At 45.5% G+C, this 71518-nt stretch overlaps 1 protein-coding gene across 1 annotated transcript; it reads left to right on the top strand.

Annotated features, from left to right (window-relative positions):
- Positions 1-13907: 13907 nt before the first annotated feature.
- Positions 13908-57140, top strand: PLPP3 (phospholipid phosphatase 3; the record flags this gene model as incomplete). The annotated part of the gene is made up of 6 exons (XM_080349226.1): positions 13908-14046; positions 37564-37721; positions 42444-42727; positions 43490-43547; positions 51378-51554; positions 56299-57140. The coding sequence occupies 6 exons, from the start codon at positions 13908-13910 to the stop codon at positions 56422-56424; spliced, it is 942 nt and encodes a 313-aa protein (XP_080205352.1). The 3' UTR covers positions 56425-57140.
- Between the last annotated feature and the right edge of the window lie 14378 nt (positions 57141-71518).

Raw genomic sequence — 71518 nt, 5'->3', positions numbered from 1 at the left:
ACACATGAGACTATTTGACGCATGTTGAAGAAACCAGGCAGAGTGTAAATAGCATCTTGGGTCAAACTTTGAGCTGTGGCTTGCTCAGAAACCCTGACACAAACTCCTCTTCTCTATGGAAGGATACAGCAGCCCCTGCCTTGCATCCTGCTGGCTGTTTGTCCATGCAGCACACTCTCCAGCTACTCTTTCTTGCCTCAGGCCAGGAGTAATTGCAGTTATTCACAGGCAGCAGCACCCAATGGGTTTTCTTAAATATGCAGCAGGGATGGGCCACACCTGACTAAGATCAGTTGAGTAGGTATGTTCTTCCCACATTAAAGCCAATTACCTTTAGAGAGGTATGAGTGAGAGGGAAATTTAGTCCAGTTTTTCTCTGTGAATTGGTGCATGTTGGCTGAGATTGAGTCTCATGTCTTTCCTTGAAGCAGAGGCTCCTGTACTTGTGAAGACCAGGCTTATGCAGAGCCTTTAGAGCAGGGGAAGGTCTTTGATCTCAAAATTGCACCATTTGAAATTGCAGACAAAAAAAAATGAATTAATAAAACAGCAAGCAAGCCTGCAAATGAATGATTTTAGCTTCTCCTAGAGCAGGCTTAGTCCCAGTGCTTCTGAAATGGGAGCACAAGTCTGGCAGGATCGATGTGTTACCCCAAGGGTGCTGAGATGCAATGCTCCTGATGGCCTCACTGCAGCAAGACTGAGGACTTGCCACCTTTGGGAAGGGGAGATGCCAGTGGAGGCAGAGGAAAACAGGATTAGCTGTGGATAGGAGAGAGCAGAGTTGATGGGGGAACTAGGAGCCAGAGCAGGAGGCTTTGAAGGAGCAGGTCTGCACAGCTTCCACCACTTTTGCCCTAAGCTGGATGCATGATGTACAGCCAAATGAGTGTGGTGTGGTGCCCAGGAAAATTCAACTCACTTTGCACCATAACTCTACTCTGCAGCTTCCAAACCAGACCTGACTTGCACCCTGCCAACTCCAAATGGGAGCGGAGCAGCCGGAGCCTGTTGAAGAGACATGCCCTGAGGATACGTCTACATTGCAGTGCAGAGGTGAGACCTGGGCTTGGTGAGACAGAGCTGAGCTAGCTCTTGGGAGCTTCAGGGATGTGAGGCACTGCGGGGTATGTGGGGTATGTGTCCCTGGGCTCTAGGGGGGCTGTGAAGGAGGAGGAGGGAGATTTCCAGTCTCAGTGAGTCTCATGACACCTTGGGGGACTGAGGCTGGTGACAGAAGGACCTTAGGGACTGGCGTGTGCTGTGCTCAGCAGTGGCACGGCTGTTCCCTAGAGATCATGCAGGAAAATGGTGATCAGCAGCACTGGGAAGTGGACAAAGTGGTAGTGCTGGAGTTTGGGTAAAAGACACAGCCGTCTTCCTTAGAATGCATGAATCTCAGTGTTTGACTGAGGATCTTCAGCCCTGTATCCTGACACTGGGACAAACACAGCCATTCAGCCCAGTGGTTCACCTCCTGAAGACCAAAACCTTCTCTGCAGGGTGCAAGAGGAGATGAGGGTGTGGAATTCATGGGGTGCCCAGCCCTGGGGCAGGGGTGCAGGAGCATGTGTGATGGATCAATTCAAGCACCTGTAGCTGAAGATTGTGGTAATACTCTAAGCTCCCTCTGCATGAGCATGTATAGCAAGAAAACAATACAAATAGTAGAAACAGGTTAAACTAGCTTCTGGCAAGAAGAATACAAAGAGCTTGGTTGAAAGGAGTTGCAATGCATATGAAATTTCAGGGTTATTTTCCCTTCTTCATTCCTTATGTTCTGATTGCAAGCCAGATTTCTATATTTCTTAAGTGCCAGGCTATTTTCTACCTGTTTTCCTTCTACCTACTCTGCACCTCTTGTAATCCATGAAGTTATTCTGTTTGAATTCGCCTTGTTGAGTCTAACAATATACCCAAATATTGTCTCAAAACCAGGAGGAGGACAATCCTGCACAGGTTCCATGCTGCCGACTGAAGAGGTGGCTGTATCTGTATGAGCCATTTTGGTTCACTTTACAGTCAAATGAAGAGAAAAAGGCACTTCCCACCCTATGGCAGACTTCTCTTACAAATCTGGTAAACTGGCACTTCAAGGAAACATTTTCTTTCTTCTGACTGGAAACAGGTTTTAGATGGCTCCAGCAGATGTTATCCTCCAAACGAGTCCCACCTCCTGAGTCTCTGCTACCATGTGGTTGCTTATTCCTGAAATTGTACGATATTACAGAGACAAAAAAAAAGAATTAGAAAAAGAAGCGCTATCAGTTTAAATCACAGGTGATTTTCAGCAAGATTTTGGAAAATAAAGTGTAGTGTGAGCAAGCAGCATAGAAGTAAAAGGGTGATGGCAGCCCCTGGAAGAGTAGTGCAGATCTTCAGCACCTGCGAGGCTCCTCTGCTCTCAGCTCTAAGCACTAGATGGCATCTAAGTGGGGGGAGTTTGGGCTCCTGAATCCAGTTCTGGGCTCTGAAATAACTGAAGCTGGATCCAAACTTATGATCCCATCTGGATGGGGAAAAATACCCCCAAAAAAACAGAAGGGCCAAGGAGGTGGACTTTTTCCAGCTCCTGCTGCCATCCCATTGAGGTACAGTTTGTTCTGTCATATCAGTTGAGTGCTTGGCCATGGGTGCAGGAAAAGAATGTGAGGGGATGAAGTGCAAAGGCATCATTCACAGGTCAAGGTGCATTAAAGCCTGTGGGAGTGTATTCACTCACATCTTCTTTTTCCCCTGAATGCTGCCAGGCTTGTGGGTGCTTGGATGCACGGCACATTGCATACATTGCTGTCTGTTCATGTGCTGTCACTTGGTGTCCTCTAAGGTGTGCAGCCTGGGGACATCTCCAGGTGACTGGCAATGCACCTGCTCTGAGCTGGAAAACATTTCCTAATGAGGGAATTAACTTTGCTTTATCCACCTTGTTTTCTAAATAAACCAGGTTGTCTCTAGGCCATTAATGGGCTTTGGAAGAAAGGAGAAGCACCATGAGAGATAGCTCTTGCCCGGGTGATTTTTTGTTGTTGTTGTTTGTTTGTTTTCTTCTCTTTACCTTGAAGGCATCTTTCTGCTGATTGGGATGAGGAGTGTTCAGTCTTCCCCTGCCCCATGTCTCTGTGCTCCTGGGAGGGAATGTTCAACTTCAGCTCCAGGCAGGATGAGAGCCCCAGCTTGGGTATTAAAATATTTGCTTTTGTCATCTCTCAGACAAGCAGTGGCCATGAACAAGCTCCTTGGGAGATGTAGCCACACTTGGCTCAGTCCTGGTTTGGTACATGGGCCGGGAGCCAGCACCCAAGCTGGGGCTCAAAGACGCTGATGTGTACAGTGTGGAGGTGCACGCAAAGGTGTGAGGAACCAGATGATATGCCAAAATGAGTAAGTGACTGTGGGCGGCTGCCTGGGGATGTGGGAGCCATGGGAGGGACAGGGCACTCCCTCTCTGCCTTGTTTTGTGTGTGGCAGGTGACCTTGAGTTTAACAACTTAATGAGTGCTGTGCAATCACCAGCATCATTTGCATGTGCTGTGTCCCTGACAAGGAGGATGCTGAGCTACAGGTTGCACCCAGTCTAGGCTGAAGATGACTTTGTAACTGTCTTCCTTGAGCCTTTTCATTGTCTCTCCAGATGAGCAAAGGGGTCACAGGGCTGCCCATGGAGCTGCTCTGCCTGTGCAGACAGCACCTGAGCACACCGCAGCAGGCAGGAGCTGTCCTTGACCTTATCAGAGAGTAAGCATCTGCTGTCTGCAGCATCCCGCCTCACCGCCTCCACAGCCCCGCCAGGGAGAAAGGATGGGGCAGGCGCTTGCTCAATCACAGCCATTCACTCCTGGGCGTAAATTTGTCTTGTGTGGCACGTGACAGGCAGGGAAAGAGCTGTAGGGGTTTGACAGCTGCTCCACTGCCTGGAGGTCCAGCACTGAACTGGGCTGGGGCTGATCACTGCCCAGAAAATACTTTCCTTCTGAAACACCTTGCTGCTCAGGCTTTTTTTTCTTCTGTGTTGTTGTGTATGTGTGTTTGTTTGTTTGTTTTCCCTGGTGTAAATACAGCTCCAGGCAGGGATGCAGGAGAGCTTTATCAAGGCTTGGTTGGAGTTTGAAATAGTTTTCTTCCAAAAGTATGTGTACTTACAAGAAATAGCTTCAACCCAAGCCCTGGGAAACCCACAGTTACTACAGACTGCTGTTTGTGTGCCCATTTCATTTACCTGCAATTATGGGGAAATTGCCATCGTGTAAGCAGTGAGCTGTATGAATAGCTTTATTATTTATTATTATTAGACCTAGATGTGTGTTTTTCTTGAGATCATATCTGCATAAACAGGCACAGTAATAATAGCTTTTCGGACTGGCCAGGTTTAATTTGTATGGACCGTGAAACTTTTGAAGCAAGGTCCTGTTTATTGCTGTATTTTAAAATAAACGTTATTAAGCAAGCTTAATCAATGGTATTAGGCTGCAGCAGAGAGATGTCTGTGTTGTCCAGGCTGAGTTCCTGTAAGGGCAGTTGGTCGTGTTGTGCTTGCTCTCCTTGGCTGGTATCAGCAAAAGAGTGTCTTGCTACAGCCTGGTGCCGAGCTGTTTCAGGAAGCAACGTTACCCTTTTATGGAATAATTTTTCAGGTGAGTTTAAGTACTGAGCTCATTTGCATTTCTCTTTTTCTTGTTTGGTCTGTTTGCTTTTGGGAAAGGTGCGTAATATAGAGAGCAACAGCTTCTCAATTTTGTTACAGCACAGTGCTATCTGAGTATGGAAAATGTGACCAAGAATGGGTCAAGAAATAGGAAAAGATAATGTTTTCTCTTGGAGGACCATTATCAGGAGCTTTTCATCAAAAGAGTAAAACCAGAGCTGGGTTTGTTAATATATATCGTGACCTACCAGTATTTTTTGGGCTGCTTACCAGGTGTTTGTGCCTGTGTGGACACAAGAATATGTGGTTGCAGAGCCACACAGGCTGGCTGTTGCTGAAAAGATGAAAACAAAGCTGAGTTGAAATGGTGTCTTGTCAGACTTGTGCAGTTTGTGCTTTTGATGACGGGTGTGGTAGCCCAAAAGTCACCTCACGGTTGGTGTTTTGCTTCACTTTCTGAGCAGCTGGTGGTTCCAGGCTTTGCCGAGAGAAGATGCACTGGAGAAAGACAGGCAGCCAAGGACAGATAAAATGAGAACTCAAAATGCATCACTTTGGGGAGGATCTTTTTGTTTCATTTTTGAATCTCAGTATTTCAAAACAATATCAGGTTTGGAAACAGAAGGATTTTGACATTTAGTGTTTGATGTTGGCAGATAAAGGAGATAAAGAGGTCCGTGACAGAGCACACGGGCTATTTGTAATCTATTGTGCAACAATTGCCAGTGAACCTGTGTCTTTGTGTGTTTAAAGTATATTTCCTGACCTTTACTGGCAATTTTAAAGGGATTTACTCTTCGCTATTTCATAATCCCTGGTTCAGAGCAAATTTGCAGATTTTGAACATCAGGAGAGACCATTAGTGCCATAGTCTATTTGGATAGGTCAAGCTACCTAAATTCATCCTCCTCTCTACTGAGCCCAATACTTTTTGTTCAGCTACAGCATGTCTTCTATAAAAGCATGATATGAAGGTGGAAGGCTCAACCACTAACCCAATGGTTTGTTTCAAGGTCTGATCATTATCACTATTTAAAATAAAAAGGGCAATTTACTTCTCATTTTTCTTTGTCTGCCTTTGACTAGAAGAATTTATGCCCAAACATTCATGTTAAAGCAAATATTTCTTTAGCCCTCTCAAAATAAAGCAACAGATAGGCTACATATGTGCTGCAGTGAATCTGTGTACATAGAAAATAGATTACCATCCTTCCAGTGGTTCAATGCTGTGGTCTGCAGGCAGCATGCATGCATTTGTAAAGTCGTTTGAGCTGCATTAAGGTCAATATAATAACTCAAACATAATTTCTTTTAGTGGCTTTTCTTATTTATAGACATTTCTTCAGCCATTTGAAATCCAATGTTGCAAACAAAATTAAACTGGCACAGAAAGTGAAGCAGGAAGGGAGGGTTGTGCACTTAAGTGGGTGCAGTAAAAAGGTTTTTACCTGGAAATGGGGAGTGGGCTGGGCTTGACCCCTTCTGGCTATGATAGGGCTATATTGCAAGATAATTTGGGAAAATATTCTAGGTGGAGAGAGGGTGTGAACCAAATGGTTCATACAGAGTCAGTAATTTGAGTGCTGTAGTTTTGTAATGTGTTTCTAATGCAAACTCTGGATGTCACCACTCCTGAATTTTTGGGCCTGGCTCTTATCACAGTATCAAACAGCTTATAAGAAAGTATTCAGAATACAAACGGGGAGAAAATCTTTTTCAGAGCTATAAAACCATCTTCTGTTGTAAGGAGCTTGGTCGTTTTTTGGCAAGGCTTTCAAAGAAAACAGTGAGATCCTCTAGATGAACAGGAAAATTAATATATTAGATATTATGTAAATCCATACTTCAACAGAGCGCTAGATAAGATAAATGGGAGCAAAGAGCAGGCTTTGAAGGCTGTTGGTGAGATTTCTGTATGTGTGCTGTGCCACTTGAAGGCTTGGTGCAGCACCCACATCCCACAGGGATACTGAGGTCCTGCATCCCCCTCCTGATCCTGGGCTGCTCAAGGGGCTGCTGCAGCATCACCAACTAAATTTTGTCAGCCTGTAGTACAACCTTGCTCAGGCCACAGGGCTGTAGCATTATCTGTGAAAAACCTCTTTTCTCCCTGTTTTGTTGTGAAGTATTCCTCTGAGACCCCACCTGGAATAAAACTGTGTCCAGCTCTGGAGCCCTCAGTACAGGAAAGACATGGACCTGTTGAAGAGGGGCCATAGGAGGCCACAGAGGTGATCAGAGGGATATGGAATAAGAATGTCTCACATGAGGAAAGACTGAGAGAGTTGGGGTTGTTCAGCCTGGAGAAGAGAAGGCTCCAGGGAGACCTTATTGTGGCCTTTTAGTACTTAAAAGGGGCCAATAAGAAAGATGGTGACAGACTTTTTAGCAGGGCCTGTTGTGATAGGACAAAGGGTGATGGTTTTAAACTAAAAGAGTGGAGATTCAGACTAGACATAAGAAATCTTTTATAATGAAGGTTGTCAAGTACTTGAACAGGTTGTTCAGAGAGGTGGTGGATGCACCATCCCTGGAGACATTCCAGGCCAGGCTGGATGGGTACTGAGCAGCCTAATCTGGGTGAAGATGTCCCTGTTCATGGCAAGGGTGGCACTGGATGAGCTTTGAAGGTCCTTTCCAACCCAAACCATTCTATGACTCACAGTTTCAATGTAGGTGGAGGAAAGCTCCTCAATGGCAGAACCAGGCTGTGCAGCCCCTTTACACCTCCCTGGACATTGTGTAGTGTGAGGGGATCAAGGCGCAGATGGCCGTGGTTACAGCAAACCCAATTTGTGTGCTGAAACAAATATTAGGGGAGGGTCCAGCTTGACCCCTGCATACACATTTAAATACTTGATTATCGCTGACAATGAATTATCGAGATAGGGACTTGAGAGCAGATAAGCCCGGGACTTGTGCATTGTATACAAATACATGGCCTGACCTCACATCTCATGTGAGGCGGCAGCAGGAGGGATGGCAGAGCTCTTCCCTGGTGTGTCTCCATTTTCATGTTGTGCAGTTGTGCAAGACAGGATTGATACAGACACCCCCACGTGTGGGGCCATGTGCTTCACTTTTTCTTGCACTGCTTTGTCTCCTGACAATCCCTACCTTTGCTCCATATATATTTTGCTTAAGCTGCTTTTCAGAAGCCTCTCCCTGCTTTCACACTTATGAATCCAGACCCCTCCAGTATCAACCCATCTAAGCAACATCTTGGCCCTTGTTCAGAAGATGCAAGCCCATGCATGCCACCTTCAAGGCTATTCCTCAGTTCAACATCTCCTTTCCTATTGCCAAGCCACACACCTGCCCCATCAGCGCCCCTCTTCATCATCAGGGGCTTCGCACTTTGAAGGTGATGCCAAAAGCTATCAGATGACCCATAAAATGGTGTAGTCTAGACATGGAAAAAAGACTTTTTTTTTCCTTACACTTTTAATTTAGATGCTGAGCACTTTCAACCAGGTTATTGAGACAGTTTGCGACCAGAAATCAGTCCAGGCTGAAAAAATGTAGCTGTGCCTGTTTACATTATAAACCACAAATGTTTGTATCCTGCAACAAACATCTGGGAAGTGTCCAGACCAGACATTACAAATGTGTTAACTACCCTGAGTTAACCAGTAATCAATTCAGGGCTGGAACCTCGCGTGTGGACCTTTCCTCTGAAACGGCTGTTAATAACGGTGCTTTCATTTAGATCCTGACCTAGAAGCGTAATTAAACCATGGCACATTCTTGACTTTGAAACAAACTTCTGGGAGCTTGCAAAGGCAAAGCACAGACCCAGATTTACCAGGTTTAAATGAACGGCAGTGTGCCACCTCCTTCATTAATGGTTGTTGATGGCGAAAATGTCTGCCCAGTAGAAATTGTGAATTATACAGACAGACCTTGAAGGCTGTGCTAATAAACACATGAAAGGATTTGAAGGAACTGTATGAAAATACTGGCCCATTGAAATCCTTTTTAATGCCACCAGTTGGGGAGAAGGTGTATTATTCATGGCTGGAATTTCTAATAATTAAAGTATGTCTTTTGTAATTAAGACACTGCTTTTGATTTTTGCAGTACAAGTTTGCTCCAGTTTCTTCATCAATATGGAGATGTATCACCAGGCAGGAGGAAACCGTAGCCATGACCTGCTGGAGCTGCTTTGAGGGAGCCGAAGGATTTGTTTTTCCAAGCAACTGCTAAGGAAGGGCAGTAGATGGTGCTGTTATTCTCTTTTTCGAGGACGGTGTACTGAAGACAGAGGCATAACCCGAGCCGGACACGAGGTGTTACCGGTCCCCAGTGCCGCCGAAGCATAAATCAGGCTCCTTCAAATCTTGGGATGTGGCCTTCAGAAAAATCATCAGATTAAATCAAAAGGTATCCTTTCCTACATCTAGTGCATTTTGATCTTTCTGATGAGATGTAGAGGTCACATTTTTGAGCTTTTTGTCATAACCGTGTCATTTGATTTTTTTTTTTAATTTTTATATTTTTTTTCTCTTTGTAATGATGAGAAGTGGAATCTTCTAATCATTTCAGGAGCCAGCAAGATTCAGGGGAACTACATTAAATTAAGGAGAAACACCAGGATTGTGAAACTTGGCAGCAATACAGAAGCTGGTTTCAAAACAGCCTGGACTTCTGAAGGCTGTTGGCAAATCGAATGCATCTGACTATGAGTGATTTGGGATGCCAGGAACCACTCTGTGACCACAGAGCTCCCTACCCCATGGGTTACTGTGGCACATGCTTGAGGGATGACCCTCCTGGCCTGCATCCATCTGGACACCTGATTTCCTGAAGAGCAGCAAACCCTGTATCAGGATGACATTTATCAGTTATTTTTTAAAATGACCTGAAGATTTATGAGGCTTGATTCTTCCCCGTGGCATTGGAGAGGGCAGAACTGGGCCCCCTTTGGATTTCACTTTTATTTGCCTCTCTCTGCAATGACAGGTCTAAGTTCAGCCTTAGCAAACATTTCTCAACAGGGCAGCAATGATTGCGTGGGTTGGACAACCCAGCACCGGTGAAGGTGGCCAGGCAGGGGACATGGCAGCTCTCCTGCCCTTCACCTCCTCCTGCCTGGGCCTGTGGTTGGCAATGTCAACCCTCCCCACCACTTGCAGCCCATCTTGTGTTTTCTCCAGCAGCAGCTACTGGTGCTAAAAATAGTCCTCAACAGAGTAGTGGTGGTTCAGCTTTGGACTTCCCAGAAGTTTACTGGTATTCTGGCCTCGTGACTCCAGTTTAGGTGACCTGATGCTCAGCAGCACGGAACTTTGCCCCAGTTTCCCTGTTCATTGTGGAACAATCTCAAATAATGTAGAGATAACAATCAGCATACTGAGTACAGCTCACTTTCTTATTTTAGGTTTGCTATAGACATGGTCATGAACAGCTCCAAGAAATACAATAGGCAGGGCCTGGTCCTTCCCTGCTGCATGTCCCGTCTCCAGAAGAGCTACTGCCAAAGATTCTATGCGGTGGAAAAACAAAGTGGGTTCCTATCTAAAACCCTGGTGCAGGTCTGAGAGGGCAGCACTGTTTTGGTGCTGGGCTATGCATCAAAATAAATGTCCAAACACACACACTTCAGACATCAAACTGTCCTGCAACATTGTTCTTGTCAGGATGGCAGGAAGAGCGGGATTCTCTATGCTTGCAAACATAGCAGCCCTGGGAGCAGGGGAGCTGCAAGGGCAAGGGGCAGAGCTGACGCTGTCAGTGATGCTGCACTAATGAAACACCTTGTAGGGACTAATTAAAGTTGTGCTGGGCCAAGGGGAGTGGGATGGGGTAAGTGGGAGTGTAAAAGCAGGCTGCAGATCTGCTCCCTGCTCTAACAAATAGTTATTTTCTATTAGGTGACCTATAGGATAAACTGCTTCTATGAGCCTCAGAGCAGAAGCTGGAGCTGCTTCCCTTCTCTTTCCCCAAATCTACTCTGTGTACCAGGTGGAAACACAAGCTCTTGACAGGCTCCTTTTTCTTTTTCCCCAAACCCGACCTTACTGTCTCCTTGGTGTCTCCTTGGACTTGGTGTGGGTGTTTTTTGTTGTTGTGGTGGTGTTTTGTTTTGTTTTTTTTTTTGTTTTTTACAGAATTTTGCCCTTTGACCTGGATCATGGTGACTGGTCATGCTGAAGGACGAAGAGCTTCTCTCCATTTTAAATTATTGCTGCAAAATGAGCAGGTTGCCATGTAGTCATGTCCTACCATACAAAGGTGCAAGGGTCAGCATCCAGTTCCTGCCCCTTCTCCTGTTACACGAGCAGTCTTAAAGAGCTAATTCTCCTAAAATGGCAAGACTGAAAATAACACAATTCCTGTTTTAATATTGTTGGGTTCTGAAATATCATAGTTAATGTTTATATCTGGGCAAGAACAAGCATTACCACAACTATTTTATTTTCCTATAGGTTGTATCAGTGCTGCGTTCCTTGTTCACTGGCTATCTAGTCCAGCTGAGACATGAAAATAGTGAAAATGTTGTTATGTCAGTCAATCTCCAAAAATGTTGGGCAAAATTCACTGATAACATAAATGCAATTGGCTCAGTTAATTTATATCAAGGAAAAAACCTTCAGTCCGTAGTGGGAATTTAGAATCTGAAAGGAAAAGCTGAGGCCTAAGTGGATAGCTGTTGCATGCTGTATTCAATAATTGCATTTGTGAATAAACAATTATTACCAATGAATCTCTTGCATATTATTGACAAAAGCACAGAAGCTGCTTTTTGGGGCTGCTGACTTACTCATTGTCAAGTGTGAACTGAGCAATTGTAATGGCTGCTCCCTTAAGAAATTGTCCAAGATTCAGACTTATTTTTGTGCCCTTGCTTGCATCAATTAACACTACAATCCTTTTTGTTATGAAAATGCAAACATTAGTAGCCTGAGGGGTCTTGTAAATGCAAATATGAAACTATAATTTTAATTTCCCTTTAAGTACAAAAAAGTTTTTGTTTGTTTGTTTGCTGTTAATGTCAGGTGTCTCTCTTTTTTAAAAATTTATTTTCTTGTTTTAAATGCAAGATTGAATTTAGCCCAGGGAATTTGCATGAGGATCATTTTCAGTTGGCAGCGTTGGGGAGGGTGAAAGCAGCTGCTGAAATCTGTGGGCTCCACTCACAAGGGCCAGGCTCTGAAGGGTGCAGGGCAGGGTGGATGCTTGGCCCCACAGCAGAGGTGGTGAGCTGGGCTGGGCAGTGTGCCCGCAGCTGGTGTGGGCTGGTCCCCTGGGCTGGGGGAGAATTCCCACGTGAGGATTCTTTCCACTCACTTCAGGCATTCGAGGAGCCTAAATTAGGCACCCGCACCTCTGCCCTGATCAGGGGAATGAGAGAGAGACCTTGAGATGTGTCCTTCAGAGGCAGCTTGGGCCTGGGTGCACGGCCATCACTGTGGGGCACCATTTTGGGCCCAAACTGATGGGTTTGTGTTCAGTGCCACAGGGCGATACTGGGCAAAAGAGAGCCATCTCCTCAAAAGTAAGGTGGGAGATGACACCTGAGTGCATGTCGCTGAGGTGTAATGAAAGAGCTGGAAGAAAGTCCAAGGTCTGTTTTCCCCTTTTTTTTTACACCACACATATAAAAGTAAAATATGAAAACACTTTGCTTTATTCCTCCTAGGCTGGCCCCAGTGTGCCCAGGTATGTGTCTAAACAGATTCCTGGAAAACCTGCCCTTGCCAAGGTGCAATCTGTAGCACTCAGGTTACAGTCTGCAGCTCTATGAAAAGCAGTGGGGAAGCATGTCCTTGCTGGGGGGCCCTGCCTGTCCACCCCTGCAGGCAGGGAGATGCTGGGGACACAGCAGGATATGTGCCCAGGCACAGGATTTGGCCAGATCATGGTTTGCCAGCACATAGACAAAAGGCTGAGGTCAGATATACAAACAAAAAAAAGAAGAAAAGCAGTCAGATACCATCCTGAGCAGCTTCCACACACTCTTCCCACCACCTGCATCCCTGGCTGCGCTGCTTGGAGCTGCTAGCATCACCATCCCGCCAGCCCAGGGTTCTTAGGAAACCTTTTACTTCCTTGATGATTTTTAATTAGAGCAAAGGGACGATTAACTGACATAATAATCCCTCACCAAACTCCAAATGCTCTTGTTCTGCACTTTACGAAGGTCGTATTGCTGGTGCAGGAGAGTGAAGCTGCCATGGTGGTGGTACCCACGGGAGGGTGTCATGGCCAAACCAATCCTTCATCTGTGAGCACACAGAGTGGAATCCGGCCCTGCCAGGCACCAGGGTCCATGGGTACCGTACACACTGCGTCCCCTTGAAAAGGATCTGTCTCAGCACATGGAGCAGAGCTGGAGGTCAGGGAAAAAAACAAAACAAAACAGGAGAAATGTGCTTAAAGTTATTTGTTATCAGCTTTGTCCCCTTCACACCATTACCACTTTTCGGGAGTCATCCAGCCTTGGAGCGGCTGGTTGTTTTCCTTCCCCCCGCCCCCTCTCCCATCGCCCTCCTCTCTCTGGTGTGTGAACGCTAGAGGCTCCCTCCTTCTGGTCTGCGAAAAAACTTTTAGTTCCTGACTTTTTTTTTTTTTTTAAACTTCCCTCAGGAAAAAAATGTGGAGTTAATTATCTATGTAAAATGTCAGATGCAGGAAAGGGGCTGTGCTTACTTGGATATCCCATCCGAGGCGAAGTGACTGATTTTTTTTTTCTTTTTTTCTTTTTTTTTTTTTCCTAAGGGGTGGAAAGGACCTCGCGAAATAAAAGTGCAGAAACAAGCCGGTGGCTCCCAGAGCGGCCGGGGCGGGCGCGGCGGGAGACCCCAGCGCAGCGCGGCGCAGAGCGCGGATCAGAGTGCGGAGCCCACCTGCCCGCGGGAGTGCGCATCGCCCAGCTCCTCGCTCCGCACGTTTTCCCCCCGCGTACTGAGATCCTGATATATACATATATACATATATTTTTTTATCCCTCCTCCCGGCTTTTCCTCCAGGACTTTTCCACCGCCTTGGGACACCCGCAAACTTCTCCTTCGCTCTCCCTTCCCTCCCGCCCCTCCTTTGCTGGTGGTTTTGTGCTTGTTTTGTTTTTGTTCTGCTATTTTTTTGTTGTTGTTGTTGGAAGACCCGCCTGCGTTTCGCCTCCCGTGCCTCACCGGAGAGGCCGGGAGCGGCTCCGGCGGCGCGGGCAGCACCTCCCCGGCTCACCGCCTGCCAGCCCGGCGGCGCGGCTCGGCTCGGCGTGGCCCGGCTCGGCTCGGCACGACTCGGGCGTTCGCCCCCGATAATGCAGAGCTACAAGTACGATAAGGCGATCCCGCCGGAGAGCAAGAATGGGGGCAGCCCGGCGCTGAACAACAACCCGGCCAAGAGCAGCAGCAAGAAAGCCCTGCTCATCTGCCTCGACTTCCTCTGCCTCGTCATGGGTGAGCAGCCGCGGGAGCTCCGCGGGGCTCCGCGCCCCTTCCCTCCGCTCTTCTCCCCTCCAACCTCCCCCCAGCCTCCTCCCCAGCCCCCCGGACTCCTACTTTGGGAAAGTTTGGCGGAGGGCGGGCGGGCAGAGCTCGGCCGTGCCCCGGCCGTGGCGCTTCCCAAACAAAAGCGGAGCGGGGCGCGGAGCGGGGCCGCCGGCCGAGGCGAGCGGGGAACGGGGCAGCGGCGGCACCGGCCGGGCCGGGGAGCGCGTCCCGCCAGGGTCACCATGGGGGTGGGCGCGGGGGGGAATGGGGCAGCCGTGGGTCAGCCGGCTCCCCGCGCGAAGTGGTGGGCACGGCACCCCTCACACCTCGATTTACTTTTTAATTTATTTATTTTTTGTTTCTCCCCACCCCCGCCACGGCCTGACCCGGTGCTGGGGGAACGCAGGGTGGGTGGGTGGCCGGGCTGCCGGCGGGGCGCAGGGGGCACTGTGAGCTCGGGGATGCGCCCCCGGAGGGGCCCCCCCGGCAGGGCCCCACACCCCCCGCCTGCCCGGCCAGCGGCACCTCGGTCGGCGCCGGGGCCAGCTCCAGGTGGGGGTAGTGCTCTACGGCTGCCACAAACCGCCCCGCTTGGGTGTACTTTTTATTTTATTTTTTTAATAACGAAGGAAAAAAAACTCTTGCCACTCTAGTTACTTTGTTGCTCGGGTGTCGGGTTCACCAGTGGTTCTGTCTTTTTTCCCCTCTCCCCTTCTCGGACTCCGTGCTGGCACCTCTCTAAACTCATTTCTTTAAAAGTTGGCTTTGAAGTGCTCTCGGGCATCTCGTAGTCCCTGGCAGAGGTCTTAGCTTGCTAGCTTGGCTTTTGGAAATAGTACGGCATGTAAGGAAACTGTCAACAGTCTGTCTTTAAAAAGATTTTTGCATGCCAAAACATCAACTGTTCAATTGTGGCTGCAATGCTGAATATTTAATTGACAGACACAGGCAGGGGAAATCAACTGGCTTCCAACAAAGAGATTAATAACACAACAGCACGTGAGTTTAATACTCCAGACACCACAGTCTTTAAAACAATTGTTTCTGCTTAGAGCCCATTTTTTAAAGACTGTCAGTTTGATTTAATTTTTATGTAGTTTATTGATCATCTGGTGTATATTACAAGGCACTAATACATTAAGAAGAGAGGCATGGTTTTCTCTTTATATTCCCACAAGAATAGAGGCCAGTGCAGAAAACTTCATCTTCTTGTATCTGGAAAAAATAAAAATACTTATCCCATATATGAAACTAATGTAAGTAGAAACATAACTAGTTTGACTTACCTCACTTATTTAAACAGAAGGTTGGATTTCTAGTAAAACACAGCTCCTAGGAGTCAGAACTTTCAAACTTTTATTTACGTTAGTTTTCTTAACTTCAGGCCGTCCTGGCACGAGTAAGTGCTATTTCAATGGGTAAAGGGTTTTCTTCCCCTACTCAAGACTAAGGGTCCTAAATGCAAAAGCACTTAGTTGACATGTGTTATTCTACTTGTGATAGTTTGGGTAAATAAAACTTACCAAGCATCACTGGAAGGTATTGTTAGCAGAGAATAACGAGATACAGTAAAAACTGTGATTGTTACTTTGTTTCACATTACTACCGGTGGAAATCAGAAAGTAAACATCAGAGTTAGTTGAGTTTTTTTTGTTTTGCTTTGTTTGGGTTTTTTTGTTTGTTTAAGTGTAAGGAGCATTTAGAAGTAAGAGCATGAGTTCAACAGCTGAAGGAAAGCTTAGATCCAGCTGATCACCACCAGGTGAAGAGCACAGGTGGGATGTGGTAAGGGAAGCAATTACATGATGGATAGTCCATGATGTATGTTTGGGGATGGGCTTTTTCAAATACACCCAGACCAGTAGTATCGGACCTGCTGGTGGATGACTGGGCACGAGTTGAAGGTGAAAAAAACATGCTCTAGCTGAAGCCTGTAAGAGAAAGATGGACAGATACAAGTTGATGGGTATTTACATGTTCAGTAAAGAAATAGACTCCTGTGTAAGATAATGAGAAGCAGAACTGGGTGAAATGACTTGTTTAAAGGTGGAGGTACTCATAGAGGTCTTCTGCTGGTGCATGTAGGCACATGGCCAATGGCCTCCAGTGCAGTTAAACTGAGTTACACTTCTTGAGCGGCTGCCCAAAGACATTTGGAGTAGCAGGGAAACAGACGGCTTTTGATCATTTGAGGACCACTTTAGAAAATATTAAAACTGGTCATTTGATTTGCAGAGGTCTGTGACACTGCATTGACTTCTACTGCAGGTACTGCCATAACTCTGACCTGAAAATATTAAACTATGGCTGAAATGCCTTTCAGAAATGACACATGTCAGCTCTCTTGAAGGTTGTAGATGTGTACAAGCCCTTCTTTGTTTACATACAAATTTAAACAAATTACCCAGAAGACAATTATCATAAACATTTAAGAAAGTCAGAATAAGTAAAACAGCACTATCAGGGGCTTCCCTCAGCTTTAATTTGGTGCGAGTCGTTAGAAAGATCCACTTTTGTCTTTCATTGTTAAGTACAATGGTTATCTTGATAGTAAATGCATAAGGGGAAGATTTGTATCTCCATTCTTTGGGGAACACAGAGAGCAAAGTCGTTAAACTATAGGCAGAAGTGTGTTGCTGGTGGAGTAGGTTGGATGAAGATCTGCTGAATGAGAACCCCGTTTCTCCTGCATTTCCAACTTGCATTGGGTTGGCATGGAGCTGAATATTTTGGAATACCCCACTCTAATGGGGCGCTTGGTACTGACATATCCCTGGTTTCTTGCATGAACAAGAGGTTTCATCACCAACACTGTGAACTTCCCAGAAATTTCATGTTGGTGCTTAACTCAGTAAAAGAGACAGAAAAGAACTGAGTGTGCATTTATTAAAGCAGGTCATGTGAGGGGGGGAAATTAACTTTCTCCATCTGCTTCCTCCTCTCACAAGGGCTCTGTTTAGAGAATTAGAAGATGCTTCCTGAAATTGTTAGGGCTGCAGGCGAGCTTGGTGGTGTGGAAGAGTCACTGCTGCCGTGTCCCTGTCTCACTGGTCACTGTGACACATCTGAAAATGTGATTGAGGAGCTCAGCCAGGGGAGCTGAGGTTGCCCCCACTAAGCTGGCCAGTGTCTTCATGTTGTAGAGCTTTGGAGAACCCTCCGAGCCTCCTGCCCTGACCCTTGAGGTGGGAGAAGGCTCAAGGGAGACCTTATTGCAGCCTTGCAGTACTTAAAAGAGGCTTATGAGAAAGATGGGGTCAGACTTTTTAACAGGGCCTGTTGTGATAGGACAAGGAGTGATGGTTTTAAATTAATGGAGGGGACATTCAGACTAGACATGAGGAAGAAATTTTTTACAGTTAGAGTGGTGAAGTACTGGCCCAGGTTGGCCAGAGAGGTGGTGGATGAACCATCCCTGGAGACATCCCAGGCCAGGCTGGACAGGGCTCTGAGCAACCTGAGCTGGGTGAAGATGTCCCTGCTCATGTCAGGGGCTGGACTAGGGGAGCTTTGAAGTTCCCTTCCAATCCAAACTATTCTATGATTTTTTGGAGTCTGCCCCACATATGTAGTAACATTTCAGGCTAAATTTACTCCCCTCAGACATGCTCTTTTTTCCCATTAGCAGGGACTCTCCACATTCAGCAAACTCTGACCAGCCACCTGTGCTCTGCTGATAGGCACTGAGTCTAGCATTTAGTCTCGGAAGAGGGGAACACTGTGTCAGCAAGACTGATAGAGCAGATTAGGGTCTTCAGTAGCTTATATCTGTGCAGCTTGTGCAGGTAGAACAGCTTCCCAAAAGTTGTGCTTGTGCTATAAAATGGAGGGATTTCATCTGGCATACCTGCTTCCTAAGCTTGTGGAAATTTGGTTTATGGGAGCACGTGTTTCAGGCTGGTGAGACATAAACTGCACATAATTTACTGTGTGTCTTATTTTCTGTCTCTAATTTAATTATCTCTCTTCCGGTAGTCCCAGTTAATCTACACAACACAAGTTTTACTGCCTTTGAGAGGTTTTGAAGCAACAGGTGGATAGGCCTCTTACGACCTTAATATCTCTTCAGCTTTCTCAGAAATTTGGCATCACCTCTCCTGTAGTGAGCTTGATGCTAAAATAAACTTTGGAAGTAAATATTTATGGTAGCAGGACCTTGACATGTTTATGTAAAGTGGGGATACAATATTAAAATTTGGGCTAACAGTTTACTCTTAACTTTCCTCTTCTATGTAGAAAAATGTGGTGTTGTCCAGCTTTCAGAAGCAAAAAGGATTTGAGCTCCACCGGAGGCTCTGCTACTCTGTCATGGAAATTGGCATAAACAGGCCTGGGATTGTCATTTGTGTGCAAGGAGTGGGAGGAATTAAAGACGGGATGAGGTTAGAGTTATTTGGATGCTGTAAAGTTGAATTTGATGAGCTAAGTAACTTTGCTTTGTTTGGGTTGGGTGTTTTTTTTCCTTTTTTTTTTTTTTTTTTTAAGACTACCCTGCATGCAGAGCTCACTTGTCCTGTAGGTGATGTCTTTCTATATGCTCTAGAAGAAACTGCTGGCTGAGCCATTTCTTATTTTCAGCAAGGGGCAATGAGATCTGACTGTACTAAACCAGACGGGCAGTCCCAACACCTTGGAGTTGTCTTCTCCATGATGTGTCTTCTCTGCGCTGGGGGAGGACTGAGTCTATACCACACATGAGAAGCTGTGTGGGCGGAGAGTCGTCATCATGTTTTGAGCATCCCTAGATGGGGTTTGGTCATTAATGTTTATGTATCGCTTATTTTAATTCCTGTAGCTTCTCCTGGTGGCAGCGAGCTCCCTGTGAGGCAGCAAGGTCTGTTTTGGGGATGGCTGGTCTGCAAGTGCTTCGGCAAAGGCAAGTTTGCAGGGGTGGCATCTTGGCACATTGTGTGGTTGTATCCCACCATCACTTGAGAGTAAAGCAGATTTTTTGAGCCTTGAAAAGCTTCCTGTTAAGCAAACAGTCAGCATCTAAGCAAGATACCAATCCTTAGTTTTGCCAGTCTCTTGAAAGACCAGAGGAGCCAAAGATGCCTGGAAGACAAAAAGAGATAAATATTTTGGTGGTGTTTAAAATACAGTTTTTCTTTTTTGCATTGGCTTTATAAAAACCAAAAACCCTATCAAGAGCAGGTTATTAGTGACAATTATACTTGAGGTGTTAATTGCAGAACAAGGCAAATGCTGTACCTATGGCAGACTGAGTCCTTGGGGCTTCTGCTGGCTTTCCTGAGTTGGTGGAATTTGGCAAACCCGAAGATGTGTCTCCAGGAAAGCAGAATTATGTGCAACTGCTTCATGGCCAGAGGTGCTTTGAATCCTGTGTACCTGCTTCTTAGGCAGGCAGAAGATGGGATCACAGTTACAGTAGATGACATTTTTTTAATCGTCTCTGTTTGTAGTGAGCACAGAAAATAACATAAACATCACTCCCAGATCAAACAGAATATTTTTACACCCTTTAAATCTCAATTTAATCTGCATACCTTTCTTAGGCTGTTTTGGTCTGGCTTTGTTTGTCTAGATACAGGCTGACAGTACATCCTCCAGATGCATGTGCCTCTGTATACCGCCCAGAGATGGTTTGCATACCACAGTCGGGGAACCCGCGCCTCATGGGCACCGTCTTGCAAACCAGGGCTCCTCTTAAGTTGCCTGCATCTGAGATGGGAAAGGTGTTTGTGTGCCTCCATCTCTGTCTGAAATCACGTAAAAGGGGGGAGGGGGGCAAAAAGCTCCAGCCCTTCCCTCTGCAGTTCGCTCTGACAGAGCAGACTCCATCCTCTCCGTTTCGTTCATACAATGCTCCCGCTTCATCCATGGGAATCCAGAAGGGACCGTTGTGGTCGCCCAGTCTGCCTGTGCATCGAACAAGGACGTGCCTGTTGCAGGCAGTGTGGGGAAAGGCAGCAGCAGCAGCCTAAAAACCCCTTCCATCCCAACGGCAGCTTTCCCCAGCCCTGTGCATCCCTGGGGCTTGCGTCCCAGGGGGCAGCAGGGAAACCCCCTCCCTGGATGCGGCTTTCCCTCCAGCGCAGCAGGATGCCAGCTGAGGTTTGAGTACAAGTGCTGTCATATTATTTTATTTTTCTTTCTTTTTACTCTGTCTTAGGGCCTTGACTTCTGCAGTTATGCTGGGTTTTTCTTTGACAGGTCAGGTTTCATATTAAAAAAAAAAAAAAAAAAAAGGCTTGAAAATGAGAACTAAGTGAATGATAAAGCCTCGGGAAAAGAAAAGTAATTTAAAGTAATACAACATTTATTCTGCAATGGTAAAACCTGAAGTCAGTTTTCTAAATATGCCTGAGGATTTTATTTTTTTTTTCCACTGGCTGGTGTGGCAGAGCAGTAGAGCAGAAGCTAAAGCAGCTCTCCGTGCTTCCCTCCTCACTAAATGGTGCCGCAGGCTGCACTGCTGCATGCATGGGGGTACTGCCTGCAGCCAGCCTTCGCTCTGGCTTTGTAGATACACCTGCTGAGGGGTCTTGACAAAACCTGGGAAGAGACTGCCCTGTCCATCATTTAAGAAGAGACTGAACAACACCCTCAGACACATGGTGTGAACCATGGGGTTGTCATATGCAGGGACAGGAGTTGGCCTCAATGATCCTTGTGTGTCCCTTTCAACTCAGGACATTCTATGGATCGTCTGAATCGTCTCCTCATGGATCACCGCAGTCCCTTTCTCACAAGGGCATTTGTATCCATTTCAAAGCCACCCCATCTATCCCTGTTATGCGCTCTCCCATGACATCTGCCTTGGAGAAGCACTACCTGCTCCATGAATTTTAGCAGGTGAGAAGCTCCTTGGGGCAGATCATGTGTCTGTGTACAGGGTTGTGTTGGAGCAGCTGTTTGGAAGTTACGCTCAAGAATCCCTTAATGTCTTCTAGCTGCATGCAATGGCATAATTGTAATGGTGGGATCATGATTGGCAGAAGCTGGTCCTCAAGTTAGACTTGTGGAGGCAGAATGTCACCAAAAAAAAGAGGTATTTGAAGTGGTTTCATATAGCTTTTGAAGCAAACCATTGGAAAACCCACCTTAAGCATAAGTTTGTCACCAAGACAATGTATTAAAGGGTTTGAAGACTAGGTTTGTCCTGGTGGGTTTCTAAGTATCAGAAATTCTTATAAACTCCATCCTTTCAAGCTGGGCACATAAATGGGCATGTTTTTCACATGCATTGGATGTTTGAAGATAGAGGGTGGAAAAGTGATTCTCTGCATCAAGTAAACATTACAAGCAGAATGTGAAATTTAACTCCAGAGCTTCTGATGCTCTGAAGATGCCTGTGTTCTTTATGCCATGTGTTCTTGTTCCGGTGTTGCCTGTAGCTCACACCCATATATGAGCTTGTCATATCTGAGCATATGGCCCTCTCAGTCAGGAGCTGCAGGGCCCGGCTGGGGCTGCCAGCCAAAGCTCACGTGAAGCTGCATTTCGTCTGACAATGGTGATGACACTGAATCAGTGTAGAGCATTCATAGTTCTATAGCACTTTTCCATAATTTTTCATCCTTTGCTCAAAAAGACATGAAACTTCTGTTGGCGGTGGCACAGAGAAGCTTGGGATATGCCTCCAGCCTTTCTGATAAACTGTACCAGTGGGCTTAGTCTATGGTGCCAAGAGACACAGCAAATTGAGGCTGGGTTGGCATTGGTGGGATAACCCAGACCTTGTCCTGAACAGTGAAGGTGGCTGTGGCCTGGAGGTGTCCTTCACCGCTTTGGGAGTTTGCAAACAGTAGTAGGCTGCATCTTGGAGCCACTTCAGCTTTGCTCATTGGAGGAGCTGAGAACAGTGTGGTTCTTCCTTCTGTGGGGTTAAACGGAGAAAGTTACTGGTTAGTGGTTTTGGGCAGCCAGCCCTCTTGAAACAAATGATGCTCCCTCTGGGAGCTCTGTTTTCCCAGCAGTGTCAGGGTTGTAGCCTGCTGCTGCGTGAAGGAAGTGACAAGTTGCACAGCAACCTGTAATGAGGTTTCAACTGGTTTTACTGTAAATTAGTGAGACTGGCGGTCATTTTTGAAAGCTTTTACAGCAATGCCCTTGCATGTGATTGTGCGTGTGCTGCAGACAGGGACTGCACACAGATATTGGTTCCATCACTATTAATTCAGCGTGTGCTTATGCAAAGCTGAGACACCATTGCATGCCTCAAAATGAATTTGAAAGCCAATGTGACAAACGGGGTCTGGGCTTCCTGTCTTCTCGACACTTGGCGAGTTATTTACAACCTCTGTTCTGGGGTGGTGTGATGAGTCTTTCTTTAAGCCGGGCTGCAAGGCTTAGCTTGAGGCTGGCCTGAGTGAGCAGCCAGCTCAGCCCTGGTTATTGTTTCCACTGCACCGATGGTGACAGCAAGGTTTTTGGTCTGGTCTCTGTAGCAGCACAGCAGCCATGGTAACTGGTCTTGCACCACAAGCATTTTCAAAGCTTCCAAGGCTTTTCTGCAAAGCCCTCTGCTCTTTAAAGTGATAGTTTCCAAAGGGAGAGTCTAAAATAGTGTGGCAAACTGCTGGTAAGCAGGTCTGGTCCATGAAGGCAGGGTGTGTTCATGTTCTGAATGATGCTGGCGGACTAATTTTGGATGGACGGTAAGCTGATGGCAGGCAGCAAAACTCCTTTGAAGTTGATAGCTGTGAATTGTTTGGTGTTAGCAGGTGTCTGCAGCTGCTCTTTGATCACTGATCAGATGACCCTTGCTTTTTGGGGAGCTGCTTCTCCCTTGGCTGCCTGGGTTGCAGCCCAGCTGAAGCCCTAGAGGAGTCCTGTACCCAGATTTGAGCCCTGCTGCCCTCGGACCTGCCTGCCCAGGCACGTCCCTGGAGTGTTTTGTGCTTCTGGGAATTTCTCATCTGAGGAGACAGGGAGTGTGAAGGAGCATCACGTCCATGCGTGGGCAGGGAGCTGGAACCCAGTGAGGGCACACTTTCAGGGCAGTGTTTCCAGTATGGATGCACCCAGGTGTCCGTGGGGTTGTTGTCGGAGCTGCTTTTAACTCCAAACAATTTCAGTGAAGCTGCAAACTTAAGTGCTGCTGCTAGGCTGTCACCTGCCTCCCAAGGTACCTTTTGAAATCAGATCCTCGGTGATACACAACCATGAAGGAAACCCGTGGCTCCCAGAGCTGGGGCTGAAGTGTGTCCCCAGGACATGTGTGCCCCTGTCCCCCAGCACCTCACCTCGATTCCTGCGAAAGCTTTCCTGGTGGCTCCGTTTCCGTGCTTTTGTGTTCTGCAGAAAAAGGAAATGACCCTGCATCACCTGTTGGAGCAGAACTGGCTCATCTGTTCCCAAAATAAGAGCTGAATTTTTTCTGTTTAAGGATATGGAGGGGAAAGGTGCCCTGGGACACCTGGTAGTTGATAATACCCAACACAAATGTCTGATTATCAAAGGGAGGGCTTGGAGGGGGATCTAGCCCACTTGTGCTTGCCAAACTGTGAAAAAATTCCCTTTGTTTCCTGACTGTAAGAGGCTGCTTTCAGCAGAGGCCTCATTTTTTTGGTGCTCCCCCCTTTTAAAAAAATATTTATTTATTCCTATTAAAGTTTGCAGCACCAGTGACTATCTCATCAAATAATTCCATATTTTTTCTTGTAATTCAGAATGGATATTTTTTTCATTTAGCATTCCTTATTTCTTGGCCATCCCTGCAGCTTTAGCATGCAGCCATCATTCTGCTGCAGCTCCCACAAAGCGGCTGAAAACCAAAGTAACAGCAACATTTTGAGTGAAGGGGATGAAATGTGGAATAGGTTCAGCGCATTTCTTTGTCATTGTTGGAGTCCTATTCAGTCTGGAGCTGAATAGGAGGGTGATTAGCATGTGGAAGCATTTCTAAAGCATTGGGTTGTGAGGGTTAGTATTTTTTTTTTTCCTTAAAGGAGAAGTTTTGTGGCATTTGTTTTTCTGAGTGAGCTGGCATGTATCATCGTCAAATGCAAACCCATGGAAAAGTCAAATAGTGTTTTAGAGAAAGCCTGTTTTGATAAATCCCTGTATGCATGAGGACAAAGAACTTTTCCAGTGCCTAAAGGTCTAAGAGCTACTGCAGAGTCTTGGGACACAGCATGTTTAAAACAGGTAGACAAGTGGAATAGAGCTTGGGATGCATCTGAACGGTGAATCTAACATAAAGGACTTTGCTTTTGCTCTTACTGAAGTTGTCTGCAAAACTGGGTATTGCTTTACAAGCACAGGACTGGGTCCACAGTCTGAAAATCCACCTGCTTAAATGCTCAGCATTTTGCTTTCACAGAGAAATATATAATGCTGAGGTCAATTAAAAAGCTAACTGCAAGTGAAAAGCAACTTTTCCCTGATGAAACTGCTTCAAGTCCTGGACCTGAGTCTGGTTTCGAAGAAAAGGTTTGACCATTTTGGCTCAGGGTGAGGTGTGGGGCTGATGTTCCAATTAGCCTCTTGCTGCAAGGTCTCCTGTGTTTTCCTTTGATTCGTAACTGAAATAATTCCCTTGGTACTATTTGTGAGTCTTGGATGGGTCTGTGCTAGACCAGAGATCCTGCTATGGGAGTGACACACCTTCTGCCCTTTGTAGGACTGCAAGTTCTTGGGGGATTTGCAAACCCCAAGGGAGACAGGGAACTCGGTTGCATACCAGGGGCTATATGGATGTAACACACATCTTGCAGACTGAGTGGGCAGTGCAGGAAAATGCGTTTCATTTCTGGGTGCAATGAACTGATGGACTTGAATTTGCATAGAAAGCTGATGGCAGCAGTTGGAGTCAAATCCTCTTGGTGGTGCATGTAGGAACCAGACCCTGTGCCTGGGTTTCTCTGAGGAGCAGTGATTCCTCCTCTAGTTTTCTTTCAACTATGCCAGTTTAAGAGATAAAAACGCCTCTCCAGCTCACTGGTGTGTCTTAATGTAGGCTATTGAAGGCTGATTAAAGCTATTGTTTAATTAAGGAGGACTTAGCTCCTCCAGTCACAAATCACAATTAAAAGATCGTTTGAAGTAATTCTGCAATACTTTTTTTTTCTTTTTTCACCTCTCTCCTTTAACGTGAAGAAATTTCCTAGCACTGTACGTGCTCCAGCACCAAGGTTTTGAACACTATTACAGGACCGCAAACCTGCTGGCGAATTTGGCCACTGCCAAAGGCATCTGAACATTAAAAAGCCTTGCAAGAGGGGTGGGAGGGAGTTCATTCTCAGGATACGCTGATTTGGAAAGGGAATCCAAACAAAGAGGCTTTTCAGCAGAGGCTGAGGCTTGGCTTCTCTCAAGGGCAGTTTGGGCTTGGGGAAGCATCCGGGAGGCAGTGAACAGAGCAGGAGTACATGAGCTGGATGCTGCGTGGTGTAAGGTTTCCCAGCACAGCGCGGTTTTGTGTTACAGGCTGGGGAACTGGCTGTAAACTCTCTTCTCTCTTTTTTTTTTTTTTTCCCCTTTTATTTCAGTTGGAAACAAAAGAAAGGTTAAGGCTTTTGTGTTTTGTTTTGTTTTGTTTTGTTTTTTTTTAAATAAGGGAAAAATAAAGGTTCCCATCCCATCCCCTGCACCATCTCCCCTGTAGGTTTGGCGATGCCTCTTGCTGTTGATGCTGGAGGGGGACCCATTGGCGCCTCTGACCTGGAGAAACCCTCTGCTGTGTCCCAGGCTGGCATCATGTTTTATTTTGCTCAGAAATCACAGCTCAGTTGCAGGCCCACTGAGGGCATTCTGGCAGGAGCCTGGGGTGCTGGGGGAATAGGTGCCTCCTAAAGAAGGGCCGAGCTTAGATAAGGAGAGGTGAGGAAGATGTTTCTTACAATGATGGTGGTGGTAAACCCCTGGCCCAGGTTGCCCAGAGGGGTGGTGGATGAACCATCCCTGGAGACGTCCCAGTCCAGGCTGGATGGGGCTCTGAGCAACCTGATCTGGGTGAAGATGTCCCTGCTCATGGCAGGGGTTGGACCGGATGAGCTTGGAAGGTCCATTCCAACCCAAACTATTCTATGATTCTGTGACATGAGATGGATGCTGGAGCATCTTCCTCACAACAGGAGGGCTCCAAAGCGTGGTGTGCATCCACTGGATCCCCTGTTCCCACAGCAGCCCTGTCCTTTGTGGTGGCACCCCCAAGTGCCACCATGCTCTTGAGAAGTTCCAGGAAGAGCTGAGCAGGGAGGAGGTGCTACCAACCATCCCAACCAACCAGTTGGGTTTTTTAATAGGCACCAGATGGTTTTAATAGAGGAAAGCTGAACTTCTTATGACCCTTCCCCACAGACGTTGTTTGTTGTTTTGTAATTGTGGCCAGGACAAAACCATGTCCCAGAACCTGCAGTGAGTGTGAGAGCTTGGTGCCTGGTGCCTTCTTCTCCCACTCCACCATGAGGCCACCCCTGCTGCCCCCATGCTCCTCTGCCTCCAAATTATCCGGGTAAACTGCTGGGCATGAAAGACTTGAGGCTTTCCACTGATCCTCGGTTAAAGAGATTAGCAAGAGTACAAATTGGAGAAAACCAAAACATCTAAAAGCAAAGCACAAGGAAGCAATAAAATGTCAGGCCATGTTTTCCCTTCCAGTTGATTAAAAATTCTTCTGATAAGCAAGAAAGCTTTCATGACTGGACAAGACCTGTATTGTGTCAAATGCAGTGAAAGGTTTATTAGAAGGATAAAGTCGTGTGAGTGTTGGGTTGTACTTGCAGCCCTTCTGGCGTCGAGTTATCCTGCAAGGACTGAAGGCATTTTCTTGCAATAGTATGGTGGCAAGAAGTGTGATAGAAAGAGGAAAATGTATGGAAATGAGGGTATCTGGAGGGGTGAGTGGTAGACATGAGTGTCTGAGTGCCGAACAACTGTCAGAAAAAAATAACATAGAAACTGGATGTTGGGGAAAGCTGTAGGGTAAAGGTGAAGGATGAGGAGGGAAACCTATTGAGTTACTGTTAAAGAGGGCCTTTGGGTGTTATAGATATATCCTTAATGCATTCAAACCCATGAGTTTTGAGTGCCTAGTTGTCCTGTGGCTGTACTCCAGTAAATCTGAAATCGTGCACGTCTCATGTGCTACTTGTTTCATGGTGGGTCTCGGAACAGAAGGCCACCAAGACACTGAAGTTCAGTGGACTCACCTTCGCTTTTGGAAAGTAGAAAGTGGAAGAAGTGAATGAGGGCTGGGTCTCCTGTTTTCCATGGGAAAACCAACAATGGTGGCAAACCAGGCTGCTTGGAGACCTGCTCCAAGTCAGTGCCAAGATGCTCTACTGGGCTCGTGTTTTTTTCTCTTGTCTTGAGAAACCGGTGCCTGCATTTCTGTTTGGGGATCAAACACAAGACGAGAATGAAAAAGCAGGAAAACAAAAGGTTCGTTTCCATGCTGTTGTGTTTGTCTTCCCAAGGTTTTAATTGCCAAAGGCTGCTTTGGGAGCCAGCTGGCTGGGAAGGGATGCAGATTGCAAGTAAGAGAAGGGCCTTCTTCTGGTTCAAGGATCCATGCTATGTTTTCCTGCAGGAGATGCAGTTTGAATAATTTTTTTTCTATCCCAAAGGTAGAAGTAGCATTTTTAGGTACCTGATTCCTCAGTTTCTCCAGTTAATATTAAAGCTCCTGCTGTTTCTGTTTTATTACTAATGGGAGTGAGAGAGGGTACAAGCAGCAGGAATGGCAAGTATGGAGTGCAAATTGTACCTCAATTTTAGAGTTTTTCTCCTTGGAGCGGAAAATTATGCTTAACACAAAGGGAAAATACAATAGGTGGTTCAGCTTGCAGGCCCTTGGCCCATGTACCAAGGGGTGCACTTGTCCCTGCAGATGCTGTGGCCGTGACAGCAGGATCAGACCCACTGGTGTGTGGCCTGGGACCAGGCTGGAGAATCCCAATTTTGCTGCCAAAACCTCGCTTGTACATTAACTTGAAAATAGGAAAAAAGGCCAGCTCAAAAAGAAGAATATATAATAATAAAGCATGGGATATTTGGCATGCCAGTTGTATAAATTTTGACATCAGCTACCTGCGAATCATCCAGCAGCACGTTAATTGGTACCCCTTGATAGATGAGGATTTGGCATCAGGTCTGCATGTAATTACAAGCCACACACAGAAGGACACAGGCAGCTAATGAACTCCTGCCAAACTCCAGCTCCGCTTCTGCGGCTTTTGATGTTTGCTGGTCTTTCAGTGTTTTGTATAGTAAGCACTGAAAGGCATCAAATCACTCCTTTGACAGCATTTAGAAAGGATTGGTTTGTTGAATAACTGAGTCCCTCCAAACTTCCATCTGAGAACTGGAGCATCTATAGGCGCCTTTCTCAAGGGAGCAGTAAATAGGCTGGAAATAGAGGACACCCCCTACGAGCTGCTGAGCTCTTGCCTCCCTGACAGGAGCCAGACAGGCTCTGGTTGCCACGATGGGCTGCAAGAAAAGAAACTATTTCCATTTAAACAGTCCTTCAAAACAATCTCGCCGATGGTACAGGTTTTTTCCCAAGTATCAAAGGGCTTTAAACGAAGGCTGTGCAAAGTGGGTTGCAGTGTGTTGCATTGGTGTCACAAGGGAGATGGCAGAAGGCTTTTTGGGGGGTTTCTGCCCCATTGGGAGGATGGGTTTCTGTGATGCTGGATTTGGAGGCTTGTGGTGCTTTTCTGTAGATGTTTTTTTTGCTGAGATCAGGTTTGAGCCCAAACCCTTCTCCTCTTTTCATGTCTGAGGTGACAAAGGGAGTTGTGGAGATAAAAACATTTTCCATGAAAACCTGCAATTTTCAGGCAAACATACCAGGCGGGTTTCATGGTAGTACCATGGTGAGGAGGAATAATGCAACTTGGCACGAAGCTCTTCCAAAAGAGGAAAAAAAAGAAGGGAGGCGGAACAGAAGAGCCTTTGTTAAAATTAACCACAATAAAGAAAAAGGACTGCTATTCCCTTGAGCTTCTTTAACCTTTTTTCCCCAATTTATTCACACATTCCTTGACAGCAGAGCACAGCATTGGTACAGAGGGGCTGGAAAGGGAAATTGGGATTTATCCATTTTTGGTTGTGTCCCTTGACTCAGTGTGAATAGAGACTTGGCCGCTGCCTGTCCTGGCCCTGTTTGTACTGTTCTTTAAGGAAACTGGGCTATGATATGTCACCTGGCTGCAAAACACGGCCATCGTGATGAGGTTGGGACTGTGCGTGGGAAAGGGGCTGTCATGACACTGGGTATGACAAAGTGGATGTGCCTGTGGTGGCTGTCCCCTGTGCTAGCGCTGGCTCTGTACTTGCAGAAGAGGGTGGTGAAATTTTAGGTGTCACTGAGACACTGCCGCATCACCTGGATTAGCAGAATCTGAAGTTTCTTAGGGAGATAAAAAGCACACAGAAGTCTGAGATGGTGAGAACCATGCTGTTTCCCACAAAATCTCTGTTTGGCTTTCAGGGACCCAAATAATTCATAGGGTCTCATCTAGGCACAGATGGGTCCAGGATGGGTAAGTCATCCCATCCTTGTAAGCAGCACGGGGTGGGCACATCCGTCACCCATTCCCAAGCTGCTTTCTACCATAGTAACTCAAACTTCTGTGGACAGCATGGCCAGGGCAGCACCCCTGCCTGCCCCTGCAATGTCACAAAACTATTCTAATTAAGACCATGATATTTTTTTTTAATTTTTTTAATTTATTTTTTTTTTTAATATTGCCTGGGTACCAGTGCAATCTCACTTATGTATTGGCGTACATTAGGGTGCTGCTTTCACACACTAACTGCAGTCAAAATACAGAGGAGGGAGAAAAGAGATAATTTTACGCCTTTTTAACCCGTTGATGAATAGGGAAAGCCTGACTGAGCTCTGCTCTAGGGACCACTGAGATCAAACCCCATCGCTTGCAGGGCCTTGGGATCATTTCCACTCATGCTCACATTTTTTTGCCTTTCTTTCAGCACTGTACTGTGTATTATATCCTGGAAACTCTACCAAATCTCGACTACTGAGGGGGAAAAGTTTCATTTCCAGTTAATCAAGGGAGTTGTGTAATACCATTTTCTCTTGGGGAACTTCAAGAAAAAAGAAAGGAGGAGAAGAAGCCTGGGGGGGGGGGGCGGAGGGAAAGGGGCGCATTATATTTAGCAAGTATATTAAGAGGAAATAAATTATGAAATAAAAGTGATTAGTGAACTTTTAAGGAAGAGGTCAGAAGTGCCTTTTGGACTACAAACTTTTTAAGCTTTCAGTGCTTGTATTCGGTTACAGAGTTATAACCCAGCCTTATTTGTGCAGGTGGCTGCTGCTTCAAATCTGAAGAAGGATTTTGCATTTACAATAGGTACATTGACAGAACTGGATCAGAAAGCTACTTGCAGTAGGCATCAGTGCTGGGGACACCGGCTCTGCCGCCTCCTGCACAGGGGCAGTTGCTCCCAAAAACGTGCTTAGTTACAGCTGCCGTGCCTGTCTGGGATGCTCTGAGAAGAGGAGAGGAAGCTTGGCATTTCAGCAGATTGCTTTTTTTTTTTAAGGGACTTGATGTTGACCCAGTAAATTGGCTTTATTTTTGCTTCAAAACCTTTGTGGCTTTTTTTTTTTAATTATTTTTTAAAAATTTATTTATTTTTAATAGAAGAGAGAATTTTGTTGACTACGTTGAATGGGCTGCAGTTTTTTATTTCTACTTGCTCTTGTTAGGGTTCAGCATGGCTGTGCAAAGAGAAGAACCAGAGCTTATATGTCATGGTGTTTGGGCGCAGTAAGCTCAAATATGGAGTTTCTGCTGCTTGTTTTATATATTAAAGCAACAACAACAGCCCACAAAACTTTCCTCTTGAATAGAGACTGATGGAGTGGAGCAGATCTGTTATTGTGCAGGGAAATATTAGGGTTCCTGCAGCCAGTGTTTGTCAGTGAGAAGATGTGGATGAAGGGTGAAGGGCAGGAGCAGCTCTATTCACCCTTACATTGATTTGGAAGAAAACTCCCAGATTTCCCACAAAGTACTGGGGTGCCGTGCCCCTTTCCCACAGCACGAGCGTTGCCGGGGCCGGGCGGTGGTCCCAGCCCTTCCTCGAAGGCTGAGCCCGGAGGAGCTGTGGCGATGCAGGGCTCGTTCCAAACCCACTGACCAGCACAGCAAACTGTGTTCACTTCATTTGTAATTGAAAACATGATAGTCGCTGAGGTGTATTTTTCACATGATCCATTTGCCCTCAGTATTGCGAAGTTCACAGATACACTTTTAATTTTACTTTTTTTTTCCTCCCTCTATTCAAGCTGTGTCAACCTAGGTTGGACTTGTCATATCTGCAAGACCTTCCAAAGCACTTGGGTGTATAGAGGTGCCTCAAAAGATGCCTATGCATTAGAATTTTCATGGCATATACCATTTTATGCCTTGCTGTAGACAATGTGAAATGATGGCTTTGTTTCCATTATGTTTGACTGGAGCTGGCTCTGGATTCCTGTTGATAATGTCTTTTATATTCATCCTTTCTCTCCAACTATTGCTGGTTGGCCAGTGTGGCTTAAATCTGTTTTACTCCCACAAATGCAGAATTTTATCTGTGTCTGGGTATTGTGGCTTGGATAAGACCTTTTGTTCTTATTAATGCATTTTTTTTAGGTATTATAAATATATGTGCACTTTAATATCAAGCTCTTTTAATACACTCTCTTGATAGGAAGGACACCAGATAGATTGACACAGGTAGGCGCAAAGGTTAGCGTGAGATATATGGGGGAACCCATAGCAAGTAGAAAATGAACTAATATATTGGGGTTTTTTGTGGAATTCAACCCATAGTGTCCTAGGACTTTTCCAAACAGATCAAATCAGAGAAATGCAATATATGCTGATCCTTGTTTATAGGTTCTTTAGCACTCTAAAGCAGGTACCTGTTCCACAGTAAAGTCTAGGGTTTGTTTGTGTGTTTAGAGAATTGCCTATCCTTATGCGTCTCTGTAGCTGAGAGTAGTGGAACTGTAATAGGGTTGAATGGGAATCTGTTTTGCAAACACAGATATTAGATGTGTTTCCAAAATACAGGCAGATGCACAGAGCAGTCTTCTGGACTGTTAGAACTGAGGTGGAGAACAATTAAGACTGAGCAGGTAATAAAACAGAGACTTGATGATACTCTGTATTTCTGATGTTAACCTAGTTGACTCTTGCAAATATATGGACATCAAGATTCAATCAAAAAAGATTGGGAAAGGAGGCACATCACTGATGCTTTCAAGACCTTTGAAAATCCCAGCATAATTGCCCAATTCAGCCTGCAGTAGGACCCTTCTTTTATCTACTACTGGGCTGTGGATCACGTCCCTTGAGATAATTTTTTTTTGGCTGACCAAGCCCCTATCTCTCCTTCCCCCACCTATTTTGTTGGTGCTGGTGCAGAATCAGACCCTATTGTGATTTTAAGCATATGCCTGATATGATGGAGATGTGGAAATACTTCTATTCTTCATGTTATTAAATTTTATCTGTGTGTGTATACATCTATATGATGTCAACTGGCTTCAGGAGTTGTGCACTATTGCAGCAGCTGCCAAGGCTCTTATGCAGTACTACAATTCTTCTCTAAAAGCTGGGAAGCCCACTTTTAAAGCCCCAATAAAAGCCTACTGAAGGCTAATCTGGTTTTTATGCATCTTAAAATATGTACAAATGTTGTAAACCAAGTAAGGTTTATATGTGCCCAAGATCAGCCACTAAGTACTTCAAATAGAAAGCCCGTCACTTGTAGGTAACCAAATATTTACAGAATGTGTCTTGAATAAGGAATTAGGTGCCTCAGCCCTGCCAAATTATTTAATGATCTTTTTCACTTAGTAAGATAGACGTCTAATCTACTGAAACCTTAAAACCACGCCCAGGGCCTGGACACTGGCAGCCAAACACATCACAGAGTGCTTGTTAGAAATTACCATTGCTTTGTTGAGATAGCCAGCAACATCCCACTGACCTGCAGGGTTGAAAGAAGAAATATTTAGTGGGGAAGAAAAAAAAGACTGAGATGGTGTTAAATTTGGTGCAAAGGTGAAGGTTGAGCAGGGAAGATGAAAGCTGCATGGTTGGGTCACTGCAGAAACACCTCTTCCCCTCCCGCTCCCTTGGTTTTTCCGATGGGTGGCCAAGGAAAGCTTATCCCCTTTTGATTGTTGTTTTCTTTTTTCTCCATTAAATCTGCACAAGTGTTAACTTTTCAAAGACTCTGAGATTCAAAGTGCTATACCCAACACAGAGCCCTTTTTATTTCTGCCTTTGATTTTGTGCACATTTCAAGCTAGCCAGAGAGTACATGGGGTTTTTGCAAGGCTGTTGGTTTTTTTTTTTTTTTTAAGGCTTAGTGATGGGGTTTTAGCTTTCATACTGCCAGCCTTCCCAAGATTATTGCCTATTAATTGCCTCTTAATAAAGGTGCTGACCAAGGAATGTTTTTTCCTTGGTGCTAGATTTCCAAACTTGGATTTGCTTTATTAAATAGAAAGACAAATAAATTTAAACCTTGCACTGAGATAGCTTAGCATAGGACACCAGCGGTTACAGGTCACCAAGTCACTTGGACTTCCTCCCAACAAAAGCAGCATCGTTTTTCAATGTCCAGCCCCACGGCATCCTGTGGTGTCTCTCACAATTCGTTAGTGTCCACACCTGCTCTGTGTTGCCTGGAGTGGGGCTGAGCCTGTTTATATGGAGCAGGATCAGTCCCCAAGAGATTTCTATTATGACCATGCTTTGGAGCCCTGTTTGATCTCCTGCAGCATAGCGTAGATAAAAGCATGTGGTTGGGTTTTCCTTGTTCTGTTATTAAAGCAAAAAAATCCCCTTTATATAAGGGAGAAAACACCACTTCACCTTGTGAAGGATGTTACGATTCAGAAGATAATCTCATCTCCTTTTACCTTTTTGTGCATCAGAATAAGTAAATTCCTTTTGTTCTGTGCTTTGGTTTCCTGTGTCTGTGAAATGAGGATAACAGTGATTCTCTGGTTACACATGGATGCCCCAGGGTTGCCTCTGTGCCTTAGGGCATGGTCCATAGGCTGATGTGTCATTTCTCATCATGGAGACACCGGTATTAAGGAGGACATGAGGCCCTTCTACAGCATTACTAAAGATTTTGCAGTAGGTCTGTACACGTAGGTGCGTTGTAGCCACAGCCAAATAGGACCATTTTTGGAGAAGCGTGACCAATCCCAAAATCAGTGTAATTTTTTTATCTACTGCGTATGTCTATTGCTTACTTCAGTGCACGTTACCATTTGTTACCATTTTCTGATATGTACCTCTTGTATCCTCAGTAGTTTTGTAATGCGGGTAGGGAAGTGGTGGAGGTTGAAAACCTTACAGGGAGTTCAGCTGTTGAATTTGTTGATGCAAATCACTGCAGCAGGGATGCGTAATCTGAATTTCCTATTAAAAGACTGAACCAGAGAGGCAGACAGGGTCAGAAAAAGTGAGGAGGCCACATGCACCATCTTCATGGTACAACCCTACGCTGCTTTCCAAGGGTGTGTGTGGGCTGTAGCCTCTCTTCTGGATACCTCTGCCTTTGGCAGATCTTCTAGTGTGAATAATGTCTCTGTGGTGTTTTGCTGAGGGATTCCAAAGGCATCTCTCTCTGTGTTTAATTTTCTGTTTTCCAGACTTCCCTCTGTAGTGTTTTTTCTGAAAAACCCTTTCTCTAGCTGTCTTTTGGCACTGCTAGAAGCTCCTCTGTGCTGGAAACCTCTTGCCAAAAAAAATGTGGGTGATGACCCACATTTCCAGTCACTTAGACAACCCGTCCTCCAAGAAATAACCTCATGGAAGAAGAACCTTCTTGAGCCCAATTTACAATTTGAAATGGGCTAGGGTCTTTCTTCCTTGGGTTGAAAGAGCAGCCGCTCACCCAGCCCTTGAAATCAAGGGCGTGTTATGTCTTGTAAGTAATTTCCATTCAGCTATGGAGAGTATGTTTATGTTTCTCATGTTAAAAAGAAAAAAGAAAAAAAAAAAGGAAAGGGGGGAAAAAAATGGGAATCTGAGGTTACTGTTTTGCTGGAAAAATGTCAAGACTTGATTGGCAATATCCCACTAAACCACAAGTTCATAGGAGAGAAAACAAAACCATTGCATTTTCGAAACTATGCCTATGCGCATTTTAAGAAAATGTATACCATATAGGTCAGTTATGCTCTTATTATAGCTGTGGCAAGTGTACATGTAATTGAAATGCGGAAATACTACCCCATGCTGTTCAATGAATGAAGGGAAAAAAAATCTTTCTTATTCCTGGGTTCACATAATATATAGGAACACTATTGTCCTTTTTTTTTTTTTTGTTTTTGTTTAAAGCCAGTTTTAGATTTCAGATGTATTTTATTGTCTGTGGGAACATGTGTTTTACAGACCTGTCATGTGAAAGCTATTAACAAAAGGAACTGGAGAAATAACAATAAGCCACGTAACCATGGCATGTCTACTCCCTGAGTTCAACTGTTACGCTGCTGCTTCAAGTGCACGTGAAATTGGACCATACCAAGCAACATTAGCTCTTCTCCTGCAATTTTTCATTGGGAAACTAAAGATTTTTTAAGTGGCCTATTAATATTGGATTGCCGGCATCAGAGGCAGGTTTTGGGGCCAAGCTGGCTAGGCATCAAAACGGTTAAATAATGGAACGAAGATCAACTGGATTCACACGACATGTCCTATTTTTATTTACCAAATTGGAGCTGCGCAGACAGTTCTGAAACCTTTCCTCACCAGTTCAGATGTGTGGTGGAAACTGTGCTGCTCTACCAAGCGCCATGGGGCCCAGTGCTTGCGATTAACCCATTTCCAGAGATTTAGAGAGGATCTGAAAGGGATCCTGAGCGGTGGCCCCGGCTGCTCTTGGGCACTTAAAAGACTTCGGGTCTGTACATGGTTGTACCTGCTCGCATGGAACAGATGATGGGGACTTTCCCTTTCCTTAAGACTAACAAAACCCCCTAATAATCCCAGATTAGGCAAGCCTATTAACATGTAGGAAAAGGAGCCAAGTGCAGAGAGAAATACAGAAAGTGATTCACATGGAGATGTGGAACAGTATTTGGGCGACACTTTTTAACTCTCTGGATGGTACCTTTGCTAATCATATCTAGCAGATCACGATTACTAACAATGTACTGTGGCCAAATTTTGCTGAAACCCAACAACACTTCATTTTATTTATTTATATTTTAGAAGGAAAAACCCTCTGATGTCTTAGACATCTCAGTTTAAACAAACCCACAGATACATAAGCAAGTTAGTGGTTGACAAATATTCCTTAGTGCTTTCTGTAGGATCTGGGTGTGAGACCTGTTGTCTTGGCTCAAGGACAGTTTGAATCGCTGTGTGTTTGTTTTCCCCTTACCTGGGTTTCGCTCTGCAAGTGGGAGGAGGGTTTCCTGTACCTTGTGGTTTGTGATTTACTCCCAATACAGGTTTCAGGGATTTTGAGGTGTGTTTTGGTAGGGATGTACTACTTCTCTCCATGATGGCCTTGACAGCAATGATGGAAGGGGAAACTGAGGCGAAGGGAAGGAGGGTGCCATGCCCCAAGGTAACATCAGGGCTGGGAAATACCCCATGGTTCTCCTTCCAGGTCTGAGGCAATGCTGTATTTCTCTGAAATACTTAGAAGAATATGGAGTTGCGTGCAGCAATTTTGAGGTATCCCCTTCATAATGTGTCCCCTAACTCATCATCCCCTGTTTTTGAACTCCATGCCTGGTGCAAAGGTCCAGCCGAGCTGTGCAGATGCAGGTTCTGCACAGGGGGTTCACAAACAGCTTTTAAAAATGGATTTCATCTGTTTTTAATGTGATTGAAGGTGAACTGGCTCTGATGGGAGTTCAGCAGCTTTTGTGGACGGGCTGTCTGGGTCTGTGCTCAGGTTCCCCTTGCACAGATGGGTCAAGGATGGGTGTCCCAGAAGCTGCTCAAAGCATGTAGACTTATGGCATTAGTAGGCACAAACATACATATACTCTGTAAATACAGAGAGGAGGGAGCTGAAGAAGGTTTCAGAGGCCTAAAAGTAATGGGGATGGCGCAGGTAGGAGAAGCGGTGCTGACACTGGATACTCCAGTGTTTGTTTGCACAGCTCTGGGCTGCCTTGCTGCGAGGTGCTCAGCAGAGCATCAGGCCCTCTCTGGAGAAAAGTGCCAGATTCATTTTCATGGCTTTTAGCAGAGGGATTGCTTTAGGGATCCATTCCTGTAAGTTAATACCTGCAGTGCACGAGGCTTAACTGAAACCAGGCAGTGCAGACATCTGATAACCATAACAGAGGAGATGCTTTTTCTCCACAAGAGCAACTTGGAAAAACAAATCCCAATGCCATTCCCTTTGGAACAATAGCAATATGAAAAGAAAAGTGTCAGGAATGGTGCTGCATGGTTTGCAAGGGGTTTTCTGGTTGTTTGTTTTTTTTGTTTGTTTTTGGTGAGTTGCTTGTCTTTGCCTGTATTGCTGATGGGTTTGGTTATTGTCTCCCCTTTTTTCCAGCTGGGTTGCCCTTCCTCATCATTGAAACGAGCACAATCCAGCCCTACCAGCGGGGCTTCTACTGTGATGACGACAGCATCAGGTACCCGCTGAAGACGATGGAGACAATCAACGACGCAGTGCTGTGTGCTGCGGGCATCCTCATTGCCATCCTCGCTGTAAGTACCCACCTCCAAAACCTCCTCTTATGTCCCTTGGGCATCCTCCAAGGCTTTTTGTCACCTCTTCAGCTGATGGCACCAGTGGCCTGTCAGTGTTGGGGCTTTAACAGCATCTTGCTGGTGTGTCCATACTGTCTACAATTATCTGACTTCCTCATGAGCATGGAGCAATAGACATTTGCAAATGAAAGCTTGTAACGGGAGGAATGAGATTCCTCTTGAAGCTCATAAACATCCCCAAAGCTGTTTGGGCAAGTCTGTGAGATCCACAAGAGTTTTTTCACTCTCCGGTAGAAGTTCAGAGTAAAAGCAAAAAGACTTGGGTGTCAGTAAGGACTTGTGCCTATTCAAATAACTCTTGGTATTTGCCTATTTTTAAGGTTAAGAAAAAAAACTCCAACATCTTTTCAGCTAACTAGTGCCTGGAACAGTTTCACAGGTTAGTATTAGAGTTTTAAGAGATTGTATATTACAGCCGTATTAAAAAGACAATTAAGACCTTCCAGGTGGAGCATATTCCTTGTGTCCTTGCTATAAAAAGTAGTTAATGCACCACCTTCCAGATGCCTCCTCATTTCTCTTTTCCTGCCAGGTTTTCTAGAGCCGTGCTAGGAAACAATTGCATGGTGAGAGCTTTATATGTCAGCCAAAAAGCTGAATTCAGCCCAGGGAGCTGAGCTTCCTTACCCCAGCACGTAACTGGTGCTGAGGCAGAAGGCAAGAGCTTCTCCTGGCCGTTGGTTAAACGCTTCCAGCTGAAAATTAAATTCCCCTATGAAAAGTAGCTAGATTTTCTTTCTCACCTGCTGCCAGCACAGCTCAGGTGCTTTTCCAGAAATGTCCTTCTCTTGGTCCTTCAGCTGGAAAGGAATGGAGATGGTCAAGAGCGCTTCTTCCCCTCTTAGCCTTCATCTTTCCTCAAAGGACCAATGTCACGGGTAATCAGTATTTTAGCATGGCATGGTGCCTGCTTTGGTAATACCTCATCCCCAGCCTTGCTGCTTTTGGTGTGAATACCTCCAATCATTTCCTGACCACATATAGTCACTGTGCAAAGCAGGTCCCCAAAACTGACTTGTTCCTACACCCCCTCCCTCCCCAAAAGGTGCCAGACCCCCAGTTCTATAAACACGGCAGAATTTTACCCTGCAGGTGAATTACCTCCAAGTGTGGAAAAGCCATAAAAATGAAATGGAAAAGCCTCTCGTTTTCGCTTTACTGCCTGAGCTATCAGCACGCTGGCTCCATGTGGAGTGTACTGCTGATCAGTAACGAGGCAGTGGCAAATAACAGGAGTTGGAACAGAAACTGGAAACATAATCAGTTGCCTATGTGATCTGTCAACTTTCTACCACGAAATAGCAGGTCAATTAAAAGAGAAAGAAAATCCCCAAAGAATTAGTTGTTTCTGCCCTTGCTTCACTGTGCCCACAACAAATATAACTTAATAAGGTAAATTCAAAAGCTCACTTATTTGCTGCTGAGTGATGCAAATGGCTAACGAGGAATTGAAGCAACAGATTTCTTTGCTATGGCAGCATGCATGGAAAATTCAAGTCAGCCTGACCTCTTTTTTCAGATGTAACCCAGATACCAGCATTACTGTAGCATAATAGAAATTCCTTCCAAATCCACAAAGCACTGACTCCGCTCCTCTTGTTCACAACGTTTGCCTTCAGAAGGCAGGACGGTGGTTATGATGACTTCTAGGGACCCAGCGTTTTGGATGGCGCAGCCAAAATTTCACGCCCTTGCTTTACATGACGTCATGGGCAGCCTAACCTGGGGTAAAAGGTCCAGGTCATGTTTTAAATGGCTTGAGGACACCCAGAGTGCTTGCGAAGTAAACGGCAGAGGCAAAGACCTTTGCTTCAATCAGGATGCGGGAGGATATGCATTTGGTTTTAATACCTACATATTTACTGACTTCAGGCAAATTTCCATGCAGATGACCCTGGAGATTCTCATTCCCCTGGGCTGTGTGCTCTCACACCTCTCCTGACTGCTCTTCTTGTTGGAAGATGGTTAGTTTGATCATCTTGAGCACAGAAGCATGTTGATGGTCCCTGGGATGGCTGGGGGAAGGTGGTGTTTTCCCCATCCTGAGCCTCATATGGGTACCGTTGCTGAGCCACCCTGCATACCCACACCTGATGGGTCTTGAAAGCCTATAAAAAATACCTAAGAAAATTAATTTCCTAGATGATCTATGTCACACAGACAGATTAGCTGATTGTTTTACAGTTGAAGGTGATGTGCTTCAATGTGATTAGTCACAGAGAATGTTACACCAGAGACATAAGTGATTAGAAAAGCTCTAAAATTAATTACAGGCTAATTGAGTTGCTGGTGATGCCTGATAATAACAATAAAGTGGGTACAACAACCCAAAGTCTGGCAAAAGCATTCCTAGGCACAAAAGTGTGGTATTGGCTCCTCTCTAGTGATCATCTTTCTTAAATGTGTGTGACAGTCCCCCAAGAGCTGTGCCTGTCACATAGGCATGGCATATGTCCTAGGCGGGTGGCTTGCCCAGAAGCACAAGGCACAAGAAGAGCTTAGTATCTCTAAGACTTGTTTTTTATCTCCTTTCAGTTTATGCACACCTGTGCTGCATTAGTTTTTCACCATCCTGCTTTATCTGGGATAGCGCTGCCAAAAAAATCCAAGTTTACCCAATTTTTACCTTCTCATTAAGATCTGAGCCGTGGCTGTAACTAAGCAGGGAGGGTTCAAGGCTGCCCAGCAGCGTGTTAGCAAGGGAATGAAGTCTCCAATTTACAATCTGCTACATGTATGCAATTACCCAGACCACCAAAGGTGAGAGAAAAATATTAATCCCCAGACTTTTGTCGGTCCCTGTTTAAAAAATGGTCACACGCCTTTCCCAGGGCAAGAGTCTCAGGTTTACATGGATCCATTTGTGAATTTGGAGTAATGGCACATCTACCAGTATCAGATGTCATGCTTAAGTTGCCTTGTCCCCTCTCTGCAAAAGCCATGAGTTTTGAGCCTTGTGGCTCCTCTTGTGAATTCAGGCTTTTGGGAGGCTGCAGGTGGTGGTCATGCCCCTGTGCAGGAGCATCTGTGTCCATTCAGGATGCTCTGGAGTTGCCTCCTGGCAGAGGAGCAGGAGGCACTCCAACCTCCCTTGGCGGTTCTCATGCCAGCAGATGTCCTGCCTGCCAGCTTGTGCTGGAAGGTGGTCCAAAATGGAGATAAACCATGGTCTTTGGAGTCTCAGAGGATTAAAATTATGCTGGAGCTAGTTAGCTGCAGCTTCCCAGACAACTCCTGGTCAAGACCAAAAGTAAAAATCAGTGGGGACATGTAAACCCTGAATGATGGTGCAGCCACCCAAATATTTCTGTTCATGGTAGCAAAGTGTTCTAGCTTGGCCTTTATTTTTTATTATTATAGTTGTATCTCTCTTTGATAAAACCTGCTTAGCTGCCATTTCAGCTGCCCTAGGTCAGCTTTTGTTTTTTCAAGCTACAGTACGAGTGAGTTCAAACAATGATACAGCTTCATCTCCTCTTAGTCTAATTGCCATACTTTCCAGTTTATTACTTTCCAAAGGTTGTGCCAAGCTTTTAAAAAAGGTAGGCAGGGGAGCCTTGTCTCCTGCATGCCACTGGCAGGCTGCCACGTCGAAGGAATATTGCTGGCTGCTCCAGAAAGGAATTAACATGAAGGCATTTTTCCTGACAGTTAATTTTACATATCACAGTCCTTGTGACTGGAGAGGGGCAAGGCTGAGGGGGTGGCTGAAAAAAAAACAACAACCAAACCTGCCTCAATTTATTACTCAGGTATGAAAACATTTAAAGTAATGAATAAAATCCTAAAGCTGTAAATCTGGAGCTCAAAAACTAGGTGTGTAATGTGGCGGAGAACAATTTAAGCCTTTGGCTCTTTGGGAGCGGTGAGACATTTGGACTTGATTTCACAGTCTGATTTTCATTAACCCACCTTTTAAGCATCAGGATTATGAGAAGTAAGATCCTCTGCTCCTGGGCTGTGATTTATGGTGATATTGTCAAACAGCAGCACCCCTGTCATGAGAAATACATGATTTGTTGCCATGCAATGGCAATACCCATTGATATGCCCAGAAATAGTTGGCATTTATGGAGAATTTAAGCAGCTTGAATTTGGTCTGTTGGCGGCTAATTTTGGGCCAGATTCTGAAAAGGTTGGGGCTTTCTAAGTCTTCCTCTGTTGTGCTTGTGGTTTTCAGAGGGGAAGATAAGCAGGTTGTTCATTTGTTTTCCTCCAAAATCAGTTTGATATGGGGGTAGTGGATCTGACCTCCTCCTCCCAAATGCACACTCATTCTTTATCCATTTTACGTTTTTTTTTTTCCACTATGCTGGTATAGATGTGGGGCATTATATCACTTCTGTAAAGATATGCCAATGTGCTAAACCAAAAATGTAGTGTGTTTTGTTTGTTGTTTTTGTTTTTTTTTCTTTCTTGTTTATGGAATTTTTCCGTTAAAAAATACTTTGAGCATTGTGATCTCTTCTTGAGAGGGAAGAGGAGGAGGATGGAGAGACGCTGGGCTATGTGCTCTCCTTCCTTGCTGTGGAAGCAGATTTTCGTTTCGAGATGCTTAGAGGATGAAGAGCTGTCTTGGCTCCACGTTTGCCACTCATCACTGGTCTCGCACAGCATCTTTCCTGCTCTCTAACCTCTCTGTTGTGTTTTCCCCCACAGATTATAACGGGAGAGCTCTACCGCATCCACTACCTGAAGGAGAAGTCACGCTCCTTTATCCAGAACCCCTACGTGGCAGCACTCTACAAGCAGGTGGGCTGCTTTGTTTTTGGCTGTGCCATCAGCCAGTCCTTCACAGACATTGCCAAAGTGTCCGTCGGGCGCTTGCGGCCACATTTCCTGGAAGTTTGCGATTTGGATTTCTCCACGATCAACTGCGCTAAGGGAGTTTACATCCAAAACTACACCTGCAGGGGAAGCGACAGCAAAGTCCAGGAAGCCAGGTGAGATCCTGTGGTGTCAAAGCGATGGGCTGCTGCCACCAAAATGGTGTCTCGTGCTAAATATGTCTTGGGGTTTCTCTGCCAGCAATAGATGACTCAAATGCTGCTTTCTCTGCAAAGGCCGTAACTCCGTCTGCCAGCACTGGGTAGTTTCCCTCGGGAATTGTGGGATGTGGCTGAATAATATTTCTTTTCCTTTCTCTTTACTCCTACACTATTGTTTTCCTGAGTGGTTACTCAATGTGGGAATTCACCCCAAAGCTGAGCTCATGGTGAGCAGCTCAAGCTGTCCTATGCAGTGGAGAAGGGAGCTTCTCATCCAAGGAGACTCCACACAGTCACCTCCCCTTCAAGCTCTATCAAATCCATCAGATGCCCAGTTTTGACATTTCCAGGGGTGCTTTTCACATGCTGCAATTCAGCTTCCAGAGAAATTGCTCGCTTCTTACTTCTTTACAGTTTCCTGGTTGTTTGAGGCGAGACGATGAGTTATTGGGCTATCCTGGAAATAACTGCTGTCCCACGAGTAGACCAGGAAGGGACGAACAATGCGAGCATCCTGTCCATCCGTTTGCTTTCTGCCTTGCGAGCAGGCGTGGTGAATAACGGGCATTTTATAAACCAAAGGATTGGGGGTTGTAGGTCCCTCTGCTTTGGCACTGTCTCGGTAGCAGCAGGCAAGTCACCATAATACATGTAAAATTATAATGCTGCGTAAGAAGATTATAGCGGCTGGTTCTTAGCACCTGCTTTGTTTTTCAGGAAATCCTTCTTCTCCGGGCACGCGTCCTTCTCCCTCTACACCATGCTGTATTTGGTGGTAAGTGACCTCAGCTTTGCTTGAGACTGATCTGTCCCCTGTCCCCCTTTCCCAAGGTGCTCACCCATGTTCAGTAGCAATAATGGCACAATGAGTGTTGGAGATGCGTTTTGGTTGAAAAAATGAGCCTGAACAGGCTGGTGGTGGAAAGATACACTCTCAGACCTTGTGGTGTTATTTGGGATGGAGGCTCCAGGAGTGACAGCTAGCTGTGCAGCTCGGGGATATAGCCAAGGCTGCAATTAAATCCAAATCCTACTAAATCTGTGGATGACGTTTGCAATTTTGCTCCCCCAAGTTGAATGGGTTTGGGGCAAGATAAAATTGATAGAGAGGGAACATGCACCGTCACAGCTCTGCCAAGGGGTGAAGGCAGGTCCCAAATGTGCCAGTGGAGCAGGTGGAGCAGCCTCTGCCCACTGGGATCTGGAGCGGAGGGCTGGGACTTGTTTTTCTTTGTCAGTGAGAAATGGCTCTGCCCTTCCTGTGCCGGGGCTGGGGCCGGGGCGGCTGCCAAGGTGCTTCCTGCTAGGGGTGCTGGACCTGCACGCAGCTTTTTGGAGGATCTGGATAGTGATTTGTGTTTGGGAGGGCGTATTTATTTAAATTTTTTTTAAAAATCAGGAAAAAATGTTTTGGATCCCTTTCAAGATCTGTGCACCTCCTGTAAGCTCAGACTAGCACGCAAAGAAACAGCATGGCACCGATAAAAACATTAAACATGAATTTTTATCTATGAGCAGTGCTCACCCCATCCCTTTGCCCTCTGAAAAGATAAGTTGCTGCTGCTCCCTCCTGCCTTTTCAGCCCTGGGTCCCCCTTCCCTGTGAGCAATTTCTGTAATTTAATTACTAAGCTTTCCAGGCTGTTGGGAGCAGCATATTAAATTCCTATTTTCCCCCTAATCTTGTTCTTGGAAAACTTTTGAATTTCTTTGGTAAACAGTTTGGCTGTTTTCTCCCAGCCACGTTACAATGCAAAACCATCCTGGGTGATGCCTTGCAGGAGGCTCAGCCCTCCGCTGCTGCATTGTGAAACTTTCCAAGTTCAGTTTGCCATTGCTTACACCGGCATTTATTTATTTCCAAGGAGATCTGCAGGCAGTCAGATAAGTCAGCCTCAAGATGCTTTTGAGCCTGGCATCTGGAAAGAGCAAGGACTGCAAGTACTTATCAAGTTGGTAGTGGTTTCTCTCCAAATACTCAGCAAGATTTGGGTTATCCTTTGAGGTATTTTTTCAAGAAATGCTGCTCCGAGGCCTTTTTGGAAGCCAAACCCGATACTTTACCCTCTGCACAGAATCATGCTTTGCAGCATCTTTCAGGGCAGAGGACAAACCTGGGGGCTAAGCCAGCGCTCACTCCCTGCCTACATTTCCACCCATCTCACTTTGGTGGTGGCTGCCCAAAGTCACCGGGGCTTGACCCTGTTTCTGCAGGGTGCTAGGCAGACCATGTTGCTTTGCCAGCTTTTTTTTCCACGTTCTTCTGAAAAGCCAGTGGTTACAGAGCAAGCGAGAAGTGAAACGGCCTGTGGCAGCACAGCAGGAACGATGGTGTCTGGAGGGCCAGTGGCAAGGGGTGTACTAGCCACCCCCAAACCGCTTTGCACTAGTGCTTGCTGCCTGATTTTGTTTTTAACCTTGCAGCAGGCTTCAAAAGTGGTGTTTAGTTCCTGTGTAACACTTTGGAGCAGAAAGATGCTTCTGATCTCTCTTTGCTGCCCTTCCCCATCCCCATATGGGAGCACTTGGGCTATCAGCAGCCTCTGCCCTTCTCCCTGACTGATCCGGGACAACAGGCTGCTCCACTTACCCCTCTCCATGAAGGGTTTTTGACACCCAGCCCCTTAAGAGTGATTTGATTTTATTTAATTTTATTCCTTGTCTCAAAACTGGGATAAGGTGGGTAGAAGGCTCCATTTGACCAGCTGTTCAAGTTGCTTTGTGTCTTAAAGTCAGGGGAAAAATTACACCAAGTGTTCAATCATAAATTAAAGGGAGAAAAAGGCAATCTGAGACAAGACAGTGTGATGTGGTACATGTCAGAGGTGAGAAAACGATGATCTTAAGGGTCTTTTCCAACCCAAATGATTCTGTGATTCTAACAGGTCTAGCAGCACTCTGCTCTCCATCACTCCAGCTCCCTGGCCGCTGCCGGAGTGTGAATGAGAATTCTCATAGAAAAAGGGAGGCAGAAAATCTGTCATGTTGGAGAGGCTGTTAACATACATAAATATTAAAAACAAACAAACAAAAAATTATAATAATGCAGAGGGCTTTATTTAATGTGAAATAAACTGCTGTCTTGCCAAGCTCAGCGATTCAGTGAGTTTTTGGAAGCCTGGTTAGAAATGTGTCATTCACTATGCCAGCACCTGCAGGAGGTGGGTTTGATGGATTTAATCAGGGATTTATCTCAATCAAAACAAAACTGTTGTTCTCCAGTTCCTGGGAAGTGAGGGCTGTGCCACAGCAGGTTGCTGCCAGTACTTTGGGTACTGGGACTTTGCTGAGAGCCTTTGCAGAGTTTGGGGTGTTTGTGGGGCTGCAGAGGCTTTGCTGATCAGCCACGTCCTGAGTGCATTCCCTATTGAACAATACTTCATATTTCAAGGATAAGTCACTTCCCGTCTTTCCTGGCATTCCCTGGCTTTACTCTTGGAGCCTGTTCTGAATTATAATGTTTTTAAGTTTGCCTCTCCTGGTGGAGACAGATGCCAGAAAGCTTCATTCCATGTTTTTTAAAAGATACCTGAATTCCCACACATCCCACAGGGCTTTGCCTGCACCGTGGGGCTGGATTTGCCCAGGCATTTGGTGGCCAGTGGATCATAGAACCAGAGAATAGTTTGGGTTGGAAGGGACCTTCAAAGCTCCCCCAGTGCCACCCCTGCCATGAGCAGGGACATCTTCACCCAAATCAGGTTGCTCAGAGCCCCATCCAGCCTGGCCTGGGATGTCTCCAGGGATGGGTGACCACAACTTTCCCATCACCCAGTGCAGCAGCAATGCCCTGGCACTGTTCATCAAGGAGAAGCAGTTTGGCCCTGGGCTCCTAGTAGAAAAAACATGGGTAGATGTCAAGCCCTGGAGGGCTTTTCCCTGGGGGAAAAGTCCCAGGGAAAGGCACTTGCAAAACAGTAAAATATCCTGTGATTTAGTTCTAAACATTGAGACTTCAGGGCTAAGTTTCTCGCAGCCTTCTTGTCACCAAGAATACTCAATTAACATTAGGCCTTTGTATAAAAAAAATTGAAAAGGGGAAATTACACTTGGGTAATCGTCTTTGTCTTAATTTTCCTTGCTTTGTTACTCCTTGGCTAAGTGAGCCTGTAATACATATTTATAGCAAGCTGAGGAAAGAGGAGGCATGTAACAGCTTATTCCATGTAGCCCTCGGGACCTGACCCACACCTTTCGGTTTTGTTTTGCTGGACATGGGGAGTCTTTGCAGAGAGCAATGTGGGTTTTCTACTCCCCTTCATGGCATGAAGTTGCCTGAAACTGCACAGAGGATGTGGAAAAATGAAATAATTATCTCTCAGCAATGTTGGCTGATCCTGAATAAAACAGGAGTAAAATAGGGCAGTCTGCATATTTAATGTGCATTTGTGGATGAGGTTGAAGTCTGCAGGTCAGAATGGGGTTTAGTGTGTTCTACTCACTTATAAGAAAAGTTAGAAATGTTGATGGTTCTGTGCATAAGGGTGAGCGTGAGGGTTCTCTCTGGGTTTCTTGCTGAAGGATGGAGAAAGTCCCAGTGCCCTGGTGCTGCTGTGTGATGATGTGCCCATGTGAAGGAAACTCCATGGTGGTTGTGGACTTGGAGTCAAGTTTAGAGATGACCTAAGTAAGAGGATAAACTGGAATTACATCAGAGGTGTGAACTGCGTTTCTGAACTGACAGGGATATTCCTGCTGGGGTGGGAGGTTGCTATACACCCAGCAAAGGCAAGGAAGAGGCAAACAACTCATCCATTTGGTGCTGGGAGGTCTTTCCCCTTCTCCTGTCATTGTCCCCTGGCCATCTTGGTGCTAAAAGCCGAATTTTGCAGTTCACTTTCCTCCAGCTAGCTTTGCCTAGCCAAGGCAGTTGGGGTGAGTTTGAGGGGTTTTGGCCCCGTACTTCTTTGAGTACCGCTCTGTTTGTGGATGAGGCTGGAGATGGAGGTGACTTCAGGTCAGGCAGTCAGAAACAAGACCAGCCATTTCCCAGAATGAAGCCTTAGCTGTGACTAAGGGACGTGGGTGATGGAATTCAGCTTTGTGGTGGGAAGAGTGTGAACAGGATGAGGTTTCTGGGTGGCAGAAAGCCCCGGGAGGCTGGAGGTGATGCTTTTCGCCCGTGTCCTCTGCCAGCTCCTCCTAGATGGGTTTATTCAGGGGTTGCATGTGGCTGCAGGCTGTTCCCACCAGCACTGTGGAAGTCCCCTGGCAAAAGAATAGTGATATGACGTCCTTCAAACCATCTGCTTTGTGGTAACTCAGCCTCTGCCAGGAGACAGTGGATGGTGGGAGCTCCAAATAACTCCTGCTCTGTGTGATCCCATTTCATTCCATCCACCCTTGCTTCTCTTGATGTTCCTCCTGACTTCAACTGCCTCATGATGGTCTGTGGTGGAAATAACCCTGGTTGTGGTCTTGCTCCTCCATCCCCTGTCAGGAAGGGCTCCATCCAGCCCACATTTCCATCCAAATCTGGCAGTCCTTAGCAGGCAGCACTTCAGATTCGCTCCCAGGTTTAAAAACAAAACCTTCTAAAGCAGGTTTTTGGATAAATTGCCTGGAACTTCCCATTCTTAGTAACAGCACTAATTCCCTCTTTAGGGAAATTCTGATCCTTTCAGCTCCCAAGCTCCCCTTTTGCTTTTTGACCTTATTTTGTAACTAGTTTTTCTTTCATACTGAGGGCAGAAGCAAAGTTTGGAGCACCCTAAGGCTCTCCTCTAAAAGTACTTAGGGGTCCTCAGCACCCTGGTGTTTAAGCACAGTTTTTGGCAGTCTTCATGCTTATAATAAACCTGTGGAATATGGAAAGTGCTGTTAGTTTCCATTCATACAGAAAAGAAAAAAAAAAAAAAAGAGGATAATAAAGAGGAATTTTCCCAAGATTTCTAATGCAGCAGTAAAAGCAGCTCAGTTGAGATCCTCACACTGATACTGTGTTGTCTGACGCATCTATTCGGGTGGGCTTTACTTCTCCAAGGTGTGCAGGTGTGGGTGTAAGTTGGGTGCTGGGGACTTGGGTGGCACCCCACACACCCTGTATAGTGCCACATTGCCTTTGCACACCTTTTCTAGACCTAAAGTGTGTAGATTAGGCACACAGTTCAGCACTGTGCTCTGGAAGGAACGAGTCAGTATATTAACACATGTGGTTTTTAATTTCTTCGGCCCCAGAAGTATCTGCTTTATTCTGTGTTCAAATTCAAAGTTAGCTTTTTATTCCTGATTATTGATTGGTACCTTACTTTCTCACCTATAGATGACTGATTTAGTCCAAGGTTGTGGGATGCAGTGATCTGAGGGGATGTCAAGGCTGTGCAAAAGGGACAAATGTCAGATTACCCAGCAGCAAATTTCTTAAGGGGTTTGATGTGACAGAGCCTCATGACTAAAGTCAGATGTTAGGTTTCAAGTCTTCCTGGTAGAACTAAGACTAATAGTTTGTAAGATATAATACTTGGTGCTAATTTTGCTCTGCAATAGCATACTGGAACCTGAATCTTGCACTGTCACCTGGTCTGGGCTGAGATTCTTGAACATGAAAATAATCCTGAGCCTAAACCATAGCAGTTGGAGCACATTTTATCTTTTCTGTGCTTCCAAAATGCTACTGTCCACAAATGCTGTTTTTTTCAAGGGACATTGTCTCTACACCGGGAAGTTGTATTTCAAGATGTCAGAGTCCCCAGCTCTCTGTCACCATCTTCCCTAAATACATCCCAGGAGTATCCTGCCTGCACAGTTTATTCTCAGTGACAGATCACTGGGTTCATGAGTACCATGGCAGTGAGAATTCAGCCAGCCTAAGGACTGCAAACTAAAAATGCACTTCCCTGTTAATGAACCACATAGATATTTGCTTGCAGGATGAAGTGCCTGCTGTTAAATGACTGCAAAAGTCTGTGCGGGATGGGGTTGTGCTGAGTTCTAGCTCAGGGTGGCTGCATTTAACCTGGAGAGAAAGCACCTCCTCATCAGTGGTGGTGTATTTGGTTTTTGGTTTTTGTTTGTTTCGGTTTTGTTTTTGTTTGGTTTGTTTTTTAGATATTCCTGGGCAAAATATGCCTCCTAAATTTGATATGTTGGCTGTTGACTCCTCTTTCTCCTGAGCATAGAAATTGTTATCACAAATTAGGGAACCAGCCCAGTGATCCTTTCACTAGGTTACATCAGTGTGGATTTACTGTGAGGATCTAGAGAGCTGTAACTCATCCTGGAGCATCATTGTGCACCAGTTTGCATGGTGTGAGGTGTGCACCGTGGTGACGTGGCTCTGTTCCCAGACTCAGGCTGGTTTGCAGATATATTTCCCAGAACCATAATGCACATTAGCCAGTGCTGAGCTGGTTTGGTACAGCTCTGTTCCATGTTAATTGGCTAACAATTTGGATAATTTGGAGCATCTGCTCCATTCAAATGACATGATGTTTCATTTCCTCTAGAGAGCCCTGTGTGTGTTCTTTACAAAAAGGGGTAAATATGATGTTTATGCAACAGCCAAACATACTAAATTGGCCAAAACGAAACTTCCCCCTTATCAGCTTTCCAATTAATTCTGCTTTTAAAGACAAATGGTGTCATTCAGCTATCTGTGGTTTCGGGAAAGCCAGCGAGAGCTTCGTTCCCTTTTACATCAAGGCAGTGTAAACTGTTCTGGGTGTGTAAAAGGGATTGTAAATGGGTATTAAACTCCTTTCCAGCCCTCTGATGTTGCAGAGTCCCGCGAAGCATGCTGGGTCTAACTTCTGGTGCTTCATTTAGGAACAGGCAGAAAATACACACCTGACTGAGCCTGTGGGCAGCTGCAGGAGCCAAGCAGAATTTTCCAGGCACTTTTACACCTTTTGAGCCATTGAGTGCCTCTCTACTCCCCAAGCCCCCGAGGGTTGCTGTGGTGTCTCTTTCTTCCCACAGCCTTCCTCCCCACACTCATCCCTGGGCAGCAAGTCACCATTTTCCTGCCTTCTCCTCCTGCCCAGCTTCCTGGTTCCCACAGGAACCAGCCGTGCCCACCAGCCAAAACGGAAATGGGCCCGAGATGGTCATGAGGGCGGACACAATGTCCCTTTGATGTCATGTCAGCTTCATTTTTGGGTCGAGCAATCCTTGGGGCTGGCTCTGGAGGTGTGGCATGCTGCAGTGATGCTTGTTTTGCCTCTGAGAAATGCTGTGGGTCCTGCGTATGGCCAGTTTGGGACCTTGCTTCTGTTACGTGCTAAATAGTGATGAGGAGGAATTTCTTTATGTGGCATGATGGGATGTTGTGTGAAGGCTGAAGTGGGGCTGTGGTGTGAGCCACGATGCAAGGGGTCCCAAGTCCCTGGCTCACTGAGGAAGGGCTGTACCCATCCACCTCTGCCCACATCCCCTCCATGGGTTAAAATCCCTCCAGCTCCACTCTCCTCTGCATGATGGAGGCCACATGTTTTCAAGGAGCATTCTTCTTCTTTGACAGCTCCCCCCTCCTTGAGCCACAGGGGTGCAGGTGCCCAACAGCCAGCCCCACAGCGTTGTTGCTGCTGTGCATGCACATTTGGGGCACAGCCTCCCCTTTGCTGCCCTCAAATTAACGCAACCTTTTTGTTTTCCTCTCCTCTCCACAGTTCTATCTGCAGGCCAGATTCACGTGGAAAGGAGCCCGTCTGCTCCGTCCCCTCCTCCAGTTCACCCTCATCATGATGGCATTTTACACCGGCCTGTCCCGCGTGTCGGACCACAAGCATCACCCCACCGACGTGCTGGCAGGCTTTGCACAGGGAGCTCTGGTGGCTTATTGTGTGGTGAGTACCCCAAAGTGCGCAAGGAACAGCAGTGGGATGCTGGTGGGGGTCCTTGCGTAATAGTGTGCTCCGGGGGCTTGGTCTGGTGTCACCCCATGTTAAAGAACGCGTAAAACTCATTTGCAGGTGGAACCTGCCAGTTGCAGCCTGATAGTGGGTTCTCTGATGGGCACCCAGCAAAGGAGGGTGCACCCTCCAGTGATATCCCCTCCCCATAAGCAAATGCTGCTGCTGTGCTGGAGGAGTGAAGCAATTCCTCTAGTCCCCCGCCAAACAAACTGTTAATTTGGCAAAAAATGCACAATCCAGTCCAAAGCTGTTCCCTGGGAGCGAGAGCTGGTGTCTCCACAGTGAGGGGAGGCAGGAAGATGCCTTTGCTGGGTGGTGGGTTTTTAACGTAGCCAAAGCTCCCATGAGAAAAAAGCAAACAAAAGCCGTGCACGCTTGTCCGTGGCTGCCTGGCTTGTTCTCATGCAATTTACTTTCCAAAGAGTGACCTGATTGCGCAGCCCCCTAACTCGAAGTGACACATGTAAATGTTTAAAGTGGGCAGGCTGGGGACACAGGGTCGGGTGGCTGCCTCACAGAGAAGCAAAGGGGCTGGGGGTTATGGTCGTTCTTGTGTCTGTATAGACTGAAAGCAGGGGTTTAACAGCTTACCACTTTTGTGGTGTTGTGGAGATTTTTTTTTTTTTGACTGATCTAAAAGTAAAGCAGCCCTGGAGGCAAGGAATTAAGTTTGCTAATGTTATATATTTTGCAAGGAGAGAAAATAGCTTATTTATGTTCTTTCCACTCATTGATAATATTCCAAAGCTAAGACAAAAATGGCATTGTTGGGAAGTTTTAATGAAGTATTATTAACTCTGAGCAGTAGCTTTTGGGTTTTGCCGTTGCCTGATGCCAATGTCCCAGGAGGGACCAGCAATTCAAAGGGAAAACCAGAGAAGTGTGTGTACGCACAGATATGCTGCTGTAATGACTGCTCACAGCAACAGCATCACAGGTTCTGTGTCCTTCACACCAATATTTTCAGGGTGTTTCTCCAAATCCTGGAAATATTTCCCTATCCCAGCAGTCAGCCATAGCCCTGTGCTGGCAGCCCTGTGGAACAGAGGCTCTGGGCAATGTGGGGAGCAATGAAGCAGATTGTCTCAATCCAGGTGCCTGAATTTGTATCGTGTGAGTTTGTCAAGACACCAAATGCACATCACCAGGCAGTTTTACAAGGGAGTATTTAATTCTCCCTGTGCCTTTCTGCTTGGGAAGTAGGATAACAGCAATATATAGGGGGAATAGGGAGCAAGTGATCTGTCCATGGATCCCAGTGGTGGTTTCAGAAAGACAATAGCTCTCCGGATGCACGGAACGGGTGTCCGGATGCATCCTGACCGGGATGAGTGGCAGGGCTGGCCATCCTCTCCCGTCCTGTCCCTCTGGCAGCTGGAAGCTGTGCTGGGAAGGGGAGGCTGTGGTGGTGCTGGGCTGATTTTCCTGTGTCGAGGCAGAACTGACACGGGAAGCAGCTGCCTGGAGTTTTACAGGCAGGCACGGGTTTGCCTGCCAGCCCGGGGCAGCCTGCGCTGCTCTGCCCAGCTGGTTGGTGGAGGGAGCTGTTGTCTCTGCAGCCTTTACAGGCATGGCTTGGTGGCTGGGGACATCTCAGGTGGCAGCTTAGGATTTGGACAGGCTTTAAACCCAACCTTTGTCCTGTTCCATCAGCTTGTGAGGAGCCGACAATATGTGCTTGTTCTTCTAAACCTGGCTTTGCTGGTGTGAACCATTGCCTTGGAGGAGCCCGGCAGATTTTCCTCCCTTTTGGGAAGTGGCAACAAGGGACAGGGGAAGAGTCGCCTTGAGACTCCCTGGAGTTTGCATTAAATGTGGTGTTTAGCAGCTTTTTGCTAAAATTACTGGTATATCAGAGCAATTACTAGTATATCCTGGGGGTCCTTGCCCAGGTCTGGTACCAGCTCTCACGCATGGGATGCCCTGAAGAAGAGGGAGGGACCTGGAGACTCATCACCTCCAACCCACTCTGGGTGATTCCAGAAACTCTTTCCCCCAGCAAAGCCTTCAAAAGTCTGTTCTGATGATAGTCAGGAGCTGTTAAAATACCATAGTTTTCAGGCTGTGATTTTTCAGTAGAAACCAATTGTGGGTTTCATCTCCAAGGGCTGCCAGAGCTTATGTTCAGGTTGTGCTGCAGCAGACATGTTTGTCCTTCAGTGCCTGAAATAACAAGCAGAAGGCATTTGTGTCAAGCGCTTGCCACTGATGAAACATTCAGACTTGGATCCAGGGTGAAATACGACGAGAAGTTCTTAAATGCAAATAGTTTTTATGTGCGTTGTAGGCAGCCTGCTATGTGTTGTGTAGTTTATATCTCATCTGATGGAGGGAGAAAAGGGGAGGCGTCCCAGGGATATCCTCCTTCTGTTGCTCTGGTTAGCTCAGATGAGTTGTTTGAAGCTCTCTGTACGTAATTAAGGATTTTTTCAATATAATGAAAAGGAATGGGAATTGTTAAGTAGCAGTATAAGATATTGGCTTCCTTTGTAAAATACGCACTCAGCCTTCTGCCATCAAGTTTTCTTTATGGGTGGAGAGCACCTTCTACAGGAAATGGAGCTAATCCAAGTGAAAAACTTTGCACGTTTATTAGTCCTTTTTTGTGTTAAACAGTTCAAGCATTAGGAGGATTTAACACACTGTTTTAACCCCCAAAGATCATGTTTCATGATTCCTATAAGTGTTTATATAACCTCCAGCCATGTTAAAGTGAAATACAGTTTAAAGAGAAATGAGACCTCTTACCCAGTCTCTGAATTAAACCCTGAAAAGCAGTGAGCAGCACAATAAAAGCTAAAATACTCAGGATGACAGTCCACCATAACTCATTCCTGTACAAAATAAGGACCAGGCTCGGTGTAATCCCCATATGCTTCTTGCACTCTGCAATCTCCTACCATAAATTGATTTGCCATGGCTATCTGGGTGCAGAAATTGGACATCTTTTTGATTGAATCCAGCTCTCCAAGGTGGGCAAGTGAGCAAGATGGCATCAGAAATGTGCCGAGCTGGCCAAACAGGGGTTTTACAGTTATTAACGACCCAAAAGAAAACCATTGCCAGAGCAGTTCAATGTGCTTTTACGCTGTGATGCTGCAGCAAGAGGCCAGGCTCCAGCTTGTGATCCTCAGTAGGTCCAGCTGGATCCTGTTATTTAACCAAAGGTGCAAATGCTGCCCCTTGGATGCCCTGTAAACAACTTTAGCTCTGTTATACAACTAGCCGGCCAAACACCAACATGTACACGCAAAAAGGAACTGGTTTGTATGTCAGCTCCTTCCCTGCTTTTCCACCTAGCAATAAAAGCCAAGCAACAACAGCTCAGCTTCCTGCATCCCTGGTTATAATTGTAGGAATAAATTGCCACTTACAGCAGCTTCACTGTTCAGCTCAGTTCCTTATCTGCTCATGCTGATAGTAACCTGCAAAAGTTGTTTCCAAGGATGACTTGACTTGCTGCATAGGGCTTTGGGTAGCTAGAAAATGTGGAGCTGCAGAGGGGAAAATCTGTGCTCCCTCTCTTTGTTACCCAGCCTGGATGTGCTAAACTAATATTATTCCTTTGAGCACCTGGGACTTTTTTTTTCTTTCCTGATTTATTTTGCTGCTTAAATGTTGCATCTGAGTACTGCGGGAGAAAACTCAAACATGCTGCTAATTCCTACAACCATGTGCTGCTCCTCCCTGGCTTCAGCTCAGCAAACCCACATCTTGGCCCGAATTATCGGTGTTCAAGGATGTCTGAGATGAGACGGGAAATTTGGGCTGTCAGAGGCAGTTGGCAGCAGGACCAAACCTTGGGGCTTTGGTGCCAACTAAGAAAACGAAGAATCCTCACCATTTTTTGTCCCATCCAGAGGATCTGTGCTCTCTGACTCTTTTTCCCTTCTGGCATGGGGCTGAGGTTTGGCAAGGGAGAAAGTGCCACGGTCCTGGAGGGCTGATAAGCTTTGTGCCGTGGCTGCCAAGGGAGGATGTAGAAGTTTCCTTCCAGTACTTTGTTTCTTATTGTGTTGCTACCTCCTGAAATTGCCAAGTGCTGGCTTTTTCACATCCGGGAGAGGGGTTACATCACAGGATATTTAGGAAGAAGTAGTCAGGAATAGCTCCTCCTCTCCTTAGGCTTTGGCTTTAGGACCAGACCCTGGCTCTGTACCAGTGCCTTGGTGGGGCATAAGGAGAGCATCACTCACCGTTGACTCATTGCTGATAACTTTTCACACAGCTTTGATTTGAAACCTTTTAATTGCCTACCTGATGTCTGGCCGAATTAATTGTTTCATACCAACTCCATCCCTAAAACCACTCACCATGAGTCAGGTCAGCCCTGTGGAGACCTTTGTTATTTTATTGGAGTGTGGGCCGTGTATCTGTTTCCTGGCTTTTCAACCTGTTCAGCAGAAGTTTTGTTATGGCACTCGGTGATTACGCAGTAAGAAATGGAATTGTTTTTATGCCGTGTTTTGTGAGGTCTGAGCCTTTTTCCATATTGTACAGAAAGGTGGTAGCAGGTGCTTGGGATTTCACAGCTACCAGTGTTATGGCAGGCATTCAGTAGCACAAAAAGTGCTATTTTCGAAGTTTAATGATATTTATATATTCTGTAAACCAAATTTTTGAACAAAGCATCACCCAGAGTGACTAAGTTTGCCTTTTGCGCTTATTCCTACAGGTGTTTTACGTCTCTGATCTCTTCAAGCCCAAGACAAAGGCTTGCCTGCCTCCACCACCCATCCGGAAGGAGATCCTTTCACCTGTGGACATCATTGAGCGGAATAACCATCACAACATGGTGTAGACCTTTGAAAAATCGGATGGGTGTTGTATTTTATTTTATTTTATTTTTTTTTTTCAAAAAAATGACTGCTGACAGCAACTACCTGCTGCTCTCAAATCTCATCAGACAGTAGAATGTAGGGAGAGACTTTCTTGCCCGACCAGTAAAGTCTTACTCTGTGGTCTTTTCAACTTACAACATTTGGATAAAAGGGTAGTGGTCAACCAAGTCAAAAGCGACAACGAGAAAGAAAAACACAAAAGCCGAACAAACAAAGAGAGGTGCCGGAGTTCTGGATGTGCAATTGGTTTGAGTGTTCATGTTGTAGTGAACGCCAAATTGTTCATAGCCTAATGAACACTAAGAGATTTTCGGAAAGCTGGCCATCTTAGGGTTTTTTACTATGAAGATTTCCAATGCCTGCAAGAAAAAAAAGAAAAAAACAAACAAACAAACAACAACAACTCACGACTAAATTGTATAGCACTATATATGAGAAACAGCACTGAGTCAAGATCTGGGGTTGGATTGTAAGAGTTGCCTTTTTTCTCTTTTTTCATACTAGTTTATTTTTGCCTCCTCTATTCCATACTGTGACTTAGTTTAGAAGAAGCTTGCCAGGTCAAAGATCTCTGAAGGGTCTCGGTTCACACTACATGCCTTTAACGAGCAGTCCTGAGACGCGCAGTGAGGCTGAATAACTCCATCCTCTGCACAGAGAAGCCACATTTCTTCCTCTCCGCTCACTCCCCAGCGAGGGTTCGTCCTGCCTGAGCCCCCCCTACAAATGGCCCTTCATGCAAAGAGCATCCTCCGCTTCCCAGCCATCCACCCTGCCCCCCTCCAAAAAAAAAAATCACAGCAGCTTTCCTGCGTGCCCACGGGAGCTGGCGGTTCACGAGTCGGTAGCAGCGGCTCTGCTGAAGACGCGTTCGCACTACAACCCTGGGGCTGTGTCCTGGGGATAATTTTTTTTATTCTGCAGTTTCGGGACGGGCTGCTGGGCGGCACGTCCCAGCCTGGGTGTCAGTTGGCTTGTGCATCCTCTCCTCCCTCCTCCTCCTCCTCCTCCTTCTCCTCCCTTGGGCACTGCAGTGCACACCACAGCAGGTACCAGGTCCTGTGCTCTGCTCGGTGACACTGGTGGTAAATCATTTGTGCCTGCATCAAGTGTGATTTATTTTTTTTTTTTGCCTGGAAACCACAGGTTCTTGGTTTTCAGCCCTTTCACAGAGCACGTTTGCAAAGGGATCCCGCAAAGCATGCAGAACGGCCATTTGCACATCCTTCTTACAGAATCCGTCCTATCATTTCAACTATAGCAAGCTATGATTTTTTTTATATATATAAATATTATATAAATAATGTATAAAACCTTAAAAATTAACTATGTAAAATATTATTTCTGAAACAATTTTAGATATACCCACTATGACTATAAACTGTGTCCTGACCTGTGTTATTTACATTTTGCTGCTTAAAAAAGCATTGAATTAATTTTTTATAGTCAACTAAAATATTGTAGTTCTGTGGTAGTAATATTTTAATGAAAATAACTACAATTAGAGACATTTGTATAAAAAAAAACATATTAAATTGTCTGTATTTTTGTAATGTTCCATTTTGTAAAGAGAAGAATATTCAAAGACTTTTGTAGAATACAAAATTGAAGTTTGTATCTGCGAAATTATTGCTGTATAGATGTGCTTTTTAAATAAAAGCTCATAACACAACTAAATATCCCGGTGTGAGTTGTATTCTGCCTTTGGGTTGACCTTCCCCTGCGAGAGAAATAGGGCCCTTGCCCGGCAGGAAGATTGGGGGTGACCTTTTGGGATTTGATGATGCACAAGGGCATCTAGATAAAACGGACTCAATGCCACTTTTGATGGGCATCTGAGAAGGTCCCACCAGCTTTTGGTTGGGGAGGGTGTGATGGGGGTACTCATGGGTTTGCATTAAACTGCTCTTGGCTATGTCCGCTCTTTGAGCAAATCTGTTTTTATTGGGGGCCTCCCTTTTTCTTTAGCAATATTATAAGCTTTAAAGAAATATTATTGAAATAAAATAGAATCTTGAAGAGCCACAGCCCAGATGCTTGGTGTGCTGGACAGCCCCTGCCTAGGAAGGCTCACAACTATGCTCGGAAACAACACCTTTTCCATGAAAAACAGACCCTTTGCAGATGAACAAAAAACTTGCAGCTCTCTGGGTTGCAAAGATGTGGGTGGAAGGGGAAAAGAAGAAAAAAGCAAGTCCGCAACATGTGCTCAGATATGCGCATGTGCACAGTATACAGTTACAAGGCAGCCTTAATATGTTTTTTTCCTCCTCCCACAGAAGAAAATGAACTTTTCAGCAGTGACACAGGGACAGAGCTGCTTTTCGGCCACTCCTTGGGTGAACCGCATCGGCAAGATAACGAGGCACAGAAATAATTTGCAAGAATGCATGACAGGAAGCGAATACCACATCAAACTGTAAATAAGCAGCAGGTGGAAATTAAGTAAGCAGAACTCAGCTAGCACTTGCTATTATTATCCTAATTAGTAGTAATATTTTATTATGCATGGAAAAACTTTGTAAACTCGCACCTGTCCTAAATGCAAAGTGAGTGATTTGAAAGTGTTTGAGGGTTGAGTGTGTTCTAGAGGTGAGACTTTAACTTCAGGGCAATGGCTGTGAGGACAGACTCGTAATCCCCAGTTTATCTCCAAAATATGCTAAGAAAAGTGTTTGCTTTGCATCTTAACCCCCAGCTGCTTGGAAGAAAACAGGAATACAGATGTCTGGGTGAAAGAGGAGGGCTTGGAGGAGCGTCAGAGGGGAAACAGCACAGGAGGCGATAAGAGCCAGGGCAGAGCCAGTGGCTGCAGGGCCAGCGAGTCGTGGGACCTTGCTCAGGATGTCTGGGTCAGGTGGGGGAGAGGGAGAAAAGGCCACGGATAAATCGGTGGGAGGTAACAGGCTGAATGTTATAGCACGGGGCTGAGCATCAGCAGTGCCAAGTCCTATTTCTGGCCTGAGCGACGGTCGTTTCCTCCTCCACTTCCCGTCCACCTCCCTGATGCTGTCCTGTCCCATCCCATCCCATGCGTGCTCTCAGGCTGGAGTGGGTTAGGGCAGCTTGGCACAGCAGCCTGTTTTGGGGGGTGCAGCTTTGCTGGGGCTCACCCCTGCTGATTGCTTGGGAAATAAGGAAAGGGGAGTGACAACTGCTGGAGGCATGTGTTGGAGAAGGTGTGAATGTTTAGGTGCTACAGGAAGAATGAGCACCGATATTAAATGGGCGTTTCAATGAAACCCCACAGAGAAGTGAAAACCAAGGGAGCAGGGGTGTAGGTACCTCAAGCTGTGAGGACGGTGGCAGCGTGTATCTATTGCCATCGCTTCCTGTGGGGCAGGAAGGAAGTGAAAGAGAAATGGGTGAAATGGAAAAAAAACCCCAAACAAACAACAAACCCTTGTGAGCGCTAGGATCCCAAGGCAACTGCTTTTGCGGGTGGTTCCTGAGCAGTGTCTGCATGTGCAGCAGGAGCTTGCACCTTGCACCACTCTGATGTTTGGTCCTTCATGCAAACACACATCAGCAGGGATGCTGAACAGCCAGGAGACATCGGGGCTGATGGTTTGCATGCTGCTCCGCATGCTGCAGCTGTCCCGGATGAGTGAGATGGACGAACAAACTCCAATGTGTTCATGCAAACATGCCGCGTTGCTGGAGCCCCAGGCTGGCTGCTGGTTGTGGCCTTTAGTGCTGCAAAATCCAGGCTCTGCTCATGCTGATGCTAATCGAAGATTGCGGAGCGCCCAGCACAACCATCTGCTTTTAATGCTCGGGCCTGGCTGGCAGATCCTTTCTGCACAAGGGCCCATTCTGGTCAAACCTGTCTTTTTTTTGCACAGAGACTGGTTCAGCGTGTTTTCACAGGCAGGGATTCATGCATCCACCTGACTGTGATGGGAGCAGGTCTTTTGTTCCAGGGTAAGAAAGGTTTACGCAAGCCCCAGGTTCAGCCGTGTTTCGGTGTACCTAAACAGCTTCACTCAGCAAGAATGCTTGTTGTACTTCTGCTCAATGATTTTCAAATATGAAGTTCTCAATCAAGGGAGGGGGAGGGAGGAGAATCGTCGTGCAAGCAGAGACTTGTTTTTCTCATGCTCCGAGTCTGCCTTGTTTTGAGTGTCTGAAGTTTTTATCCAGTTGTTCGTACAGATAAAACCAGCAGCCAGCTGTGGAACAAGAGCACATCTTGGGTTGAGGTCCTGCAGTACCGGAGGGTGGATCTCAAGCCCAGGTCCATGGCTGGGGTGTAGCACAGCTGTCCCTGGAGAGAGCACTCCACATCGGCTGCATTTCTCTACCCCATCTCCCATTTCTCTTGACACACCCTCTGCCTTCATACACTGCTCTCCTCCGAAAAGGCAAGTGATTCCTCCTGTGTGTTTATCTTTACCTCTGGAGACCAGATCAGAAGTTCTGATTTTATGAATGAAGTGAATCGCTTGCCTCCTGGCTTCTATAAATACGGTCCGTAGATGAGCCCAGAGACAGGAGCTACAGCCCGTCTCCTCCAGACTCTCCTACCCTTGTTCCCTGGGTGCTGCGTGATGGTTGACACAACCCTGATGACCAACTTGCTTGACTTACCAAGCTACATAAATGTTGAACAGAAGCTGTCGCCTTCACCAAAGCAAGCAGGAGGTAGAAAACAACCTCCTGTTGACTCAGTGTGTGTGGGGGGAAACCACACAACAACAACTTTCAATTATCACCTTTGCGCGCCACCGCCACTGGCACCAGCCAGCACGGGAGCGCCTGCGTTAGCTTGTCTTGAGTTACAATTTCCTCAGGGCACAGACTACACCTATGTGTGTTTTTGGGTTGTAGTGATCAGACTGGTTGTGAAGAACCCCCGCCCCGTCCTATCTGTAGCTAGAAGGGAGTGAAGTCACCGGGAAAATCTCCTGGTTTCCTTAGAAAGTCTTGTTCTGCAAGTTTGAGAGCCGCCGACTGCCACCACAGCAGTCGCTCGCAGGCAATGCTGCTTTAAATATATAGTGGCTCAGCCTCGCGTAGCATTTAATTTTTGTCTTTAACCCAGAAAATAACCGTCTTGGCTTTCTTTTTTTTTTTTTTTCATCTCTCATCAGGTGACTCTCAGTGCTATGTTTCAAGACACGTGAAGCGTGAGGCTGCCAGCTAATTCACTGCTGGTGGCAAAGGCTTCGGCATCTGCGGGGTTTAAAGGCATGAACTCCACAGGGTTTGATCTCGCTTTATGCTAAGGGTTCGTAACCAGCAGGAACAATGGGCTGTTATTTAAGAAAAACACCTTTTAGTGTTTCCACATATCAGCAGAAAGTTGAGAAACAGAACCACCAAAACACAAAAATATGTGTACACACACATCTACAGATGGGAGAAATGGGAATTGAGGGGAATTCAGCCTGCTTCTGAAGGTTTTGAAGTGATTAAAATCATACCAAAACTTGAAATAATATGACTTCTCTTTCTCACCTGAAAAATGAATAAAGTGAAAAAAAGCCATCACTTAGTTTGTACAGGGAGTGATGTGAAAAACTTGGCTTTCCCACCGCACTTTAACATCTCTGTTTCCAGGTGTGTAGTGTGAGGTCCTGCTAGCTGAGGTCAGCCTGAGATATAAATTAAATAAAGGAGCATTTAATCTGTGCTGAGCTGATCTTTCCCCTGAAGAAACATCATGAATGAAACAGGAGGAAATGTGCTGGTTTAATAAGGAGTTCAGAAATAAAAATAAAAACTAAAAGGTAAAGTAAAATCTAAAAGAGAAAAGAAACCCCCTTTTTATTCAAAGGAGGGAGACAAATCTCCCCTGAGCACAAGCAGGTCTAATAGACCTGTCTTCTGCACAAGTGCATAATTTGCTTATTTTCAAATAAATTCTACCGATGTTGAAGGTAAATGAATAACATTGCTCCAACCTCCTAGGGCTTGTCTGAACAGGAAAGGTTGTTAATGTTTAATATGAGGTAAAATTTTAATCCATTTCATTAAACTGTCTAGATATTCTTAGTTCAGTTTTAAGCAGGATTAGTCCTGTTTACCTGAACTCAAGTAAGCACAAGTAAAACTTTGACTGATATAAGCCTTGCTTAAATTAAAGGAAGAATAGCTACCAAAGCTTAGCAGGGGGGGGAAGTTCTTATTTAAAAAAAAAAAAAAGGGCTTGCTTAGATTTTTTTCTTTACAAAGTATTCCTTTCCATGGGAAAATAATAAAAATTAGAAAAAACATATGGAAGTTTTGCTTGTAAACAATGAGATGACTGCAGCTGAAAAAGCACTACTTAATTCAAGAGAGGTGATTCTTTTCAGCAGAGCCAGCCTAAGCATCCCCTGGAATGGATGCAGAGGAAGGCTGGGCTAGTTGCACATGGAGCTTCCAACTCATGCATTTCGAAGAGTCACCAACACCAACTGTAAACAAATGAGTCAATGCCAAGGCCAGCAGGATGCTCCATCCCTCACTCAGAAATAATCTTCAAGGCTCTTCTGTTTAGCCTTGTAGCCCACGGCTAAGGTGCTGCATGTCCTTCAGAAAGGCATCCAGACCCGATGTAAAGGTGCCAAATTATATGGGATTTACCCCATCCCTTGGCCAGCTGTCCCACTGGCTTGTTGGCCTCACTGTTAAAAATATGTTATTAATACTTCCCTTGTTTTTTCATTATGAACTGCTTCTGTGTTCCCATGCCTCATATTCCTTTGCTTTTATTTATTTTTTTAAAAAAGCTTTTTCTTATTAAATCATGCAATTTTCCCATAGCTGAATCCCCTGCTTAGCTTTTCATGGGATTTCCCCATAAATAATGCTTCTAAGTTTAAAGTTTGCTGACTTTTTGCTCCATCTACAAGAACATAAGAAAGGCTGAAAGTTAACACAAAATCAGTGGAGAAGGGACCACCTGGGGACCAATTTTTCTCTGTGCAAGCAATTAGACAGGAGCACCTTCTGCTTGTAGGTCAGATTTAATCTGCTGATGCTCTCCAAGAGGAGAGATTCCTTATCAGGTCTTAACCCCTTTGCCTTCCAGGCCCCAGAGGAATATTGGCTTGACAGCATTTGCCCTTCTTCATGCCTTCTTCAGTCAGGCACCTTATCTGCTAGACCTTGGCATACTTCTGAAAAACAGATAACCCTCTCTCCTGGGGATGTCCAAAGCTCCAGAAGAGGCCTCGTTTCAAGAGGAACGTTAATGACTCCTGTGCCAATGTGTAAGATGTGTTTCTTCAAGCAATGTTGATTGGGGGAGCAGCATTTCTGAGCTTGGTGGGTAAGTCACTTCTTACCTTGTGCCTGGTGTAAATCAGGTGTGATGCTGTTTGTTAGGCAAGTGAACTGGGCCACCACGAGCTAAGCTGCATAAGGCAGAAGTCTTAGAGGTCTGGAAACGGCAGCACACGGGGCTGACAGCAGATAACTGCATAGACACCAGCAAACGTGAGCTGAACAAAAGGCTGCAGAAGACTTTCCACCCACCATATCCTAACAGGCGGGTGGAGTAAAGGGAGGGATGCTAGGCAGAAGGTTACATCTTAAGTCTTATTTATTAAGGAAAAAATATTCAAATAACTGCACGCCTGCTCCTTGTCCGAATTGGCACTGAAAATAGGAAGGTAATTGCCTTTCTGAGCTCCTCCAGGAAGATTTGAATAAAGAAGACAAGCTTACTGGAGGCATTAAGCCATGCATGTCTTATCTTGCAATGAAGGGAGCAGTTCCCCACGCAAGTGGGCCAGGCCAGGCACCGAGCAGGTGGATTAACTGTTCAGAGGAAAGAGCATGGAAAGTAGCTTTCTTGCAGAGCAGGTCTCCATACAAATAAGTACAAGGCAGCATGGATTAGTGCTTAAACTAATGAAACACCCGTCAGACCCCTCCAGGAGAAGATATTAGCACATAGCGGTCCGGCCTGCGACAAGCTGGCACCTCTGCAAGGAGCCAGAGGGGTTGGTAGAGAACAGGCTGCCCGTAGCCAAACTCCCAAAATACACATTGTGCTTTATTGGAAACGTAACACAAACATTTCCAGCTCAGGAGCTGTAATGAGCTTCTAGTTTGCCTCAGGACGTTTTCTCCGAACTTGGTTATATTTATGAGAAGCTATTTTTTGCTTAAGTAGAGAAGGTGAAAAACATTGCATGGCCTGAGCTCCACTTCCTCTGCACCCACCGCTGCAACCCTCGGGGCATCTGCATGGGTAAGGGGAGACCTTTTGGGGTGCATCCAGACATCAGCTGTTGCACTTTATCTTTTGTTATGAGGGGAAATATATACATTTTTGCAGATAAAAGCCAGGCAATCAAGAGGTTTATTAAACAGAAAATGAGCTTCAGAATACAGAGAAGCAAAACCATTTGTATGGTGCTGAGGTGGGCAGGAGTGGTGGGGTGAGGTTAGAGAATGGAGATGGGTTTGGCTGTAAAGCACTCACCATTCTCTGCCCATGGAAAAAACTTTTATGGTTGGGCACCCCAGGAAATCAGGTGGGTGTGAGGCATCAGAAAGGATGTGTATCCTCAGCGGACATACATATGGTATGTCCCCCTATCTATACTGTCAGCTGAGGCAAATCTGAACTTTTTTTTTTTCATGAAATGGGAAATTCCAAACAATCTCCATTAGAAAACAAACATTTTTGTGAAAATCTATTTGCCCAACTACATTGCAGCCCCACACAGTTGCAGGCACTCAGCACAGAAGCAGCATCCTTACAATCTCAAAGCATTCGAGAAGTATGTTTTTATTTTCTTTAGTACTTCAAGACATGGTACAAACATGAAAAGAAGATTTGTTATTTTTAAGTAAGCATAGTGGCAAGGCTTGCTCTTGGCCAGCCCGTGGGCTGGTGTAGAAGAAGTGTGGTGAGCTAAGCTCATATTCACCCAGGCAGCACCTCTGCAAGTGCATTTGCTTACCCGCCTGTGAGATATTGCCTGGAGCTCCTGAGCTCGGTAAAACTTGATCCTGCTGGCATAGCTGCCGGGTTCCTTAGCAGAGGTGACCTGTCTCCTTCCCTGGAGCACCCTGAGCTAATCTGTCCTAAGAGCTTAGCATGCTCAGAAGGATGCAGCCATCACTGTGCTAAAACCTCCAGGGAAGGTGGTATTTGTTGTAACGACCCATTTCCTTCTCCCTGGAGCAATGCAGGAAGGTAAATTGGGAGTCAATATGCCAACGATAATGATGTGATGTGGATTAAACTTACTCCAGCGACAGGAGCGGCCCAGCTCTTGTTCCCCACACAGTTTGCTGTGCAACGTGCTGTTGTGCTGTGCAATGTGCTATTGCTCTGTGAGGCTATTTAGGTGCTCTCCTCATGCAGATTTTAACAGGAGTTGGTGCTAACTAGGAGCCAGGGGTCTAAATAACCTTTTACATTAGGGCCCCAAGTCCTGAGCATGAGCCCTGCATGCTGCACCGATGCTCTGCTACCATAAATAGCATAAGTCATATAATGCTTAATCTACATAAGCCCATCATAATTAGATAAAAGTCAGGCAAAACATCCTTCACCTTCTGTAAATAACTCAGGCCAAAGTCCAGATAAGTGCCAGCAGAGAGAGCATGTTCTTACAGCAATGGGATTTCCAGGAATGCTGCTTTTCTTACTGAAAAATCTCTGTTGTCCAAATGCACTCGGCATTTGAACAAACAGGGGCTAAACTGAAGTGAGAACTAACTGCTGGGGCTCGGCAGCACATGTTTCACATTAAGGAGCTGTTTGAGGGGCCTATGTGGCTTAGTGGATAAATCATCAGGTTTGTCCCCTCAGAGCTCGCAAGTCCAGAATAGGCTGTGGTCCTAAAGGAGAAAAAACTCAGTCTAAGCTTAATAGGTTCCATCACAGAGGTTGCACTCTGGTGTGAAACAACTGGTGCATAGGCCAGGTCTGCGGGCTGGAAACCAAATCCCCACCTTATGTGGGACCTTAGGAGCAGATGTAGGATGCAACAGTCCCAGTCTTGACATGCACAGCCTGTCCGAGGATCTCCTCCTCTATCCACAACCTTGGGAACAAGCACTGCCGACGGCTGAAACATGGGAAAAGTGATGAAAAAAAGGATGAAACACAAGCCAGAAGATCTAGCACACAAATAGCAAAGGAAGGAGAGATAAATACTATGATAGTCTTTAAATATCCATGGAGGAAACCAGCCAGGAGCCAGTTTGGCTACAAGCGGATGGGCTGGAAGTTCATGACAGATGATCCCGATATTACCGAGCAGCTAAGTGGATTTCTAACCACCATTTTCACAAAAAGAAGCCGAATGTCACATCCTAGAGATTGGGTTCATTTTCTTGGGAGGAAAAGGGCTGCTAAAAGCCTTTAATAGCCCTTATTTAGGGAATTGTGATTTTAAGGAGCTGTGAGAAATCCAGGCCTGATGTATGAGATGCCAAAGGCTTGAACGCTGTAAACAAGGGTAAGGGAATATTTGTTTTGACAGCACGCTCAGAGCACAGGAAACATAAAGCAATGAGAGGACAACTCTGCACAGGAGTTCCCAGTCCTATATTTAAGAGCAAATCAAACTAAGGGAGGACCCTGCAAATTATAGACATCTACAAATAAGCCCAGACCTTTTGTCTCAGCTGTGGGAAGATGCTGAGGACACTGATAACAGAGATGGCATTGCACAACACTGGGAAACAGGGGACCTGTTGGTGTGTCCACTCTGCCCAGGATCTTGGCTCTATCTCCAGCTACAGGCTGCAGGGGAAGGTGGGGAGGGCCTGGGAGAGGATAATTATGGAATAACCTGTTGATGGAGGAAGTAGCTTCCCAACCACTCTTTACTTAGAACTGAAGTTGTGCTCAAAAGCAGGAAGATTTATAGCCCTCCCCATGGTTGTGTTGTTTTCTCCTTCTGGCCAGATTAGTTTAATAAATGAGAAGCAGGAAAAAAACTGCAGAAAAGCAAAGCCCCTACAGCAATGCCATGTCACATCATTAAACAAGAGAACCTTTTTACTTAAGAGGAATTGTTTGACCCACAATTACAGCTAAACTCCCATTTGGAAAATGGCTTTCAGTCTACAGGGGCTTCTCTTGTAATTTTAACAGGATGCAGCATTTGAATCTTCACCCTCTATTTTCAAGGGCAGTGTAAAGTGATTATATAATATTAAGTAGCAGCTACTTTTCAGGCTGGAAGGAGCTCTTCATTGTTGTGTGATTCTGCTATACACAAAGGCTCTTTCTGAAATTAAATACTCTCTGTAAATATCAAGTAGTATTTGGTTCTTGTTCCTGAGGTCTGTACACAATTTGTTGTAGCAAAACATAGGCTGAAAACTAACTTGACTTGTATGATAGAATGAGTACCGACTGGGAATTTCCAAACCCCAGCATCACTGGGGCAGCTGGAGCTCAAAAGATTATCAAGGGCAAAGATATTGCAGTGTCCTGAAACATGGGTTAACCATGCTTGCAATATTTACTGTCCCCCAAGACTGGATTTGCTATATTGAGAACATGACAGCATGTTTAAACACATTGCCTCATCGCCATTTAGATCCAAACCAATTGTGAATCGATAAACCAGCTCTGAGGTCACCAGGCAGCTTCTTTGGTGATAATAATAATTACATTCCTTGCATTTACACTGCGTTTTTCATTTGTAGATCACAGGAGACTTCATCAAAGCAGGCAGCAATCATCACTTCCCATTATTATCAGCAGAGAAAATGAGGTGCAGGGAAGGTAAACACTTTGTTTGTCCCAAACTAGGGATCAGGTGAGGGGGGTGGCAGGAATCTGGAGTCCTACGGGACCTTGTTCAAAGGAGAAGACATAGCTACGGACCTACTCTCCCAAATGGATTAGCATGAAATTGCCCAAAACCTAAAGGCAAGGAGACATCTGGGAAGTTTTGGATGAACCACTTCTGCTTTGTTCTTTATTTTTAATTTGTTACCTTCAAAAAGAAACACTTCATGACAACTAGCTCTTTCTAACAGAGCTCTCCTGCAGAAAGGTTTCCTGACATTATAAGGCACTTTGGGATCCGAAAATTTGTGTATTTAGCCACAAAGGCCCTTGACAGAGATATGGGCACTCCAGACCTGTGTCAGACTTTCATGGCCAAATCTCCCCATCCCTGATGAGCATCTGGTCGTGGTCTCACCAGCAGGGTGTAGCTGGTCCAGGCTGCTCACAAACGCATAGTTCATGCACCCATCATAGCAGCTAGTCATCCTGCATGCTGGTAGACTCCTGCTTTAACTATTTCTCCACAAAGTATTTAAAACACTTATATCCCTCAACGTCTGGATTGCAACCAGTTGTGGGACAAGACACGAGCTCTCTTCCTATCTGAAAGCTTTGAAAGGTGTTGGTCTCACATCCACTTCCTGGAGAGCAGGGCTCATTTTTGACATCTCAGCAAATTTTTCTGCCTGTCCTCATGTGGGAAATTTCCTGCCCATATTTAAGCTTTGCACAGGCTCTTTCTGCTGTCATTTTCTATAACGAAAGAATTGGGAAAAAAAAAGAAGAGAGTAAAATCAAAAAAGACCAGTCTGTAAAAATGTCCTCTGCTGTATCCTCTTAAGAAAGGCATTGATATGGCATTATCCAATTGTACTTTTAAATTTCACATAACTTTTAATCAGGCTTCAGTTTCATTCCAAAGTTTGGGAAAGTCTGGGAAAAAGAGCCACTTTTTTTTTTTTTTTAAATAAGAAATAGTGCCTTCTTGAAAACAAACAAACAAACCAAAACCAAACAGACCAAAAAACCCCACAACCCAATGAAAAACTTCCTCTTGATTCTTTCTGAGCAGTTCTTCAGGACTTGAGCTGGAGTGTTTTATAATGCATAAAGTCATTTGTGTTTTGCATTCAGCAATGCTTTGGGGTCTTGTCTGTAGCTGTGCAAAGTTTCAGCAAAAAATAACCCCATGACAGTTATTTCAGTTTTTGAATCACATTTTGGTGTCAGAAAGAAATTGACATCTCAAAGATGGAAAGAAGTTTTTTCTCATAATTTTGTAAGTCTACACTTGTCTGAATCAACTCCATGAAAGCTTTCATTGCTGTTATTGTCCTGGCTTCCTTCATTAGAACCAGGCATATTCCCTAAAGAATAAGGAGTTTGCAAATCAGGGACAAAAGAAAGACTGGCACCCCAGGTTCTTTGAAATACAAAAGTGCAATTTGCATCTTTAATTTTTTTTTTTTTTTAGGTTGGTTTCTGTTCATTTGACTTTGCGTTTGAGGAGGGCAAGTTCGCAACAGAAACCAAATGATCAGCTGTGCTGAGCTCTGTGCTTTGCACTGGTTTGATTTGCTTTTCCACCCCCAAAAGAGCTGGCGTACTGCAAGGCAAACGGTTGCAGACTCACAAACTCAAAGCAAAATCCCAAAACAGAGACTAAACCCCCTCCTGTCCAGCAGCAGCAACAGAGTGTTTTATTGCGAGGCGTAACAGCGATTATTTGGGGGGCCAGGGCTGTGCTTGCTGGCAGCTCCCCGGGCAGATTTGTGTCTCCACTGAGTTTTGTGCAAGACTTGCAAAGCTACACGTCCCCAGCAAACCTGAAATGTGTATTGTTTTCTGGTTTACACAGTTCTCAAGGGCAGAGAGAGGAATTAAATCCCATCCCGAGCAGGGCTGCTCACCCTCAGAGAAGGAGGATCCCGCATGGAGCTGCTAATGTGCCTAACAAAACCATCATGGCGGGAAGTGTTGGGAGCCTCTTTTCTGACGAAGGCCATCTAAATACCAGTCCTCCAGAACAGCCTCTTCTTAGGCTATAAAAAACTAGCAAAGAAAAGGATCTTTGCATTTACTTCCTAAAAGAACCTGCTCCACATCCAACCTAAGGGATGGCTCAGGAGCTGGGGTGGGAGCATTGGCAGCTGCCTGGGGAGCCGGAGGAGAGCATGCTGTCATGCAAAGCAACTGCCAAGTACCTTAGGATCTGGTATGGAGACAGAAAATGGAAGAGAAGCCAGATTTCCTTGGGAGATGAGGCCGGAGGATCTGGGAGGTGAAGGCTCTCTGACCTGGCAGGTGATGGCTGTTCCCAGAGGATGCTGCAAAGTGAAGCCCCCGGCAGCCACCTGCCGTCAAGCGGCACTGTGAACCCTTCTCTGCTTCCAAGGAGATAAAACCAGTCTGTGGATGTCATATGTTTAAGCTGATTTAGATACAGCTGGTGTGCTGGGAACTGAAGGTAATTTATTTCTCTTGGCTGATGGCCTGCTCCCTTCAAGGGCTGCGTTTTCCAAGCACTCTCTGCTTGGCTGCAGTATTTGTACCTCTGACAATTATTGTTATTTTTATATTAGGCTAAGATATTAAGCTGGTAGCCTGTAGACTCTTTAGCAAGTCTGTTTTGGTGACATATGAAGGAGATTTTATAGATAGGCTGTTCAAACCCAGCTCAACCCTAGTCTGGCATTTAACTGCGGCTTGCAGAATATAATGGCTGAATGAATTTAGCCCATGCCCACAATAACTCTCTTTCACTGTAAAAGAAGTTCCGATAAACATGTCATTCAAATGTGAATGTATTCCAGTAAAAATTAGTGAGCTGATGCTATGAATAACCTGCAGAGCTATAGTGTAGTTTCAATTGCCCTCCCATCAGACAGGACCGAGATGATTAACACCAGATCAGCCATGATATGTATATTGCTCGGATCATGGTGTGTCATAAGCAAATGCAAAATTGCATACTGCATTGTAACAGCAGGGATGGGAAGAGCCACGTAATGAGCTGGTTTTATAGTGAGAAACAAATGGGATAGTAACATAACCCTGGAAACAAGGGAGCGCTTCCAAGCAGGGTGATGGAACGGGACAGCAGTGTGTGAGAGCAGCGCTGAGAGTGACTCTTGAGTTAAATCAAGTACTTTTATATAAACAGAGGTGTTGGATGTTGTTTTGGGGTTTGTTTGGTTGGTTGGTTTTGTTTTGTTTTTTTTCCTTGCAGTGGCTTCATACGATATAGCATGGATTTGAATAAATACTGTGAACATGTCCCCAGATCTAGCCAGCTTGGGAGAGCATTTTATAAACTTAATTATTTTTGTTTGTGCTAAAATTAACCACTGCAA

This window comes from Nesoenas mayeri, assembly GCF_963082525.1.
Source record: "Nesoenas mayeri genome assembly, chromosome: 8".
NCBI classification, from domain to species: Eukaryota; Metazoa; Chordata; class Aves; order Columbiformes; family Columbidae; genus Nesoenas; species Nesoenas mayeri.
The sequence above is the reverse complement of the archived record's forward strand: the minus strand, read 5'-3'. Positions and strand labels throughout refer to the sequence as shown.